This window comes from Pollicipes pollicipes, unplaced genomic scaffold, assembly GCF_011947565.3.
Source record: "Pollicipes pollicipes isolate AB1234 unplaced genomic scaffold, Ppol_2.1 Scaffold_3447;HRSCAF=4054_pilon_pilon_pilon, whole genome shotgun sequence".
NCBI classification, from domain to species: domain Eukaryota; kingdom Metazoa; phylum Arthropoda; class Thecostraca; order Pollicipedomorpha; family Pollicipedidae; genus Pollicipes; species Pollicipes pollicipes.
Window position 1 is genome coordinate 17,277,464 of NW_023596297.1, and position 71,700 is coordinate 17,349,163.

Below are 71,700 nucleotides of genomic sequence, written 5' to 3' on the forward strand. Positions count from 1 at the left end.
CCAGGATATCTTAATATGGCCCAGGCCGTCACTTCCCAAGCGGGGGCTGCATGTGTCGTGCAGGAGAAGAAGGTCTTAGACCATGGCCAAGTATGAATGGCTTCTACGTTTTCAAGTGAGCGAAACGTCTTAGGTGGGGGATGAGCCTCTCGTGCTTGCCTTCGTCTATGGCCGAATACGCTCCGAATTTGCAACCGATTGGCTTAAATTGTATGCACCCAGGATATCTGTAGGGGTCCCATTCGGGTTTGTAGGGGAGGGGGAGGGGCTCAATCAAATCTTACCAATTTTGGCATTTTGGAGTTCGCTCTCCGACGAATTTAAACATAACTCCCGCCCCCCTGTTGACCAGTCCTTTTCCCGGGCATGGGATAAATGGCACTTCCCAGGCCTCACGTGAGGCATTCCTGAGGTTAACCAGACGTGGTGCATCCCGAACCTAAGAGCTCAGAGTTGCCTTTTCTGCATATAAATTGCTTACTTTCTCAGATGAATAGCGTAACGCACGGTGAAGTAAAGTCTTACTTTGTCATGGATCCATCCATTACCATCCATTTAAGAAGGCCCGTTTTGAGCCTACTATGACCTGTCCAAACATGAAAGTTTTCTGTCTGAACCTGCGATGGGCCCCTTCCTAACCTAAAACGGACCCTTTTTAATGACGATGTTCAGATTTGAGGCACTTACATCCTAAATTTAAGGCGGGTTGCAGGCCGGGGGGGGGGGGGGTAGTGAGTCAACGGAGGCACACTAGTCTTTTCTGGTCCAGACGGACCCTTAGGACTCCTCAGAGCTGCCAATCAAGGGCCACTGGTTCGAAAGGTTAAACAAAACCTATATTACGGGACCCCGGCCCGCACATGTTCATCAGAGGGTCTCTGGTGCCGTTCAGGAGCCCCCCGGGCGCAGCGAGGACCCGCCGGTCGATTTGAAATCGTGAACTTTGACCAGTCTGCCCGTGTCGGCTTCGGCCGACACAGGCCGACTGTTCTGCCAGCGTCGGCATTTCCGAGGCCGGGACCAGTGACTCGCGATTGTCAGTCAGAGGACCCTTTGGATCGCTCGGGGTCCCTGAGACAATGAGGGACTGCTGTGTTGGTCAGGAGGTGACAGTGCACCCACACCTGTCCACCTCCCCAAGACTGTGGGGGGGGGGGGGGGGGAGCGGAACCTATACGCAGGTGGACACCTTTTGACACTTACTGAGACTTGTCAGCATTGTCGTGCCGAAAGCTTTAACACAATACTGCTTCTACAGTTTTCGCAGGGCTGGCATTACGATGGAAAAGGCATTCTCATCAAACCAGGGCAGAACGCAACAAGGGTGTAGATTCCTTTTCAGTTGGCGCGGCTTCAACCTCTCTCCCTCAACTTGGGGTCCAGCCTCCCCTGCTCAACTTTAAGAGAAAAGTGAGGCAAATCTTATATTGGCGAATTTTGGGGTAAATTTCAAAATCGCTCATTGCTCAGCCCCCCCCCACCCCACCCCCCCCACTCCCCCTCACTGCCTCCCCCAGCTCGCCTTGTGAACTGCGCCCCTTGTACCCACTAATCTAATTTCATCTCACTCTTCATCTTCCCAATGCAGATGTGATATGTTGGGGCCGACCTCAGGCGCCCGGCCAGCCACGCTCCGGCCGTCCGGTCCAGTGCGCCTCCTCACAAGTTGAGCGGCCGAGTCTAATTTGTATTAATGTCTCCTGGCGAAATCTGCCGGCCCGAGGCCGATTGATCCGGGCCGGCCAATAGCCGCGCCGGGCGCTGGTGACGTCACGGCTTTGGCGCGATCGTCGGCTGGCGGCGCGCCGTCTGCCACCGGCCGAGGGTGAGCAGACGGCGGGGCGTCGGTGTCGTCGCAGGGGCAGCAGCCGACGGTGGTGAGTGTGCTGCCCAGGAGCAGCAGTCCGTGGGTCAGAGCAGCGTCCGTGGGTCAGAGGCAACGTCCGTGGGTCTGAGCAGCGTCCGTGGGTCAGAGCCACGTCCGTGGGTCAGAATCACCTCCGTTGGTCAGAGCGGTGTCCATGGGTCAGAGAAGCGTCCGTGGGTCAGAGCAGTGTCCGTGGGTCAGAGCAGTCTGTGGATCAGAGCAGCTTCCGTGGGTCAGAGCGGTCCGTGGGTCAGAGCAACATCCGTGGGTCAGATCAACATCCGTGGGTCAGAGCAGCGTATGTGGGTCAAAGCCACGCCCGTGTGCCAGAATAGTGTCCGTGGGTCGGAGCAGCGTCCGTAGGTCAGAGTGGTGATGGTCTAAATCCGGTAGGTCAAAAGCTCGCGATATTCCTACTCCTGCTTGACTACTTCCTATTTAACCTTATTGATCCGGCGAAGAAACTGCTTCGCCATTGGAAGGATGTAACCACAATTTACAATTTAATGTCAGCTTACTGTCAAGATCGCGATCATGATCTAGAAAGATCGTCATCTAGCGCCCCATTGCCACCAACCGCACGATTACGCATGCAAAGGGAAACCGCATCGAACGATCTGGCCATTCGGCGCGGCGATAATCCCACCACGACAGTGAGAGAATTTGGGAAGCAGTGCACGGTACGGTCGCCATTACCGGTAGCATGATGTCCCTTGACCTGCAGCTATTGGTCGCCAGAGAGACGCCTAGGCGTCGCGCAAAGCGTGGATGCGAACTCGAAGTTAAAATGTCTGTGGCTGGCACGATACATTACCACCCGTCAGCCGGTCTGCAGGCGCAAATGGCATGTCCGAATGGTTAGCGCTTTTTATGCATTGAACTTCCAGAGGGCAGTCGGACAAAGCTCCACGTTTTTAGACTTAACCCACCTACCTAACGTCCTGTTCAGGTTTCAAATCCCACCCGATCTGATTCAGTAAATCAAAATATTTCATAATTCTTGTGAGTGATTTTTGCCATTATAACGTTGTTTGCAAAGGAAGCATTTGACTCCTGTTTGGAATGGCCAATAGAGCATACGTGGTTGCCATGCCTTCTAAAGCTGACGTTCTTGAACAGGCTTCTTTATTCTAATGCTTGAGCTGGTTAGTTATTGGCTTGTAATCAGCAGTGCCCTTGTCGGTGCACTCATCCATCTTCCGGAGGTGGGGGAGGGGGGGGGGGGGGCATAGCGCACTGCCATCACGCCCATGTAAAGCAGTAATGTTTGAGTCCTTAATGATCATGTCTTTAAATATTAGAGCGGTAAAGACGCCCCATTCGCCTGTACCTGGACCACCTCTGTACCTAAGCTCAGAGCTTTCCTCCACATGGGAGGAGCATTTACTCCTTAGTTACTCCTCTGCTACTCATTTCCTCTACTCTTTTCCTCTATTGTGCCTGGATCTGCATTACCTGACTTCATTTCCTCGTATACTCTACATGCTGTAACTTCGAATGTGCCTTTACCTGGTCTTGCAGGCACCACCTAGCGACCTTCCGCTTTGCAAAAAAATCGTTACATTCATTGATATTGATATGACATTTGAAAATGCAACTAGTTAAAATAGTGTGATTTAGGAACTGGGTCACGGCTATTGGGTCCGGGCTCGGTCGATGTCGACTCCTGAAATGCATTTTCAGGCTTCCGACAGGCGTATGGGAGGGGGGGGGGGACAACTGAGCGATGCTCTACCCTGAGATGGCCAACCTGCAAAATCGAGATTTTGCTGTAAGAGAAAAATGTCAGGAGAAATTGAAAATTGCTGTAAGGAAGTTGAAGGATGCGGCCCACATGACATTGACTATCAACCCTATCAGTAAGCCAAATGTAGACGTCAGCCCAAAACAACACTACATTCTGTGGAAAAATCACCACAGATCTAAGACATAAATGACATCAAGTTCCCATACAAAAATTGTCATTGCCGGCTGGCTCAGTTGGTAGAGTACTGGACTCGCAAGCGGGACGATCGTGGTGCAAATCGCAGTAAATTCAAGGCTCGCAATAATTTCAAGTGTTGTGGCGCATACATAACCAATAGCCAAACATCATCCATTCCTTTTCAAGACTCTATAACTCGTATCGGCGGCCGGAGAGTTCACTGGCCGAAAGTTCTGTCCATACCGAACGGGGAGGATAGTCCTCCTCGTTCGGTAGATAGATAGATAGAACGAATGTCAACAACTTTTCCATCCGCTTTTACCACATAGACTTGCTCAGGTGGCGATCGAATTTTTATTACTTTGCGTTATTACTTTTTATTACTTTACTTTTATTATTACGAAGCAGGTAGAAGTGATAGAGCAGCGTAGAGCTCACGATTGGCATGTCTCAGATTTTTGGAACGTTCGATGTCAGTGGCTTCAGGTCGGTTCAATTTGTGTGCCTTTCGGTGACTTCGGTTTAGGTTAAATCGATTTCAATAGGACGTTGAAGCTTAGATACTTTCAGCGACATGGTCGCTCTAACATGTGGCACGACCATTCCACCAGAATACTTATGGCCTTCGCCCCGGTCGGGTGAATAGCATGAATGTTAAATCTTTGTCTGAAATCAGTGCTAAGCCATTCCCAGGGTTATAAGCAGAAGTCAAGTTAGAATGCACGGGGTAAAATATCACTCATGGCAGGCCCTAAAGCATGGAAGGTTGCTGGACACCATCCGAGGTCACTGATGTGCTGTGACTTCAACAATGGACTAGGCAGTTTGATGAGGCCTTCAAGAGTCATTGCAGCAGTCGGAAAGGCAATTCAACAGTCAGAAAAGACGACTCTATTATAGGCTAACCGTGAAAATGAATTTTCTCTTTTATGCAATTCATAATGCGTTCGTATGTCAGCGCTGCATGGTGCCGTGTTGTTTTGTGCGCTTGACATGTTTCGTCCATGTGGTAACCTCAATTTTCTTAGAGATCCGAATACTTTTACATGCGACTCCTTGAAATTACAAATTTAAGAATCCGTCGTCCCGTGCACGCATTGAAAGGACTCCCGACATTCTTAAAGGTAAGTACATCTTCGCTGAGCACCAAATAATTAAGCTAACCCTTCTCGCATTGTCATTTTAAGTCATGGACTCGATGTGGTACCAGGTCCGAAATGCACGGAATCGAGGCTTAGACAGCAATCGAAGCACATTGCTTGCCGTTGGGCATTTCAGAACAGCCAGTAAACTGATGCATTCAACTTTTTTGGCTTGCGAATGTCCTCGAATTTTGTTCCATGGGGCCACATCATCAAGTATCGCAAACGTGCATTGACAACTAATTACGTGATGACGAAACGAAAACGTTTCTATAGCGAAGTTTACCTGCTGTTTTGATAGGCCTGATGACATTAAATGGACTTTGCTCCTGTGTTCCTAGTTTTCGTGTTTTTCACACTTGTACAAACTGAATCCCTGCCTAATAAGGTTTGCGTTAAAACGACTAAGCAAACCAATTTCTGTAATGCCTTACCATGAAACAATACGCCTGTAACCCTATGCGGAAACGTGAGGTGCTGATGCTCCAAAAAAAAGTTGTGACCAATTTGGAACCAGCGCGAAACTTTGCTTATAAAATTGCTTACGAAACACATCGTTCAAACTCACCCCATGTGATTTGACGTAATAACGATGTGGTACATGTGACGATGGTCGATGTGCTTCAGGCGTACAGCTAAGTAATCATGTGAAGTCCCCGAAGAGATGACTGGGAAGAGTACGTTTCCATGTTTCATGATTATCTTGACCAAAAGATGCCACGTATTAGAATCACATATCATGTGCAAAGCTTTTCCTCTCCGCCAGGCAACACAGCACCGGAAACTGAAGGAAAACAAAATAACGAAACAAAAAGACCTAACTTGATCTCATATGACCTCTGCCGGAATTCACTTACCCTCCATTACCCGGGAGAAGCACTTAACTGGTCATGCAGGCGATGTGGAACTAGCAATTTTCTATTGCGACCATTTGGGAATTAGGCACTGTTTGGCGTCAGATGACCTTTTGGATCAAGTTTACATGGTACGGAGATGTTTAAGAGTGCCTCAGTATCTTGAAAGTATTCTGGTAAATGCAATTCACCGTAAAACCTTGTTCCTAGGAATGAGAAAAACAGTTTGCAGAAACATTTTCCCGCAAAAACATTGTGCAGAGATGTTACTGGTAGACCCACCGGTTTGTCGAACAGAAATCTAATAAATTGTAAAATCCCTGTTTTCGGGAAGGAGAGCTGCTAGGCTTCTGCTCCATGAACTGATGTGCATCACCTATAATCGGGATGTGTGATCTGACCTATCAAAAAAATTTGTTAAGCGTGAGTGCTGCTAACTGTGGTAATGCTGACTCCGAAAACTCCGGGGAAATCAGCGTAAAGACCCGTCATTTTGGAGGGTGAAATTAACTGTCTGCTAATGACGTGGGTGGTTGCTGGTAAAATGCCGCAGGCTTTGGAAGGAGTTGGGCCTAGCAAGCAAGATCAGCTTAATGTATTTTAAAACTAGGAATGCATTCTACTGACCGTGATTCCGAAGAATAATTCGGACACCGAGACATTAACAACAACAGCAAAATGCAGACAGGGAACGAAGTGAAAGCGCTGATGTCGAATGGTTTTCAAGACCGACGTGTGTTTTTTCCCTGACAAATTCAGTCAAAATTTTCTGTATAGCCATGCACGAGTACCAAGAAAGGACACATTTGATGTCGCTTAAGATACATTAGGAAATGAGAACTGATGCACACCAGAAAAATTAGTGAAATGACCAGGAAAGCAGCGGATAAAACAGAAAGCAAGGTAAGGCCAATGCCAGAAAGACGCTGATAAAAGCTGAGTCATCAAAATGCAGGCTATTGAGCCGTGCAAGCAAGCATTAGCAGAAAGGAAGAAGAGACTGAGAGAGAGAGAGAGAGAGAGAGAGAGAGAGAGAGAGAGAGAGAGAGAGAGAGAGAGAGAGAGAGAGAGAGAGAGAGAGAGAGAGAGAGAGAGAGAGGGAGAGAGAGAGAGAGAGAGAGAGAGAGAGAGAGAGAGAGAGAGAGAGAGAGAGAGAGAGAGAGAGAGAGAGAGAGAGAGAGAGAGAGAGAGAGAGAGAGAGAGAGAGAGAGAGAGAGGGAGGGCGAGAGGGGGAGAGAGCGTGAAAGATAGAAAAGAGCAAACGAGTGAGCATTTTTAAGTTCGGGGAGAACATTCATAATTTCTTAATTTCATTCAACCGGCATTCATAACGTCGGCCATTTCATGATAAGCTTTATTTTAAAACCATGCAGTATATGTCCTCATGCTGGTGTCATGATCTTAGACATCTACAAAATAGAACAAGGTCAAAAACAAACAGGAGAATCGCAGTCAGTTTGCATCATCTCAGAGGTAGGTGAAGACAACGCAGCTCTCCGAAACACAGCTCCTTCACAGCTGTCTGAAGACAGTCACCTCCCTGCACAGCCCTCTGGGGCACAGCTCCTTAACATCACTCTGAAACACAGGTTCTCCACAGCTCTTCGAAAGCAATCACTGCCCTACCTTCGCCGTTGCCCAACGCATTTACCCATGTCGACTGTTGTGTGGCGCGCTCTTTTGCAGCGGTAAAGATCTGTGTTTACCTGGTTGATACTGCAAATTGAACGCTTTGCGTTGAGTATCTCTCCTCCATGGGTGGACGTTGGTGGACTGTCTCGTTGCCTCGTCAAGGCGGGATAGTGCAATGGGTTTTCTCGTGAGGCATCATATCCCACTAGATAATCAGCTTCAGTCATGCCGTGTCGCGCAATATTAGAGCCGATGTGCACCAAAAGACCAAAGCATGAACGTGAACGTGAGCGTGAACCACCTTTGAACATGACCCAAAGTGAGCATGCATCTCCAACTGGATCAGCCACCCACCTGAGATGTTCCACATTTGAAACGTGTTTCCGTTCTACCGTTCCCTCGTTGGCACGGCCGGAAATACACAGCTCCCATTTTACCTGGCTTGGTAAAGCTCGTGCGTCGCTGCCCTTTACATAGCCACCACCTAATCAACGCAAGCCGGCAAGTTCATTCCGGCGAGCCGCCGCGAGCGGGCAGTCGGCCGGCTGGAATGCTGGTGACCAAAGCCAGAGCCGAGTCGGCAATGGCCAGCTGGAGATTCGCTGAAGCCTGTGGAACGGGGCAGAAACGGGCAAAATCTGACGCCGTTAGCGATTTCATCGCCAGCTCACGGATTGGGTGTCGTAAAGGATCCCTAAACGGCCCTCAATCTTCTTCCCACTGATGGGAGGTGTCTGAACGGTCTTCGCCGTGCTTCACAGGTGCCTGACCTATGGCTTCTTCCCCCTGGCGTCGCGTGTTTCAGATGTGTAAATTCACGTGGAGGAAGTCCGCCTGACATATTTGGGTTAGGAGTTCTTATTCTAGCAGTGATCCATCTCCAATGCATCAAGAGTCGCTGGCTAATCGACGTTGTAAAGCAAGCCTTGTTTTTTCTGCTGCGAACAAAACTGAGTTTGCCAGCATAGTCCAGGCTTATTCGATAACTTCTAACAAAGCTTAGTTTGTGAACGTGGCCAACGCTAGCTGATAATTTCTAACCGGCATTTCCTGATGTACTGAAAACAGACTATAGATTATAAATAGACTATGGACATATATATTTCGAACTCAAACGCATAATCAGGAGAGCACTAAGCGTTTTTGTTTATATAGAGTCCTCTCACCTTCGAGAAAGGTTTACATTATGCATCATGTGTGATCCGTGAAACATATGAAATCGTTTCTTTGTGGCTCATGATGTTTGCAGTTGCTTTTGTTGCCGGAAGCGATAGGTATGCCATTCTATAAAGCTTTGCAATATGTATGATCAATTATCCGGACGGGCTTTGATGGCGGACGGCGCCGGCTCACCGCCACCTCCACTCAGGTTCGGACCCTGTAGTCCCACCACCTCTGCTTGATGAAGGGTGAACTCTAAGTGGTTCCCGGAATTAAGCAAGTCTTGGTTAAATCACGGTGGCATCATTCCTCGTACAAAATTAATTGCGTTGGAGTAAAGATTGGTTAGGAATGTTGGCTGAAATAATCGTTATGTTGACTCAACGATTGAATATGATGACATTAACGTTTCTGACAACTAGACATCTGATATACTCGCAACTCATTACCATAAAATATGTGGGCTTGCATCGTCCATATGCAGCTCCTAAACATTCTTACCGACTCTCGGAATAATTTTCTGAATCGAGGCACAATCTGTTCATTAAAAAGGGGGATCATTGAATGATCCGCGAGCAGTGTGGTTGATAAAAGCTTAAAATTATGGTGTGCTACCAAGAGCAGTGACTCAGTCATCTCCAAGAGCCATCAGTGGTAGCCAAAATCTGTTCTGTATAGTGAAAATGACGTTCACGTTTTTTTTTACTTAAGAAACGTCTGTGCACGTGGTGCGGAACGGGTCGATCCAGGATGCAAACATGAACCAGAAAGACTCAGACTCTAGTTCAGAGAAGTTCAGAGTTCAGTTAAATACCACAGCTTCACTGCACTTCTCCCCGGGGTTCGGCCACGCCTTTCTTCCAAACTCCGGTGTACTGTTATACGGGGTTTGCGTGCTCTGTTCTCAGATGACTGGCCTCACTTCCCCCGATGATCGGCCTCGCTTTCCCCAGATGATCGGCCTCACTTCCTCCGATGATCAGCCTCACTTTCCCCAGATGATCGGCCTCACTTCCCTCAGATGATCGGCCTCACTTTCCCCAGATGATCGGCCTCACTTCCCCCAATGATCGGCCTCACTTCCCTCAGATGATCGGCCTCACTTCCCCCGATGATCGGCCTCACTTTCCCCAGATGATCGGCCTCACCTTCTCCAGATGATCGGCCTCACTTCCCTCAGATGATCGGCCTCACTTTCCCCAGATGATCGGCCTCACTTCCCTCAGACCATCAGCCTCTCTTGCCTCAGATGATCTGCCGCAGTTCTCTCAGACGATAAGCCGTGCTTCCCTCGAATGATAACTCTCACTTCTCTTAGATGATCAGTTGCGCTTCTCTAAGATGATCAGTCGCGCCTCTCTGAGATGATCATTTGCGCTTCTCTGAGATGACCAGTTGCGCTTCTCTGAGATGATCAGTTGCGCTTCTCCCGAATGCACTTTCCCGTGAAGATCGGTTGCATTTGTACCGGAGCCTTCTCCGTCGCACTTCTCGCCGAAGTCCGTCGGCCGCCGGCGCCGACGCCAAGCCGCCAGCATACGGACGACGGCGACCTGCCGGCGACCTGGCGGCCGCGGCCGCCGGCGCCGACGCCAAGCCGCCACTGGACGGACGACGGCGACCTGACGGCCGGGGTCATCGGAGTCGACGAGCCAGTCAGGGCGCCTTCTTCCGGCAGTGGCGGACTGGCCGCCGACATAGAGTGGGAGATCGCCCCGGACGTGGCTTCACGCCAACCGCGACTTCAAGCGTCAAGGGAAGCATCGGCTGCAGCTTTCACTTCGGACAACCCAATCATGGGCTTACAGCAGCAAGCCGATGACTGGGTTGTCGGAGTAAAGCCGTTTCGGCCAGTCATGACCATTTCAGGGCTGTGGAAGGAAGGGGAGTGAATAACGGTGGAGCAGAATTACACGACCTGAGAAGCCATCCGCCGATATTTAGCCCACACAGGGACCCCCGTTCGGGGTTTAAGCTCGGCGCTCGGACGTGACCCCCTCTAGGGGCACTTGGATGTACTCATGGCTGGCGCGTGCGACCTGTCCGATGCAAGCCGAAGACGCGCCTTCGTTGGCAGGACTGCGCTCCCTAGCTGCTTGACTGCATGGTTGCTTTGCTTTCGTCCACGACCGATACTGGTATGTTAAGGTGAGCTTTCTTTGCGCGTTTATTTAACCTTCCTGTTCGGCAGTTGCACCACATCGGCGTTTCGATTGAGTTCATTTGTGACTGTGCCCACTACGCTTGCCAGTATTGTTAAATGACCGTGTTAATTTCAATTATAGTTTAACCCTTTGCTGCGTGGTACTTCATGAGCAGGCTGAGGGCAACCATGCGGTTAAGACTGTCCCGCAAGAGTGCCAAAAACCGAACATCTGCTTTGTACGTAGTGTAGGTGTATCTCGCAAGGTGATTACGTACATCTACCTAGGAATGCCCGTTGATACCCTTAACTCATTTTTATGTTGAAAACGTCTCCTGCATGTTCTGAATTTCGTTAAAAAGTCCTACTACATCTAAGATAGATACCAGTGTCATACTGGGTGGCTTTGATGTGATTTGTAAACATGTTTTTACCTCTTCAAGTACAGCCTATCGATCGCAGCGCCCGCAGCACTTAAGAGACTGGTGACCCGCAATTCGCCATTGCAAATTCCATCTGCTTTTACTGTCACCAGCGCTAAGACCGCGTGGAGAGAGAAAAGTCAACCCCGTTTTGGTTAAACGGTCAAACGTCGTAATATAAACCGGGGCGGTTACCAGCATTCAGCTTTCAGTAAAAGGCCAATCCACGCTATCATCTGTACAACTTATCATATTTGTTGTCTGACCAAGTCCTTAATACAAGCCGCGTGTGCGGTCGACTTGACGATTGCCTGAAGCAATCGCGTTCGTCAGCTGGGCGCGCGGTCAGTAACGCGCCGCCCCACCGCCGCCTCAGGCTGGCTACGCTGGAGCGACCGGCGAGGCGGGGCGGGGGAGGGGGAGGAGGAGCGGGGGTCGACCGGGTGGGACGCCGAGCGCGTCCGGCGAGCCGACGTGGTGCGCTCATAGTAGCAGCCGGCGAGACACTAATTAAATGCCACCTCGGCGTCCGATCAATACGACGTGTGGCGTTTTATCTTCTTGTGCCGGGCCCATGCAGGCGGCCGGCGTCGCCGGCCGAGCGGGCCGTGTGAAGGAGGTGGCGGCGGCGCGGCTGCCGCCACCGTACCTCTGCTGAAGCGGGGTCAGATCCGGCCCGGCGGCGCTGGGCAGGCGCCAGCGGGTCGGCTGATCAGCCCTGTGCACAATCGTAATCATCGGAGGGCTGGCATGATTTTTTGTAGCGTTGTGTGAGTGGGAGTAAAGCAAGGCCCACGCAATGCATGTCGTACTTGCTGAAAGTAATAAAGGCATTTGATCAATGCTAGACATGGTCTGAACTCGATACAGTAGTACCTTGAAGGGAGGCGACACTGCCGTTGCATCAGTTGTTCTGACTGCTGCAGAGATAAGCACTGTTCAAAAATCGCCGCCTGTTAACTGACAGTTTTTCACATTTTCCTAATGGTAACACACACAGACACGGTCCATAATATCTTAACAAAGAATTTCAGCCGGCCAGCTACGCCGCTCCTTCGCCTTCCAGGTTTCGCGGTGTTCGAATCTGTCCTTACATCGGTTCGTTGTCGTCGAAACCTGCAAGGAGAGGAGCCATCGGCGACTTCGTCGAGGAAAGCTTCCAACGCCCCTCACTGACTTAATTCCTACATTGTCAAGACTGCGACCGCTAGGAGTCGAATGTTATTGAACGCAGGTCAAATACGCGGGACAGTTAATATGTGCTGGAGTGATTGTATCGCCAAATTAAATCTGCTACCCTTGATGCTGCGGAAAATGTGAGCGATCGGGAACAAAACAGAACTGAATGCTTTCAAAAGCCTTGCTCCCATTCAGGCTTTAGTCATGGATATCTTATTTCAAATGAACGCATTACGCGTTAGGTCGGCGGCCGATGACATATCTGGTTGCATGTTATTGCTCGGACCACTCTCGTAAATCGCAGGGCAAATGTCAATCGCGGGACAGAGAAGAGCTTCCTGCTGATCTCAAATGAAGAATTTATCTCTAGATCGTGTCGACATTAGGAACCTATTTCGTGCCTGGTTCCGCGCAAAGATATGAAGTAATAGGAGGCATTGACGGCCGAAGTTAGCGCAATCGCCAACCTTCGCCAGCTGCGCCAGCTAACCCTCGCCAGCTGCGCCAGCTCCGCTAACTTCCGGTGTGTCTAAGAGCAGGCACGAATCACCCCCCCCCCCCCCCGCTGGATCCACACCCGGCGTGTTGGAAAACAACATCAAAACGAGAAATACAAAATTACGCTCATATTAGGCTGTACAAGCGGAAACTGCGAATTTGCTGAGCCATCACAGCATTTCAGGTGTCGCCAGAGGAACGCTGATTAAAGCGAAGGCATGCGTGCACCACTCGTTTACAAAGTTGAGGGTTTAATAAAAGTTCTCTTGAGGTCCTGTGATGTATTAAAGGCCTCGGATCTGCATGACCTTGCACTTGCTCGGTAGCAGTACTGGTACGCTGAAAACCGTCTGCTAACACCTCTTTGACTGATCACAAGGTTTAACCGGGCATGACCCTGAGCTTAAATGACCCTGACATCGCTTCGTTTGCGGCGTAATCAGAGCTGTGTTTGATTAAAGTTGAATTGATTAATGGTTCGTGAGCCACGGCATTTTTTATTATCGCAAGTGAAATGACTTTTCCTGCAAACATTTTATGTGAATCAAGCAGTGAATCATTGGCTCTCCAGGAAGAATTGATCTAATTCGGGCAAAGTCAACGTGAGTGCCAAAAGAATTGATTTAATGTTTTTTTGTCATAACAAAAATCAGAGGTGTGTATGAACTTGTCTGCTAAAAATCAGGGGCGTAATTTCTTCTTCAGTAGGGGGGAGGGGGCTTCAGCCACCCCAACCTGCCCCCCCTCTCTCCAAGTTTGGGAATAGAGTGGACCAAAGCCAGGGAGAGGCCCGTTAGTTGGGATATTTTGGGGTAGATTGAATCACTTTTCACCGTTCAATTTCCCCGCTGCTAAAAAGTCAGAATGTGAAACTACGCCCCGCTAGAGATAGGCATCTTCTATCAAGGCCAGTCAACGCTGTACTCATGGATGTGCCTGATTGTCAAGGAATGTCTGGCCAGAAAAAGCTTCTCTCATGTAAGTGAGAAACGGTCCATCTCTGGCCTGACCTAGGTACTACCACTTCCTTTACCTATCAAGTCAGCTTCGTATGCATTGCAGCTTCCTCCTTTTATCCATACCCACATCCGAGGGTATCGATTTGCATTCTTTTGCGCAGGCCACTGCCCTCCCCATCCCCTCAAGTTCGAATTTGCCCCCAACGGCGAGTTTGCCCCCCCCCCCACAAATCTTCTGGGGCCTAAGTATGCGAAAGCAGAACATTACAAGTTTGGGTTCAAAATTCTGAAACCTTTAAAGTTAAAAAAAATTATGTCACAGGTAAAAGGAACAGAGGAAGTGCAAAATACCATGCGATGTTCCAGTTGAGTGCAGCTGGCGTGGCTCGTCAAACTTCTAGAGCTCGGCATTCGTATCATGTTCAGGGAGCATATTCAGTGGAGCACTGTATTCGTATCATGTTGTTATCGGAAAATTAAAGCATACCGGTCAAATGTCAAACCCCAAAGTTGACCGATTCACGTGCCGTTACGTTCGGAAGAGTCCTTGGAATGTGCCAAACCCCACTTCGACGTAAATTTTCAAACAATGCGCAAACCGGGCGATCGACATCCACGCGAATAAACTGATAGCGCTAATCGTCCGACACTGATCAGCAAAACAACACTAGGGATTTCGAACATGCCTGTCGGGAATGCTGCGTTGTAGTTTGAGGCCCGCCTTGTTGCTTCCTGCCGGGAGTTTCCGTGGTAGCCTATGATAATCGGTCACATCAACTTACTAACATTTATTTCCGAAGCAATTCACGTCCAGCAATGTCTGAAGCTGCACCACATCGACCAAAGTCGACTGACGAAACCTGGCTTTGACCATCGAGGCCTAACAAAATGATCATAATGTCCCTGCGACAACATCTCCCGCTGAGATAGAGCGAAGGAAAGCATTGGAGCGGGGGTCTAGTTTCATTTTCAGCTGGGAGACACTCCAGCTCCCCAACTTTGAAAGGAAAGTAGATCAGATCCGAGGAGAAGCCTGTCTTTGTGTTATTTAGGAGCAGGGGCTGCATGGGCAGGAGTTGCACTTTCCACCAAACCGTGCGCGATGGCGGCTTCAGATAACACCGCGAGCGCGCGAGAACGACCGTTGTGAAATGATCCTTCCGAAAGTCTTTCAAAATCAATCCGTATCGCTCAAAGAATAGACTGAACCGCATGATTCATCTTCAAACTTTTGAGCTGGCTTTTCACAGCTTTATTATTACAGCAACACAGCATTATAGATTTTAACTATATTTTTTTCAGTTCCGCCACTAGGTTCCGGCACCATATTGCGCTGTTGTAAATGCTGACTCATTATTGTCGATCTAAAACTAGTACAGGTGAAGTATTCGCCTGGGCTGCTTTCTAAACGTACCAATTGATGTTCTAAGGTGTTCAAAGACACGTGTTGTCTTTTAGATGCATCTTCGTTTTATCTACGCCTTGACCGCTACCTAGTGTTAGCCAGAGGCCGACGTCGTGCGCCTGCGGAAACTGCAACGCCGGGCGTCGGGTTTTTGTTCCTAAGGCTTGCGAACACGCATGCTCAGAACCATCTCATCTATCTTCTTTTTTTGCTATTCAATTCTGCGTGAAGGTTGAAAATTACCACACGAAGTGTGATGTGGCAATGTCAATACACAACTTTGATCCCATTTCGATCTACAATCTACGTTCACGATGCCCTCAATAGCTATCTCTGTAGAACTCTCCAAAAATCTGGCGGAGGCCTTGAGGGCTATCACCTTAGAGAGAGTCCACTGAGCCATTGTAATACTACCAGTGCCGGTGGCTTATTCCATGCAGTCGTTTAACGCCTGGCAATAACCTCGATGCTATTTTTTGTGAAACACCGCAATATATATCACAACATCGTGGAATTGTGCAGAAATGCGCATGGATTCCAGTCGTGCTTCATCATCATCATCATCATCGTTATCGTTACATCATCGTTATCTGATTCAAAAGAACCTCGTGTGTTTTTTGTCACTGCAGTCTCCAGCGCTGCCGAATGTGTTCTATCATATCACAGCTGTAGGCGCAGCGGGCGCTGCACGTGCGCTGCGTTTGCACGCATTGTTCGGCCAGACTAATAGCGAACCTTAGAGTGCACGATCATCATTAGTGCCGTCCGGACCACGGATGTAGTTGGGCTACCTGAGCGCGGGTGAGCTCATTTTGAACCGAGTATGCGCACGCAAGTATAATCGCATGGTCACTGAAGAGCCGGCTCAAATAGTCACGCTTTTACAATCAACTTGCACTGCGCTTGACTTTGACATGACGAGCTTTTCGTTTCCCACACATTCGAGCTGGATCGAGAGGGTTGCTTTCCGTTCAGAGACACAACAGTTAGGATTAATGCACCCCAGGAGTGAAGCGGTCTCGCAATGCGTGTACATTGAAACAGCGGGAAAAATACATTCGAAACGGAACGACATCTGCTTGAGCGACTTGGGAAAAGGTTAGATTTCATTGTCTTAGATTGATCGTGGAGGAGCACGTTTTGTTTTACATTAATTGATGTGCACCGATTTTGCTGACTAAATTTGTATGTGTCGAGAAGGTGCGTGTAACAGAATTGCGACGGCCACACAGGTACTTTTGATCTGCCAGCTCCCCGTCTGTCGGTAACACGCAGGGCTTCTTACCGCGCTGTCCCATCCTGAAGCCGCCTGACGCCGACCGTCACCACCTCTCGCACCCGCAATGGGTTCCGCACCACGCTTATGGATCTAGACGGCCCCGTTGTGTAACCATTTCTTGCTTGCTGTTGTGTTGGACGCCTGATTCGAATTACGAAACCACTAGTTGGCAAGTTGGAATCATTTTAAAGTGAGCCTAACCAAGGAATATTTACATGCTGAATGTGTGTTTTACAATGTGTACATGCTTAGTTACACAATCCTCCACTATCGCCAGTGGATGGAGAATACCGTGTGATGCAGATGCGAATGCGGTTTGACATTTGATTATTAAATATGTTTGTTTCTGGAACCAGGTCTCAACGAGCTTGCACAGCATTTTCCAACCATGCTCTTTGCTAGTGCTAAACAGATGTCGACATATCTTTACCTCGGTTTCGCCATTGCTAGCCCTGGGGTAGCTGCATAAGCTTTTTTATGTCACTTGTATGCACACACCGCTCAGACAGGGCACAGCATGCAGATATGAAGCGGAGGGTGCCTGTGTGCGGCAGGCACTCTGGAGACGAATGCAAGGTCGGCGCGCCTGAGGTGACACGCCGTTTTATAAGGCGTAACCTGGAATCGCCTGGCCAGGTCACCAGAAGCTAGGTCACCAGGAGCCAGGCCATGGGAGCCAGGCCACCGGAGCCATGTCGCCGGAGCCAGGCCGCCAGGAGCCAGGTCATCAGGAGCCAGGCAGGAGCACCACCGCTGAATACCGCGTCAGTACACTGTGCGCAGCCATCAGGGAGCCGTTACTGGTGCGCTGTATGATGTTGTCCTGTTTTGTCGAGTGCTTTGTATGGCCTGAAGGGACACTGAAAATTTTGCATGAAATATTTTATACCACCCAGTCCGCCCAGATTGAGATGCAACCAGTTTTGGAATCAACTGACCGCCCTATTTTCTGATGAAACGATCGTAACATATAGGAGAGAAGGGCCAGTCTCCATGTGGTGGCTTCGTTGTTTTGGAATTCACAAATTTGGTTGGGATTATATAGCAATATTTCTATGTTTTCTAATTTACTTACCTTCAGCTGCAAACTTCCTGAAACTTTATCAGGCCGTTTAGAAGTTCTGGGTTGAGCAAGGCAATTTTACAACTTAATTAACGGTGCAAACACCGAAGCTCCAGAAAACGCAGTCTCACAACCTCAGCAAATTGACAGGAACGGAAGAGTTGGGACATTTTGTAGCATACCTCCGGCCTGATGCGCACCTGCCCAGGAACATGGGGGGGGGGGGGGAATTTTGGCAAACCATTGCCCTCATGTTGAAGCAAATGTCTTCGGAAGCATATTGTGCAAAGAGCAAGTGCCTGGCAAAAAGAAAATGAATTGGAATTTGGCGGAGATCTCGCAGCTTTCTGTGTACTTCATTAAAAAGTTCTCGATATTCAAACTGCGTCTGATGTGAGGCTACGCGGTGATATCTCTGTGCCTTCGCTAAAGGCATTCCTGCAAACAAACAGCGAGCAAACAAATACAAACAAATAGCTTGCCTTTTGGTTCCGGCTTTTATGCCTGCTTGACTGTATCTGTCTTTCTCCAGTCTTATGCCACGCATTTTGTTTACCTGCGTGAGTTTTTGGCGCACCTGGACCACCTAATCAATCTGGCGGCGAGGATCGGGCTGCTGCGGCACCGGCGTCAGGCCGTTGCTCTCCGGACCGGCGGCCTGTCCCCTCCGCTTACCCACTGATCCGTCTACGCTGCGGCGCCTCTGCTTTCGCACGCGGCTCGAGCAGATCTGGGACCTGAGCGATGTTGTACGGCGATAGCCTGGGGAGACGGATAGAAAACGGAGCCGCAGCTAGAGCCAGGGGTGTAAACGGATCGCCCTCGGAAATACAAAATCGATAATCAATTACTAGTGGAGGCGGGCTCTGCGAGTTTCTAACGACAACCAAATTAATTGTTACGTGGTTATGCTGTTTTTTTTATGAAACGGACGCGTTCGGATGAGCTGATACATATACCACCAATTACGCGTAGAAAACGAAATGACGCGGTATGAAACAAGTTAACAAAAAGCAATACGGACTGGAAGATGAAAATGATGTGCTCATAACATTCACAAGGCAATGACTGTGGTAATGGCGTGTTCATATTGACATCCATGGACCAATTTGTGGCTATGATTCGTCCTAACTAAGACCACAAGACCCAGTTGGGACAGTGAAGTTGCAGTCATTCATTTGACGTCATAACTTATGGTTTATACGCCGGCTCTACTTGAAACGAGGTTTTCATGTCCAAATGCTTCCAGAATATAAATTTTGCTGAGCCCTTTTAACGGGGGCAAAGTTTGCCGCATGGCGATGAAGCTTCGGCCCATCATTTCAAGCCAGCAAACGTTTCGTGCCGAGCATGGCTGCAGTTTTGTGCGCATATCTCGGGTCGGGTCATCCATGTAATGGCTGAACTTCATCCATCAGAGTGCAGACATGGGCTATACTGAGATTCCTTTGACACAGACATAGTAGGCAACCAGCTATTGCGGAAAACACACCGACACGGACGCAGACACAGGCAGCCGGCAGACACCAACACAGCCAGAGGACGACAGAAACCCAGAGACATAGACTACTGACAGGCGGATCCGGAAACGCGACACTATATGGCTGAACTTCTATCTTAGCCAGACACCAGACACCAGACACATGCAGAGACAGCGAGTGGAAACGGGCTAGATAAAGCGGGCAGTCGTCAGATAAAGCGAACAGACAACCGGAAGCAGGACAACAGCTGACAGATGCAGACAGCTGGCTGACGGCTGGTCAACCGCAGGCTTCAAGTGGACGACATACATAGGAACAGACAGCTGGCAGACACGGAATACACACACGGCTGGTCCGCACAGACCGTGGACGGATGGCTGACCACATGCACAGTGCGGCACGCATGTAGACTGCATGCATGCCATGTCAGATCAATGTCTTCATCTGTCACGGATACAGCAGCTGGCAGACACAGGTAGCCGGTAGACATAGGCAGCTGGCAGACATAGGTACCTGGCAGACACAGGCAGCCGGCAGACACAGGTAGCCGGCAGACACAGGCAGCTGGCAGACACAGGCAGCCGGCAGACACAGGTAGCCAGCAGACACAGGCAGCTGGCAGACACAGGTAGCTGGCAGACACAGGCAGCTGGCAGACATAGGCAGCTGGCAGACACAGGCTGCCGACAGTCCGCAGACACGTAATACTGACAGTCGTCCGTCAGAGGCAGGGAAGCACACCGGATTACCTGACACACCTCATGCCGATAGATGGTGATTCCGAGAGCCACCTATAGTGGCGGCATATCAAAACTGAGCATTATCGGGCGCGTCCATGAGGTGCGAAATGGGGTGAAAGCAGGATGATCAAAGATAGTTTTAATTGACTTCATCTGGAATAAATATAATCGTGCTCTGTTTTGCAAACAGAAAGCCGACACAGGTCAAGATTTTGCCACAGGCAAGCGAGGGTGCGTATTGGGTGTGTTGAACAGGGTGAACTAAGTGAATAGTGGATGATGCTGTCGGCCATAATGTTGTTATGCGTTGTAATTGAGTTATGGTGCTTGCATGCATACATGGACATGTGCCCTATGCGTATTCAATTTTTGCGAAGGAGGAGGTGTGGGGATACACTATTGGACCGTGGGCCATTGCCACTGCCGCCAGCTGACGGTCTGCTGTTGGTAGCCATGGTATCCTCCGTGTACTGAAATCCTATCGCTTTTGTGTTTCCTGGGCTCGTCTATGATATTTGCTGGACGCTGTTCACTGCGCAGAAGTAAAAGATGGAGTGCAACATGCCGTTTAGCCCTTACTTTTTCAGGTGATGAGTTTCCTTACTGCATGCTCTCATCATCTCATCCTCGCTCTTATCCCTGGAAGCGCTTCTGCATAAAATAATGTCCATTTTCCTTCCTCAACTTAACATGCAATGTTTTGATTTCCTACATCATCCATGCATGGCGCTGAAGTCCTGTCTTAGATGGGATGCTATATTTCTTTGCACTCTCTTTCTCATAACCTGAACACTGCTTTATTGCCATGCTACATTGGTTGAAGAGAAATACATCCATTTTGCTACGGAGAAGTGTAGGTTCTAAACGCAAGGCAGTCCAGGAAAGTGACCCTCGCAATACCAGGTACCTGCAACCACCACTCCGAACGTCGTGTACCCAAAATTTGGACGCAGAACGCTTAAAAAGGTGTCTCGGAAGGAATGAAGAGATTTCAGCGAGCTGTTCCGAACCGTTTCGAAGAAGCCAAAAAAAGAAGGGACCGTGACCTGCTTCTCCCTGACCGTATTTCAGCTCAGAGGCTGAGTCTCCAATTTCGAAGAAAACCACGGAACATAACTAATATTTTCTTTAAAACGTTTCATACGCATGCAAACAATCAGCACGCTGGCATCTCGCATCTTTCACGAGCCCTTAAACACTCCCCCGCTCAGAAACAAGAGCCAGTCACCAGTGAGCTGTAGATCAGGCAGTCGCCGAAGACGGACGGCGCGGCGGGAGCGGTCGGCCGACCCGGCAGCGCCGACGCGCCGCCGTCGGCGGGCGGCTGATGAATGCGGTACTCTGCGCGGACAGCCGGAGGCGGCGGCGTCCGAGCCGCTGAGCGGAGCGCCCCGGCAGCCGCGGCCGCCGGCCGCCGGCGCGCCTAATGCCGCTGTTTATTGGCCAGTATTTCGCGGCGTTTCGGCGGCATCGATCGCCGGCCGGTGAGAGCGGACGCTGTCCGTCGGCGGCGACGGCAGCTGATCGCGGCGCTTCGAGAGTCGGTGAGGGGCCGCACGGGTGTCGGTGTTGGGGTAGACAGCAGCTGGTCACGTGGTTCAGGCACTGTGGGGTGCCACGCGGGGTCATTGTTGGGACAGACGGTCCAGAGCTGATCGTGGCACTCCAAAGCTGGCATGAATCGTGCGCCTTTCGGTTTGGAATACATGATAGGTGATCGCAGGGCCCGAAAGTACGCTGAAAGCAAAGCAACGCTCTTCCAAGGTGAACTGGGCTGGGAATGTTGTATTCTGCGGATGATTTGACACTTCCCGGAGACGTGGCTTATCATTACCACTAGGCAGTCTTTCATTTACCTGTCCTCATTGCCTCACACCAAAACTTACTTCTTGAAGCAACACTTTGTCCAGAAAATCCCTATAATACCGAAGTACATAAGGATGATAAGACCTTGTAATAATCCTTTCATGAATGGTTGGTAACGCTTTGACTGCGCGTTAAAGAAAGATGCTAACCCCAATGGAGGTTTCTCTGGAAGACGCATGTGAGCAGCTGCCAGGTATCGGCTATCTGTAAAGCGTTTCTGATATACACTACATTCTTAGCTAGCTAAAAGTTGTTAAGCATGTGATGTGTTATGGCGAAGGCTGTGTCAAGTAACTCGTCCTCTCTGGTGTATCCTGAGGAAGGTATGGCCATGGTGCCGTGTTTATTCAAGCAGTGGCTGGCCGTGAAGCAAGTGGGAGGGGCCCGACACATAAAGCAATACCACATACCACAGAGCATAGCAAGAACAGGAACTCCCGCAGTCTGAGTGTTAAAGCGTCAAAACTTGCAGCCAGCTTATTTGAATCGATGAAACGTGCGTATCGAAGACCTGTCATGATATACGGGAGAAAAGGTAGAAATTTGACAATTTCCAACCTCAATTTGTTACTTTTTGGCATAGTAATCTCACAACGATGTGACCCTGTGTCCGTAACCTGATGTGACCGCACCTGATCTCGTCCTGATACGCACTTGATGTGTCCTGTTCGATATCGTCGAAGGCGCCGAAATGTCGAAAGCACCTTTACAGAGGAAGTTAACCTGCAAGGCATAGCGTCAAGTGCGCAGTATGCACCTTAATACGAAAGGGGCCACGGGCTGGACGAGTATATGGGTCTATGAGTCAGTTTTTATTAAAATTATTATCAAAGTTTTCACTCTGAACGACAAAGTGCTGCCCGGCAGTCATGCCCTCCAGAGGCTAATACATTTACAATCTCTGACAGCAGGATCACGCAGATTTCAGCGATATGAATCCCGATCCCCTAACAATGGCCCCGCATAAATCGCTAGGGCATTTTAATGCCAGCTGTCTTATGGACCGCAACTGCAGAAACAGGACATGGCGGTCCAGAAGATGCATACCGAGGCCCCTCTTAAGATTCCTATTGACTTCACTATCATCTACAGCTTCCTATTAACTAAACTATCACTTACAGCTTTCTATAAACCAACCTATTACACACAGCTTCCTATTAACAAAACTATCACTTACCGCACTATTTCACACGGCTTCATCTTAACTAAACTATGGCCTACAGCTTCCTATTGACTAAACTATCACCTATATCTTCCTGTTGACTGAACTTTCACCTACAGCTTCCTTTTAACTAAACTATTACACACAGTTTCCTATTAACTAAACTTTCTTTGGAGCGAGGGTACCACAAACAGACCAGGCGCCATGGATTTTAGCCAGTCCTTGACTAACATGGGGGGTGGCTAAGATTTCCGGGTGTCACTATTTGATGATGGAACTTGCAGGAGAGTAATAACTTAACTCTTTGCCGAAACACTCGTCTCTATTGTCTCGAGGGTACTCGGGATCAAAGCTCAACGGAACCGGAGCTCAGTGGAACCGAAGCTCAACAGAACTGGAGTTTGACGGAACCGAAGCTCAACGGAGGCGGAGTTTAATGAAACCGAAGCTTAATAGAACTGGAGCTCTACGGAACTGAAGCTCAACAGAACTCAAACATGTACGGACCGTGAGAGTACTTTTCGTTTCACAGAGAGTCCACTTCAGGTTTCTGGAAAAAGTGTGTTTTATGTTTTCCATCTTACTGGGTATCACACGGGCACGCCTGATGGGAAGAAAAGAAACCGGTCACGAGTCCCTCGCATTTGTGGACCAAACGTGCCAAACGTGCCAAACTCTGGTTGAAATATCCTTTGAAATCCATTCAGGTTCACATGTACGCACAAATCAATAACGCAAAGAAACATATATCTGAGTTACACTTGTATGTTATTTCTCCTTCTGCAGGCTCGGAACCCTGGAGAAAAGTGATGTGATATTGGATATGAGCTATGCAAGCTATTCAATTATCTTCTTCAGCTTCACCGGCTCCGCAATTTCCGCAGCGTTTATTGGGAACGACTCCCTGCCGATTCCACAGTCGATGAGATAGATAAGAAATCAAGCGGATGTAGTCCTGTCGTGAGCCATAATTTTTACTCGGCCGCTCTTCCATATGTCCCATGTTATCCTTTCAGACAGAGGCAGCCAGTACAGTCATGCCTCATTATAGTCCTGAGTTAAACAAGACTAAAGTACGCCCTTTATTTCACAAGAACTTGAAAAGCTGATACTCATGTGTTAAAACCAGGCCAAATAAGACAATTCAATGTAATTAACCACATGTGTCTTCGAGACTACCACTGGTGCAACCAGTGGTAGTCCCGAAAAAAGCAAACGGGGAAAGACATCGCATGGCCTTTCATGCTTGTGTTAAGCTATGTGCAAACGCGGAGGCTATTTCAGGTAAGTTATAATAATCTGATGCAAGAAAGTATTTTCTGAATTCAAAAACACGTCTTTTTTGTTGTCTCTGCGTGCTTCTGCATGTGCGTGCACAGCAAAAGTGGCACGAATGGAAGCTCATGGCAACATTCACTTTCACGGCATAATGTGCTGTAACATTAGACGACTGGTGAAATGACAGCGCAGGCATCATGCATTAGGTAGAAGCATGCGGTAAACACAGACGTAAAATATGACTGGTGATGAAGATGATTCTCTGCATGCTTTCTTCTTGGTGATAAACATACGCTCTTGCATGTCACTGAAATGACGAGGCACTTTGACGACCAAGGAAAACAAGACCCGAGTATTCGAGCGTCTTATCCCCAAGTAGTGTTTTTACAATGCACAAATCTCAGATTGCTCCGGAGTGAGGCATCGGACACATTAAACTGTTCCAAGCATTTCTCTAACGTTGCTAAGAAAATGTTGTGCGGGGTTTCTGAACATCCTCGTACTCAGGAGATGTCAGGTTAAAGAACTGGCAATTTGTGTTCTGGACTGCTTGTTTTATTCTGGTTTATGTAATGCTATCAAAAGACTACCAATCCTGGGAATGTCCTGCATTTAGAAAATGACGAGGACTGATTTTCTTTAAGATTTAGGCTATACATCCAGAAAAACAAAACATCAAGAGAGTGTTTTGTATGCATGCGCTGTCTCGGAGTTCCGTATCTGTCTGCCGCGTTGGCGGGTGCAATGGCTATCGGATGACAGGCATCGGTCAAAAGCCCGCGCGGAGCCATACCACCACCCCGTCTGCAGTGCAGCGAGCCCCGGAACCCTGCCGGGACCCATCATGACCGCGCGCCGACCCGAGGGCCGCGCTCACAACTACCAACAGCTCTCCACAAGTTGCAACCGGTGACGTCAGAGGTAAGTGCATCGCAGCAGCTCCTATGGCTTGGAGGATAGTCGCTTTTGTATGGCGCAGGCATTTGCGACGTAGGTATCCACTCAGGCGGGTACTTGCCGATGGGGAGCGCGGCCCAGGCCTGCACAGCTGCAGACGGGCAGACGGAAGCGGAACTGAATGTGCACTCACGCGCCCAGCCCGGCCCCAGCTCGCCAAACAACAGCGCGAACGCCAACCATATCTCCGGCTGCCGCTGTCAGCGGCAACAGACCCCGTGAGCGACGCGAGAAGTTGGCCCGCCGCCGGCGTTCGTCCCCACGCCGGACTCCTGGGCTGACTGGGACAGCTGGAGCAGCACGCGTCCCGTGGGTTCCACGGAGCGCTGCGCGCCAGGCGGTGTTTGGTATCCGGTAGCGAGCGGAGGCGCCAATGACGAATGCTCGGGATGGAGTCACCTGCTGATGCTGATTCAGGGTAAATCAGCTGTATTGTTTGTGTAGGTTGGTGCATTACGAGATGACGCAACACGCAAGATTCTGTTAGGGTCCTGCATATATATATACATATATATATATATATATATATATCGTCCTAGGTTGATATCATAGACATAAGCATCCATGGATAAGTTTTGTTGTAATTTACCGTTTGATTATTGATTTTTTAATACAGGGTGGTTGAACTTCTGAGACACCTTACAACTTTGAAATTGTGACGTTCAAGTATGAGATCTCGCATTTTAGGAATAAAATATCTGAACATAAGAATCAACTCTAGATTCAATAAAAGCAGAACACCGGAAGTGCTGAGTGCCCGTTATACATTAGCTCGCCGCTACATGACGTGATGCACGGCGTCGGACTGGTGTCTACCGAGATGGCTTACCTGCTGACCTTTCGAAAGCCGTCCTTTACAGCCAAATTTGGCAGTAATTTGCAACGTGCCAAGAGCGAATGGTTGGCAACAAAATACAGTAAGGGCTAGTACGACATAGCACAGTGTTCTACTTAGCTGACCAACAACTTTTTAATGTCGTTCCAGTTTCTTCAAGCATCCCCCAGAAAGTTGCTGGTACATGGGACGGGGACCTGTTCCAGTTGACATGGATACCCGTTCAACCAGGAAGCAAATAGTTTTGCTAAATAAAATATCGTAACAGCGAGAGCGCAACTGTGCTCAGAAGCGCGTATGCAGTGACAGTAGCACGGTCTTCCTTCCATTCATACCGCTATCCACACAAGCTGCGGAACGACTGCCTTTTTCGGTGCCGTCGTGCACCCGCATACCAAACAGGGATGTACAAAAGATTTACAACCTTTTCTAACTGCCAAACGTAGACGTTCCCAAACAGAGGACATTTGCGACAGCATCTCTTCAGACCAATTTGTGCTTACTTACGGAAGCGGCGTGTTAATGGGAACGTTCTTCTGCCAAAGTCAGTGTCGGATAGGTTCGGCCGTATGACAGGCAAACAGTGTTGCATGCATTCCGAGCCCCGCGAGAAATAACCTAGTAGGCTGGCAGGCCACTATTTTGCTAAAATGAACATGCATGCGTTACTCATTTTCAGCTCAAACCTGCGCCATCAAGCGAGATAGCTCTTGGCAGCCGCGGAAGTGATACAAATCGTCCGCAAATTGCATGCCGCTGGTTCATCACACTTGATGCACTTTTTTACATATTTCCATTTGTCTAGATGCCCAGGACTATTTCTCACCAATGCTGGGCAATATGCCCGAAACAATACTCCTTTCCAATTCAGTCAGCCTTCGTGATATAGTACCCCTAGAGCTCTCAAATACCTAATCAGATTCTATGTCGCCGACGTCCTTAAAGCCGCACGAATAATGCTGGCAGTAACACTGCTAATTCCTCTTACATCGCAAAAATAAACAATTATATCCCTCATCCACTTATCAGTAAACAAACACGCACTGTGCTATCTCTGCTAATCTCACAGTACATGTTATGCTTGCGCAGAAGGTTGCTGCGCTGCTGGACATATTCCGGCCTCCTCACTCCATTATCAAGACAACCGTGGCACGTTCTCATGGTCCAGTTGGTCAGAGCGCCTGCATTCCGATTAGTCCACCGGTGGCGGGGAGGGGGGGGGGGGGGGGGAGGGCTCGAGCCGAGTTAAGTGCTCACCACTGCTTGGCTCGAGGGCTAGTCTCAGAAATAAATAAGGAGTACAACGCTTGTTATGCAATGCCGTAAGTTGTCATGGACTGAACCCGGCCCAGGTCTCAACGGCCTGGAGTCGCGGTGACGTGAAACCAACACCAATTGCCGGAAGACAGAACAGGCAGCGGCATTAGCAAAAGTGTGGGTGCATATATGCGGCCGCTTACACGCGTGCTCGTGGGCAAAGCGATGGTCTGCCCATCCGCGGGTGTTTCTTATAGATGGGTGTGACAGTTCGGCAGGTGAGGCAGATTAACACATCAAATTGACCGCACCCGAAGACGACTGCACATCTACAGACCACTGAACAACCTTAACACTGGCAAAACGTCTTACAAACTACCGGAAAGCGATCAATGTGCTCTGTGAGGGCCGATCTAAAATACAACACACTGATCAAGGTAGAAAAGATTGGGCTTTACACACTATAGGTACGCGCAGGCCAGCTGCCTTTGACAAAGCAATACAAGTATTTACGTTTTCACATTATATTTGTCAGACGTCACGGGCGTAAACCATCATAGAAGCATCGATTGCATCGACTAGGTTTTGGTCTGGCCAAAACCCATAGCCAGATTGCTTTCAAGCAATGTGGTTTGTAAGCTGGCGCGAATGCTTTTTCAGCGAACCTTTACACGTCAAAAACTCGTGATAGACGAACTTTCATATGCCATGAGCAGACCCACTTGTTAAAAATCTTAAAGGTATTTGACTCCATTAAGTTAGGATTTGGCACCAGGGTAACGTCTTGTGAGCGTGAGAAGCGACGGAGCTGATCATTTCAGTGATCGTATCCATATGGTGCGGCGTATCAGACCAGTGACAATGTCCACAGTGAGCAGCTCACCAGGGCGCCAGGCGCCATCGTGTCCACACGACGTAGCTCACATGTCCTAGTGATCGTATCCACAGTGCCGGCTCACCAGGCCAAGTGATCGTGTCCACACGACGTAGTTCACCAGCCCAGTGATCGAGTCCACAAAGCGCGGCTCACCAGTTCAGTGATCGTGTCCACAGGGCGCGGCTCACCAGTTCAGCGATCGTGTCCACAAGGGCGCAGCTCAAATGTCCACAGGGCGCAGCCCATCAGCACAGTGATTGGTTTTTATAGCTACTCAGGGCTCTTGCGGGCCGTCAGAGAACGCTCCTACCGCCGAAAAGCCCTCCAGGCTTCTCGTGGGACCCTCTACGTGCTCAGGGCCCTTAGGAATCGAAGGGAATCCAGTAAACCTTCAAGGCTCTCCGTCTACCCAGTGTCTCTGGCTGTTCACAGGCCTTTGACCTCAGCGTCATGGCTGGCAACTTGCGGACCTCTTCAGCTGTTGAGGGTCTTCTGGCCGCTGACTACCTACCCGTTTGGTGGCCCAGAACCATTTATTAAATCTTTGCGACCACCTGGACACTGAACTGCTCTGAGCTTTTTGGACGCGCAGTGACCACATCTTTTAATGTAATTTTCATGTTTTTGATATGCTGCTTATCTTATGTTTTAAATGACATTTTTTTGCGGATGTTGAGCGAGGCGAGAAAGACAAGAACGACCCTGCTCTTAATGACAATGCATTCCAAAATTGATACACGAAAATTGTTGCGGCTTTGATTGGGCAAAATGGTGGAATATATCAGTAGTTCAAAAGGATGGCGGCTTGAGTTCAGGAAAAATTGCGTGCGCTCGACGCGTGAAAATCAGCGGCGCACGACGTGCTGAGTTTCTGCATGAGAAGAGTGATAACGTCGGCTGGGATCGGCGATAGTTCGCTTGGGTGAAATTGGTGGAAATATGCATCAGGTCGCAGCGGTGTAGCCAAGGAGGTATTCGGATGTCATGCGCCTCCTTAGGGTGGCGGGGACTCTCTGGCGCCGAATGCCCTACTACTTTTTTGACGTCGAGACATGTGCATGGGCGTACGCCAGAAATTCACAATGGGGGGGGGGGGGGGCGGAGGGCGTATAACCAATGAATATGCACTGAAATGGGGTTTACCGCGTTCCGGCGCGCTCAGTTTTAGGTGTATCGTGTATAAATATGGTGTGTTTTCGACGCTATTTTGCGTGTCTGCTTGGAGTTTTTAGGGCGTACGCGTACGCGTGTCAATATTAATCACACACTACTTTTGTTTAACTACATTATACCTTTGGTAAAGCTTAACGTGCCTTGAGGGGGGGGGGGGTGGAGGGGTATACACGTACGGCAATGGACACTCGTGAGGCTTCTAAAGCATACCCAAGTGGCACCCGAGGCATCAAAATAGCATTACCCACCTAAAAGCTTCTCGAAGCAAGACAGAACTAGACACCTAAGCGACTTAAAAGGCCCCCTTCCATGAAAGAGTCTATGATTGCTTTGGCCCCCTCCTGCGGGAAATCATGACTGCAAAGCTGTCAGGCCATGGGCTCAAACGCCGACAGATGCTTAGGTTTATGTCAAAACTTTTCACGCCTTAAGCTTTTGATAAAAGTTTAATAAGCTTTAACCAATCCTGGTCTGCATGCTAATTTTTACATCAGAAAGGTTCAGTTGCTTTTTTTAAAATCATGACCAAAGACTCCCTCTGACGAATTGGCCCGAGTCCAATGAGTCTCAAATTGGTGGTAGTGCGTCCTTTTATACTGAACTAGGCATAAAGGACCGGGGCCAGGGAGCAGCGAAAAGAGGGCGGAGGCTCGCCTCCCATCCTTTAGGCTCGCCTCTTACGTGTTTACCATACATGGCTCTCGACTGAAATTATACCTCCCCGAGAACTTGTCAGCTCCCCTCCTCCCACTTCCCGTTTAAGAAAATCCTACCTGTAGCCTTAACCGGGCCCCTGAATCATGGACTCTCCACTTTTAGATACCGATTTCCTGAGGTGGGCAATGGATCCGGCTTCCAAGTGTGTGTGTGTGTGTGTGTGTGTAAAATGAAGGGCAGGGGCAAAGCCTTTTTTACTATTATTTCAAGCTAACGCCCAACTCTTGGTGTTGAGTGAAGCGTGTTATTTTCCACGTCATGAGCTGAACCCCCAACCTTCCGAAAACATGGATAAAACATTAAAATTAAAATGATTATTGGTCTCACGGTCCAAAACTAAATTTTCAAAAGCTTCGGGTGCTCAGCCTTCCATGATGCCACATAGCCTCCGTACCAAGGCGATCTTAAGCACTGTTCTGCGCTCGTGCATTGCATTCATTGCATCCTTCTGCACCGTGGCAAGCTTCTAAGTCAGTGACGTCATTTATTTTGCGCAGTTGCTCGTTCATTGCTATTCCACCTTGCCTTTCAACCTTGGTCTATGGTCTCGCCGTACGAGCTCGTCGGGGACCCGCTGGAAAAGTCCGGTTGAAGCATGGCGGTGACCAGTCGGGTGCGAGTGGGCAGGGCCGCGCAGCTCCCCCTGCTGCAAAATTTACTCAACCCAAGAAGAGCTTTCCATGCTTTGAGCTTCACACAACAGCGTAAAGTGTTACTGTCGCATGAAGATGCGAGGAAATGTAAGTATATCGGCGTATGCCATGCGCAGGTTTCGTCGTTTTTTTTACTAAGGCTGCCTTTTTACCATTCTTATCATGTGTAATACGCGTGACATGCGGGAGGTATGTGCCGTTATGTTGCACTCAGGTGTACCCATAAGCCTTTTTGTCTTTGAGAGGGTATTGCTTTCTGTGGCAGCACATAACCATTCTCTTGTGTGCTGGCTTGTGGTTTGGCATCTACACACTGATTCTGGGGTGTTGTTAATAGTTGACGCTCACCATGCATCGCGTATGGGTAAAATTTGTACCTAATCTTAAAAAAGAGCATTGTGCATGATAAGTTCCAGGGTAAGAGTTTAGGTGACCTGTTTTACGATGATTTACAATATGTTTCTGAATTACAACGATTAGTGATGTACGTTGCTCTTTTTTAACATTAGGTAGCAATGTGTACCACGGCCATGCATTCACATGAAAAATTCCAAGGAGACAAATTTAAATAGCTTTTCCATTTTCATTTTGGGACTACATGCATAATTATTTATAACATTGACAGCCCTCAGCCTGTCACCAAAAGCTCCACCCACTGCACCAGATACTTGACTGTCATTAAACTATCAAGTTTGGTGCATGCAGGAGCCAAGTATTGTTCAGGGCTTATGAAGCCTGAATTGAAATCATGTTCACATAGAGTTATGGTATTTTGCCTGAACTTACCCTTCCAACTTTCTAACTTCTTGAAAATTTTGCTCTGCAGGTACTGCAATTAATGGCAACCATGTGCATAATATGGCACCTCAAACTTACAGCCTGCATGCACCGAAATATATGACCTGATCTTGCCACTTTGCCCAACATGCTTGGCAGGTACTGTTAAAATATTCCTGTATTTTAGGCAGACTGAGCATGGGTAGAAATTTTATGTTTTGCATGCATTGCTTTATCCTGTTAGTCCTCAGCTGTGCTCAGATTTCATGCTTCAGGCAAGAAAAAACTTATTATTGGCTGGATGTTAGTAGTTTTATGATCTCCTGTGAATTGTCCAATATATTTCTTGATGATGTCTGAAAAGGATGCAATTTTTGTAATGGTTTGATTGTATTGGTCAGCATCAGCATGTGTTGAGCAATACTGGCATTTAGCATGCCACTTTTGCCATTATTTTAATGATGATTATAGAGTTAAAAATAGCACATGAAGGCATCTCAAGCAATGGCCAATGCCTGAAAACTCAGGCTCTTCATTAAGACTATTCAAACAGTTTTATTACATCACAGTGTGCAAGCCGTATGTTTGTGTGTAGCGATGTAACAATTTGCATCAGGTGCAATAGTCAGTAGGAGACTGATAAAAGCACTGTAGCTATCTGATCTCTGCTATGTGAATCAACTTGTCTCAGATTCTGACCAGCTTGAAATTGCTTCCATGATGGGTAATCAGACTATAGTGTGTTTATCCTGAAGATAAAATGATCATGCATTCATCACTGTATGTACATCATATCTTTCAGGCCTCCCAACATTTCAACAGAACAGGATGTTCCACCCATCCTGGCCAAGCTCAGCCAAGAAGGACTATTATGATATCTTGGGAATATCAAGGAATGCCTCTGCAAAGGATATAAAAAAGGCATATTATCAGTTGGCAAAGAAGTATCATCCAGACACAAATAAAGATGACCCAAAAGCTGGTCAGAAGTTTCAAGAACTCTCAGAAGCCTATGAGGTTTGTTGTACTTTGTCACAGAAGGTTGCCATGCAATTTTTCAATTCTTCCTTATAGCATGATCAACAACTTGTACTAATTATAATGAGCTGTATTTAGTGTTCTTGGTATGTGTTCTTAAATAATGTTTTGTGTTCTGTTCTAACTAGAAGTGACCTTTAAATCTCCTGGATGACAGACCACATTTGGTTGACACACTCCTCATTTTGCAAACTGTTTCAAGCTGCTTCCAAAATTGAGTTGTAGTCAATTCCCCAACTTTCGGCATGAATAATTACAAGCCTTGTGAACTTCTCACTCTGTGGGGTCGGCCCTCCTGTTCACCGGCCCCGTCGCGTGTCGGCGGCAGGTGCTCAGCGACGACACCAAGAAGCGCGAGTACGACGCGTGGGGCGCCACCCGCGAGCAGATGGGTAACGCCGGCCGCGGCCAGCCCGGTCAGTACGCGGCCCTCTCTCCGAAGCCGCCGCCCTTCGCCACAGACGCCAGTTCATGCTGGAGTCGTGGGCCATCCTCGATGCCTGGTCTCACTACGTATATTTGCGTCAACCGCCGCCGGGGCTATTCTTTGAAGTGGTTGTCGGGTTTTAGTAGTCCGCTTGCTTGGTTTAATGTGTACATGTTACATCATTTTTCATGTTGTCATCATGAAGTAGTCTGTTTTTTTCTTAAATGGTCAAACATATAATTTGTGATGTGATTTTAGTTATTAAGTCCGAATGATGGGATTGACTTCAACTTACCTCATGGGATTTCGCCACTTTTTGCTCAAATAAATGCGCCATTTTGCCTCTGACTGCTTGGCATTGCTAGTGGAACAATCATGTTAGCTGAAATCTCGTGTCGTCGAACTTGACCTCAGTCTTTGCGGCATTTTGCAGTGGGTTGCAACCGATACCAGCTCACTTCGCGGCTTGTTTCGCGCGCGGCTTTGGACCGCGGTTGAGCGGCTCGGCGCGTGAGGTGACGCTGGGCTCTTTCACACCGCCAGGCGGCTTCGGCAGGCAGCAGTGGGACTTCCAGTCACAGGTGGACCCCGAGGAGCTGTTCCGGAAGATATTCGGCGACTTCGGCCAGCGCGGCGCAGGGTTTGGGGACAGCTTCGATCAAAACTTTGAAGAGTCGAGGTTCGGGTTCGGTGCCTCTCAGGAAGTAAGTCGCCTCTGACGCAGGTGATTAACTCCTGAGTTGACCGGTTTGTAGCATTGGAACATTTGTTCCCCTTGATGTTGATATATGCACAATGTTAAGTCATGGAGTATCGCGAAACAACCTTTTGTTCCATGACTGAGCAGAATATGTGATTCAGTAAATAGCTGTCATCTACACTTAACGCGACACGGTAGTGGCCGCCGGTGTTCCAAAACAATTGTAACACAATTTGTGTCTACTCCTAATAACAAGTGTTTCAGTGACCAACCTATGTGCCAAAGCTGACCATTCAGAAGTGCACATAGCGTAATGGCCGGGGGCGCTGGAGGGCCAACACACGACTTATGCATTAAGCGTTGGAGATCAAGCTGTTGCGGCAGAACCTATATAAGCACAAAGCTTCCTTGTCCCCTCCCCCCCCCCCAAAAAAAAAACATGTAAGCTTAGCCTGAAGCAGACCGCTTTTGGTGAGAAGGGCACAAGGAAAATTGTAGTAACATCCCACATATGACAACATAACCATACAACACCCCCGCATGTCATGACGTTCTGCACGACCATGCGATGGCGTTTAGGCTTGGACCGCGTATGGCGACATTATCGGCGTGACCTCCGCGATGTGCCAGGCCAGCTTTGATCCTTCAAACCAAATTCCCAATGACTTGTTGCATGGTGAAGATAACATCGATCCACAGACGCCATTGATGCAGGAGTTCAGAGCAGCGTGGTTTGCCTTTATGCACGCTCGCTGTTGCGAGCCGCACAGAGTGAGGTCGCTGGGATGTCTTATTCTGACAGTAACCGCGTCCAATTTATCAGGGGGTTCTATTAAGAGCGTTGTGGAAGAAGCAATGGCTACATTGACAAAACTCGACGAAATCTCGGCGTGGATGCGCGAAGACTGCGAGCGATTCCATCCTGGGGCAATCGACACAGCTGAAAACACCGAGTTATACCAATAGGTCCCATGCCTCCTTGGTATGTCCTATAGCTGGTACGTCTTGGAAAAACAGAAGCTCGATGAATTTTTTGCGTATAAAAAACTAATTGGCTGAGGTCGGGAGAAAGTTAAGCTTAGATGTGATCGATCTCTGGGAGGTCAGCTCTCGTGAAGCGTCGTAGATGACACTTCTGGTCTCCAGTAGTTTGAGTAATGACATCAAGTTGAATACGATGTACGAGCCAGAGGGGGTGAAATAAGACCACTTATAACGGCTGGCACGCTTTTCAGTGGGAGGGAATGCTCTGTACAACACAGTTTCTCCTTTTAGTAGTGTTTAGTAAATATGCTCCTTAATATGTCATTGCCTGATTACATCATCGTACTGCGCACAACATTGATGAGGGCCAGTTGACGGCCGTTATATGTGGAAATCCTGCTCTTGTGATCACGAACGCCAGATATGAACGACTCGACAATAATATTTTTCTTCGACTTGACCGCCGCATGACTTACGTAATGTTAGAATTTGAATGATGTTACTATGGCGTCATGGATGCATTGGTGACCTTAAAATAGTCTCCCGAAACACTGCGCATTTTCGCGGACGTGTGGCTAGGAAATTAGAAAGTTAAGGTCTTACGAAGGGCAGGACTGTGAGCTGCACCGAATGATCTTCAAGATGGCTAGTTCAGTTCAAAACCCCATACAAATGTGGAAAACCCCCTTTGAATGCAAATTGGCGACAGATAATGGGATGAACTTGGACGGTTTGTCACGGTGGTTTTTCCTGTTTTTACTGGCACTATCCTTCCGTCTTCATGCTCTTCCAAAACCAAGGGGGTCCAATTGATGATGCCATGTGAACTGATGGCAACCCAAGCGGTGAAAAGTGTACTTTCCGACTTTTCTTTAGTGCACTGTTACTCACTTCGTCAGAGGTTACAGTTTTTGCTGTTGACGGCGCTTTTGAGGTGAAGGTCTTGATGGAATCATGACCTCGTCTGAAAGCCAAGCCTGGGTCCATCCTTCACACGACTCCATCACCTGATAGTTCACTGCGGGGTTACCGGCGGAGATTAAACCGACGTGGATGGCACTCTCCCCTCCATTTGGCACATAAAGCCAATCTTTGCTTCTTCTTTTGATTTTCTCTAGTCTAATTCGCGCTTTTGCAGCAAAATTTGCCAGAATGTGCTAGAGTTTTACATTGCGCGGACACAATTGTATGACCTGCTGCTGGATACGCGGGGTCTTGGCGATCGGAACTTCCCGTTTTTTTGTGTTTTTTTTCCGGTGAGCGCTGTCGACAGGAATTTCTGGGTTTTTAGACAGGCTGTCTCATGGCACATTTGTTGTTATTGGACAGCTGTTTCCGATTCGTCCAGATGATTTCTTATGGTCAGCAATGTCTTCCTCGCAAGGCGTTTCACTACCGTTAAGAATGCATTACTTGCGTGATGATTTGGACTCCCGATGGAACAGCCGCTGTGTTCTGTTCGCGGAGTTTGCTGCTTAGTCTGTAATGCCGCTAATTTAAGTTGGTGCCCTATCTCATACGACACGTTTGTAACAGAGCCAACTTGGTGGCAAGTATCTCGCTAGCTTGTGGAACATCAGCTTGTAGAACGCTAGCTTATTTAATAAAAAATAACAAATAAAGTTTTAAGAGTAATGATGAAAAGTCAAATAACGCCAATGTTCTGAAACACCCCGGGCATTTTACCATGCGTCTAGGCGGCTGCCGCTTGTCTGCCTCCTTAGGCCTCGTGCGTGTGCAGTGCGCCATCTCTCGTCGCCGTGCTGACTGCTGTGGCCGCTGCCCGGCAGGTGGCGATGAACCTGACGTTCCAGCAGGCGGCGCGCGGCGTCAACAAGGAGATCACGATCAACACGGTAGACACGTGCCCGGTGTGCGGTGGCGCGCGCGCCGCGCCCGGCACCAAGGCAGTGCGCTGCCCGCAGTGTCACGGCACCGGCATGGAGACTATCAGCACAGGTGGGCCGCCGGCGACGCTCCTGTGCGGCCGGCCGGCGCCGACGCTGGGCGGCTGTCATCAGCTGATGAGGGCGTCCGCACCGCGTGCCGGGCACCCCTGACTGCGGCCCGTGCGGCGCACTGCTCGCTGCGTCCCGGGGGCTAGCTCGTTACGTCCTGTGTGGTTTGAAACGGAGGTTGGCTGGGGTTTGTACTGTGGCGCTGCAGGCCATCGCCCACCAGGGGGCGCCGTTGGCAGCTCATGCCTCCAACACTCGCGCGCCGGACCGTTGCCTTTTACTGCAGTGACCGCCGACTGTGGGTGGAGTCGTCAGAGCGCCGCTGCGGGCCCCTCTGCCCCTGTTGCGAGTGTTAACGCGGCCCTCTCCGCAGGTGCCTGCCCGACCGGCGCCGCGGCGCCTGGCCGGCCGGCACACGCCCTCACGCCGGCCCCGCTCCGTTTGCAGGGCCGTTCGTGATGCGCTCCACCTGCCGCCAATGTCAGGGCACGCGCATGCACATCCCGCACAGGTGCGTCGAGTGCAACGCCAAGGGCAGCACCGTGCAGCGCAAGACCATCAGCGTTCCTGTGCCTGCTGGTAGGTGGGCCGCGCGGCCGCGCCGGCCGTCTCTCCGAGGGGCGGCGATGGTCGTCCAGGCATCCTGGCATCTCAGCGTGGTTTTGGCTTAGACGTGTCATTGTTGTGACGTGGCTGTTTCTCTGGACGTTTGTCTCCCTCGCCAGCGTGGTTTTGATGTAGACTTGTCATTGGTGTAACGTGGCTGTTTCTCGGGGGGTTTCTCTCTCGCCGTCGGTCTCCGCTGGAGGTTCGTCCATGGAGGGCGGCGGGTTCCCGTCCCGCCCCTGGTGTCGCCGGCTGGTGACGCGTGCGTGGCCCTCCCCGGCAGGCGTGGAGGACGGCCAGACGGTGCGGATGCAGGTGGGCGGCAAGGAGCTGTTCATCACGTTCCGGGTGTCCCGGTCCGACTACTTCCGGCGGGACGGCGCCGACGTACACACCGACTGCTGGGTCAGCCTGACCCAGGCCGTGCTGGGCGGCGCCTCACGGGTGCAGGTCAGTGTGCCGCACCTCCTGCTGGGTCAGCCTGACCCAGGCCGTGCTGGGCGGCGCTTCACGGGTGCAGGTCAGTGGGCCGCACCTCCTGCTGGGTAGCCTGGTACAGACCGTGCTGGGCGGCGCTGCACGAACGCAGGTTAACTGACTGCATCGACCGGTGTGTCAGACAGCGCTAAGCGAGTTAAGGAGACTACAGGCCCCTGAACCACCCAGCTGTTGAATGAGGCAGACCATAGGGTCCTCCGTTGCATGGTGTGGAAAGGTCTATGACCAGAGCCGCACAGTGTGCTGGCTGATGGTGCACTGGAAATATGACGAGGCGGAACCGCGCCACCAATAGGCGTTCTGGCTCACTCCCGTGCTCGCGTGGCCTGCCGTGGCTTAGCTGTTGGTGCGGATCTGGTCCGAGGCCGGCGCGCCAGCCGGCTCCTCATCACACCGCGCGTGACGTCCGGCAGGGCATCTACGAGGACCTGACGGTGCGGATACCGGCCGGCACCTCCTCCCACACGCGCGTTCGCATCAACGGCAAGGGCATCCGGCGGGTGAACGCCCACGGCTACGGCGACCACTACGTGCACATCAAGATCAAGGTGAGCGGCCCCGGCCCCGCCCCGTAGCATCGTGGTGGGGCCTGGCTGTCTGTGTAGTGGAGGGGTAGGACGGCTGTGGACGGGCAGCGTCGGCGGCCTTTGGATTGTTGGACGTGACGGGTAGCCGTGGTTGTGAGCAGTGTAATATGAGCTTGGAACCGAGGGGCCGGCGTCCATGCGGTCGTAGAGACGCCCGTTCTGCAATTGGCAGCTTATCTGTTTATCCAGGTGGCGCGTTTCGGCAGTGTGGTTGTGGACGGGGCGTTGGGCTGTACCTAGATGGCGCCTGCGTGCCGTGCACCATGCCGTCTTTTGGTGGCGGCGTTTACCTCTGAATGGCGTGACGGGCCGCTGCCCGCCCCTCAGCTGGCGCGGCCATCACGTGTATGTGACCTGACCTGACCTGAACGGGCCGCCGTGCGTCGCAGGTGCCGGAGCGGCTAGACGAGCGCCAGCGGGCGCTGTTCACCGCCCTGGCCGAACTCGAGTCGGGCGGCTCCGGCTCTGTGGACGGCTTCACACACGACAAGGACGGTATGTGCCGCTCAGGGGACGCTACGACAGGTGACGGGCCGGCCAGCAGACGCTCCGACAGACGACAGGGCCGGACAGGGGCTGCTCCGATGGGGCCGGCCAGGGGGTGCTACGACGGGGCCGGCCAGGGGGTGCTCCGACAGGCGACAGGGCTGGTCAGCTGGACGGTGTGGCGCTCGGACGCCGTGCGAGCCGCGTAGTGTTACGTCAAACACCGTGCTGGCCCGGCGGCCGCGAATTTGTGTTGCATCACGCGAAATTGGTTAAACAATAGATAAAATTTGTCATTGGAGGGAATGGCTTATCGAACTTTGAAGTGTTCGTTTTAGTGTGCGATACGCTGGCGGAGTGTGGAAGTGGTATGATTCCGCACCATCTGAGGGGGCGAAAAAGCCTTATGGATAGCAGTCGTTAGCTTTAAAAGAGGGGACACTGCCTTTTTTTATGACAACTACAATGCGGGTGCCAGACATTCAATGCGAAAAAATCGGCCTGGCTCCTGACATTGGAGCGCGCTGGCGCGAGCCACGACACCGGTCGGTGTTTGCCCACGCTGAGTTTGACATCTCCAGTACGTCGTTGGGAGACAGTCTGTTCCCTTTCGCGTGAGTCTCGGCGCAGGAATTTGGCTGGCTAGAAAAGAGGGTCTTCACTTTCAGTTATCCACAAGATTTGCGTCCATGGCGACAGGTTAACGGATTTAAAATGATATAGCCTGACTTTACCACATGAATCATGATGGACATCTCCTTAAATTGATACCGGACGGTAGAGATGTTTCGGTTGAGCGCGCCTACGGTGGCGGTGGTGTTTTTTGGCCTCCGTCTGCTCCCGGGCCCGGCCAGGCGTGTTTGTCAGCCACTAGCCGTCTCTGAGGTGCCTGCCGGTTGCGGAAGTGACCCGCCTCCGGCGTCGCTCCCCGGCCGGCGGCCCGCAGCGAGCCGCGCCTCATCGCTCATGTCCGGCTGTTGATGACGCGTGGCTCGACGGGCCCGTGGCCGCCGCCCGTTTGAAGGCGATCTGTTGCGCTGGCTAGAGTGGCGTCTAGTTTCTGCCTGTCTTTGCAGGCGATGTGGCTGACAAACCGCTGGCGAGTTCAGAGGAGCAGACGAAGAAAGAACTAGAGAGCCAAGAGGGCCTGCTGACTAAGATTAAAAAAGCTATATTTGGATAAGTGAGTATTATAGCGATGGAAAGGCACGACTGCGGGGCTGGAACTAAAAGAAAATACGCGCTTAATTGTAATGTCAGTGTTGGTCGTAGGACGAAAAGTGACGTTGCAAACTTAAAGCTGAAATTCCGTTCCGAAATAGTGATGCACTTGCACCATTGTTTCGTAAAGGATACTCTACACTAAATAACGTTACACATGCACACTTCACTCTAGAGTGCGCATGACACTTCAGCGTGGATTGTTGGGACGGCATTGTTACGCTGACATTGGTATGTACCATTCGGTTTGCAATTTTTATCTGTGTTATGTTTACGGCTAACATCATGTAGTATTGGGAAATGCCCTGGGCTCCAGGATTGCCTGCACCGCTAGTAACAAATGATATCGCCTGTTGTAACACGCGAAGACTGAATGGGTGCCCGGGAAGTATGTGATTTCGAAAGCTTTCCGTGTGAAGTGTTCTAAGTTTGCCACTTTAGCTGGGTCTCCTGACGTAGTGCAGGTTGCTGACGGTCCTGTTTCCCATGTGTGTTCGGTGTTCTGGTGGTGTCTAGTACCCCATGCTCGCCACGACCCCTGCGGCAGCCGACGGCACGGTCTGGGCTGATCGCCCCTGGCGGCGCTCCTCGAGCGTCAGTAACACGAGCCCTGGCCGGCAGGAGAGCGCGTAGCCACGGATGACCTGCACGGCCTGCTGGACCGGCTGCGCGCCGCCCTGTCCAGCCCGCCGGCCCCGGACGCGGCCGAACCGTCCCAGCCGGCCGACACCGGCGCCTCGGAGGGTGAGAAGGCCGGGACGGCTGCGAGCCGGGAGACCGAGGCCTCGGAGAGCCGGGAGACGAAGACGGAGACCGCGAGCCGCCAGGCGGGCTGAGAGGCTGGGAGCGTGGCCAGCACACCTGGTCGGCCCGGCCGCCGGCCGATGGGCACTGTCACAGGCCTGGGCCCGGCGGACCGGCGAATGAACGGACGATCTCCCTGCGGACCGGAGCACGGTCTCCCGGCGGACTGGGGCGCTGTCTCCTAGCGGACCGGAGGATGGTCTCCCGGCGTACCACCGGGAGGCGATCTCCCGGCGGACCGACGGACGGTCTCAGCGTACCGGAGGACGATCTCCCAGCGTACCGGAAGACGGTCTCCCAGCATACCGGAGGATAGTTTCCCAGCGGATCGAGGCACGGTCTCCCGGCGGAGCGGCGGACGGTCTCGTGGCGTTGGGACGGCGCTACAGCCCCCGTGGCTCGGTCGTAGTGACAGTGCTGTAGCTGTAGCCGGCCCGGCGGGCGAGGTCGGCTGTTGAAGGATCGGTCGGCTGGCTGTGCCCCCTCCCCCTCCCCATGCTAGGATTTCGGCAACGGTCTGCGTTGACCGTCGGGAAAGGCAATAAACCTCTTCTGAACAGATGAAACTCATTTAAAGGAATCGTTCGGCCGTGCCTAACCACTTTTCGGATTAAAGCGGGGCAAATGGGGAACTGCACTTGATCGCGAATTGTTGCCACCGTTAGTATGACGATGAGGGCTGGCGTTATGCTGAAGACTGGTGAGCGCAACGACTTGCATCTATACCAATGGCCTTGTTGCAGGGACATGTTTTTCCATCTGGTGTACATGTGTGTGTGCTAGTGCAATTGTCTTGATGTGAAGACATTACAAGGACATGACATGACTGCAGGTCCGTGTCTGCGTGCCGGCGGGTGCGGCAGATTGAAGGGCTGAAGGGACGATTTCTCTTAGCTTGGTCGTGGTCCCCGCCATACTTGTGTTAACGTCTAAAGGAAGGCTGAGGCTGAACCCGGACACGGAGGAGCTTAGTCTCATACGAATAAAACGAAAACGAACAGCAACACAAAAAAGTGTATGTGAGCCGAGCAAAACTGGTCAGAAATGTGTCTGCCAAGTTATGCCGAACGGCAGCTTTTCCGTCATATTGTCGGCCTGGCTTCCGGGTTCTTGTCGGGTTCTCAACTTGACAAAGTAGACCGTATTTGTGCGGCAAAATAGTGTCATGACGAAACCGTTTCAGGACTCCTGACTGAAACACCTGCCCACATCCATAGCATGTTATCTCATGAAGTATTGGCTGTGGTGCAATGCTTGCGATATGGTCGGAACCCACGGTCTTTTGCGGACGGGCACGCCATGGCAGTGGCCTGGGCTTGGGGGTCAGGACGGCTACGTGCTCCCCAGCTGCATCCCTCCTCACTTGGGCTCGGGGGTCAGCACGGATACGTGCTCCCCATCTGCCTTCCCCTTCGCTTGGGCTCGGGGGGGGGGGGGGGGGTCAGCATGGATACGTGCTCCCCATCTGCCTCCCTCTACGCTCACGGTTCAGTGAGGTGGTGCCGCGCTCAGTCCGCCTGCTCCAGCTCAAGACGGCGGGCTAATTCCCCGTGATTCACAGCCAGCTGCGGACAGGCACGTGCGTCGTACTCCCACGGGAGCGCGTGGTGGCGCCGTCACCCCGGCAAAGCCAATACTGGGCGGATTAATGGGCGGCGCGCCGGCGGATCGGTCAGGCCTGCGGCGGGGGGAGCGGCCAGGTCCACGGCGGGGTAGCGCCAGGGGAGCGGCCAGGTCCACGGCGGGGTAGCGCCAGGGGAGCGGCCAGGTCCACGGCGGGGTAGCGCCAGGGGAGCGGGCAGGTCCGCAGCGGCGGATCGGTCCGGCCTGCGGCGGGGGGAGCGGCCAGGTCCACGGCGGGGTAGCGCCAGGGGAGCGGGCAGGTCCGCGGCGGGGTAGCGCCAGGGGAGCGGGCAGGTCCGCGGCGGGGTAGCGCCAGGGGAGCGGGTAGGTCCACGGCGAGGTAGCGCCAGGGGAACGGGGAGGTCCGCCGCTGCTCGAGCTGAGGTGGACCGAGCGCTGGCATTACCGGGTGAGGTCGCATAGGGGAGGGCTAACGCCTGACTCGGTCGCCGGAAGCTCTGATGATGTTGAACGAGGGACACCGCAGTGCGAGATGCGGCCGGTGGTGCTGCTGTGTGAATCAGACAGTGAGGTGGTAGCTTCGCTAGTCGCGGGCCGCACCGGGACGATGCGGCACACATAGAGGGCGACGGGACTCGTGTTGTGTACGTGACCATCTGACCAGAACTGTGTGACACACATGATGGTACGCCGGAAATGCGGCATCCATTGCCTGACCTTTCATACATAAGACACAAGCCTTTTGTCACAAATGTGCGTACTTGCAAAGGTGGTCTTAATACCCGGTTTGCAGCTGGCTCGATTGCCGGCGCGGTTTGCTCACTTGTGTTGTGCAGGCATGGACAAAACGCGGCTTTTCGTTGCGTAGCTTGTCATGTCTTGTGGCATATTTTTCAGTTTCATTTTTGGTTATGCTGTGGGTCTTTGCTGTATATGGGGCCAGTATCTGCAGTATCTGCTGTGTGGCATGAAGGCCAGATAATTCAGCGACGGGGAAACGAATTTCAGAGCTGAGCGTTTGTTTAACTTACCTCCTCACTCAATATCTGTAGCTGCTCTTCCAATTACACCTCCGCACTGCAGTGAAAGAAATGACGACATATATCTTATATTCTTTTCTCGGGCGGTTCACACGTCGGCTGAGCTCGGACACAGTGAGCCGCTCCATAAAACCGGACAGTGATTTAGAGCCGCGTCGTTTCGCCAATCATTGTATGGTCCTCGCCGCCGGGCTCCCGGCCCTGCCCGTTCAATTTGCGACGCTGTCTCTGCAATCGGCGGAGCCGTATTTTTCCGGCGCATTTTGCTCCGTCTGCGAGAGGACATCATTAATAACCGGCGGCAGAAAACGTGCAACGGAAACAAAATTACTTACCAATAAATGACCAACCCATATTGCCTGGCGGTGTGCAGTTCGATCGGGCCGATTAATGGCCTGTGATTAATGAGCCAGCAGCGGCGGCCTGCGCCTCCTTTGTGCCGACTTGTGCTATCGTCTTCTGCGCTTAACACACGCCTGATGGATAGTCGGCTGTTTCCATTGTGGGCGGCCGACAGCCGCCAATCCATTGATTTCGGCCGGGGTCGGCCCTCGCAGGCGTTCCTGCCTCCCCTCCTCCCCTACGGTCGTCGCTTGCGGGACCCCCTCCACCAGCAGCCTGCATGAACGGGTGCTTTCCGTGTCTGGCGGGCAGCGCGGACACCAGACCAGAGAGTGATGGAGTCGCTGCCGGCTCTCTGGCCCAGACTCGATTCAACTCTTCCCTTTCCCCTGCCAACAATCTGAAAAGGGTGTTAACTGTCATCATGAGGTGTAGTTTTGAGTTAAGGCCGTGCCACGGACCTACATTGATCGCCCTTATTCACGCTTGACCGGTCGTATGTTGTGTAATGAGGGCCCGATGCAGCTGTTACAGCCTTGTGATCTGACTAGTGATTGCAAGGTTGCAAAGTGACGCGTCGTTAGCCAGAGTACCTAGATCAGCGCTCGTGAAGGTCGGCCGTGCTCCCGGCGCTCACACCCAGGATCTCCTCCCAAGTCACGTCCCGGGGGATCGTTACCCTTCAGTCAGCAAGGTGCGCGGTGGCATGCGGCTCGGTATAGATAGTGATAAAGACTGAAAGACAAGCTAGCCTGAAAGACCTGCGTCAAAAGACGACGGGACAGTATTCATCGGCGTTCGGTGGATGTGGTGACGCGGTTCGTCTGCGTTCAAAAGTGCAGAACGTGCCGAAAGTCTGCGAGCGAGCAGACGCGGCTCTGTGAAGTCTTGCTGCACATGACGTCAAAGCATCCGGGCTTTGGTGACGAGTCGACTTCTTTGAAGGAGCTCTGGGCGCTCGCTGTTATCCGCATTTGCACGGGGTGAGGGAAATTGTCCCTGCCTCGCTCTCCTCGATGCCTGCTCGCCATAAGCGTGGGCATCTGCCGGTGTGCAGTTATTAACCTTGCACCTCATGTCTGGACGTGATCCATCACCACAAAAGGTCCGGGACCTGCCCAGAGCGTCGACGGCGGGATCTCATCCGCCAGGCCACCCACGGCAGCAGGCCTGCCACCCGTGCTAACGTGCTGAGTCAGACCGGCCAGGTGCAGAGAGCAGCCCAGAGCTACATCAAATCGACCAGCAAAATAGCACGGCTTGAATACGAACACAACATTTAAAATCTACGTCCACTTGTCACTTTAACATGCTGTCATGACATCCAGCTACCAGTGTCGCCATCCACATTAAGCTGTTGGCTCGAAAGAGGCCATCCCGCCGGAACCGTGTTGACAGTTCCGACACAGTTGGCAGGCAGGCACTCCAGCGTGATATGCGAAACATCCACTTGTTTGTGTTCGCGTCCCCCAACTCGATAAGCGACATTCTACGGCTGGTGTGGGTATACGGTTAAGCAAGTATAGCATAATTTTTGTAGAAGTTAAATTAAGATCTCAAAGTAAAGGCAAATGGGCGGCAGCCCTGGTAGAAAAATGTGAGCATTTTCATGGAGAATATCGACCCCGCAGCGCGCTCCCAAACGCCTAGTACACTTGTAGACCCAGAGATGGCAGCAGCAGTCCAGCTGGGATACATAGCTGTGCCTCCAGGCATCGTTGCAGTCTCCGTTCAACCCTGAGCCCGGTCAGCGATTGCGTGAGAACATTTTATTCACCAACACATAATATTTGCGTGCAGCTGCATGGGGAGAGCACACATGCACTTAATTGCATTTTCCGCATGGTTGGCGGGCTCAGCTGGTAATCCGTTTCCCGGACGACGGGAGCCGGGCTCAAATTACATGACCTCTTCACACCGTCTCATATGCCTGTGTGTTTCCGGTTCTGATGCTCTGTCGCCGCTACGCCGGTGGGGAGTACCAAGCAAAAATCGGGGTCGATGACTGGCCCCACCAATTACAGGCGTTTCCGAAGGAGCGGTATAAAGCAGTTCTAGTAGCTTTTCCTCCGGCAGTCGTGTCTCGACACCGCAGCAGGCGCTCGTAAGGTTGTGGTATGGTTCGCATATTTGGCCATCCCGTTACGTGAATGCAACGTCGTGAACTTATCCAACGGCGGACTACCCTGTGGCAATAACAGACAGTCAAAGGGCATCTCTGGGAGCGGTAACAGGCGCAATCTTCCCCTCTTTCCTCATTCTCGCCTCATCCCGCACCCTCGCGATGCCGCGTTTATCCGGAGCTACATGCGCCAGCTTATGTAACCGCTGGTAGAGGCCCCGTCCGAGCAGCGAGGACATATCCCGTATGTGTTCGGGGCTAGTCTCTGTGTGGGCTAAGTCCCGGCGGAGGCTCCCCCTCCCCCCTTGTGTATGTAGTTTTACCCCACCACTACCGACTCTCCTCCATCACGTTGCTCTGCAATGGTCGCTGCTTACCAAAGGGCTCTAATCTAAACCAAACCAAACCAGCAGGCGAGGCGCCTGAAGTCCTCACCTCGACTCTGAGTGGGTGGGGACGAGGCGGGATCACCACCTAGCGGCGACTGATAAGCCCAATGGGGTGGTGTCGGTAGCACATTGTCCTCCGCGGCGCCGCCCGGCAGTGTCAGCTTCGGCCACGGACGCCCCGCGCCACCCTCTTGTTTGCACAGCCCAGCAAAAACGCCAGGCATGAAGCGGCAGTGCACAGCTGAGTTCGCTCTTCGGCCAACGGCCGTGCAAAAAACGTTGCGAAAACACGCCTTTCAGCGACGGGACGCGCAGTGAGTTATACTCAGATCGGCTGCGCGCTCCAGCGCGTGCCCCCCCCCCCCCCCTGTTCCCCGGCTGGTGGCGGAGCACGTGACCCGGACGCGCCGCGAGCGATCATTACGTGACCCGTCAGCAGGGCGGGGCCGGCCGCTCGTTACGAGGCTCCTCTCGTCGTCGTCGCCGACGGTGATGACGTGTCGGGGGCGGCGGCGGCGTGGCCGTGGGAAGCAGGGCGTGGCGTCGGGAGCAGGGCGCGGCGGCGGTGACAGCCGGCCCGACGCCCCTGTGTGGTCGGCGGCGAGAGGCCCGCCGCCGCGCAGGTATTTCCGAGCCGGTCCATGCTAATGGATATGGTAATGCAGTGTCCGTTTCGCTACCAAAGCACCGTCGTCTGCAACCTGGTATCTGGTTGAGACGGATTGGCGACGAGTCATGCCGCACCGCATCGTTGTACGCGGTGACGCACTGTGGGAACTCGACCGGACTCGTGGGATGCTTTGCATGTGCGGCACGTTTGGCTCGCCAAGCTGGGCCATGAACCGGCCTTTGTTCGGCGGCATAACAATCGACTTTCAGGTCGTGTGTTGTCACAATGAAGCGCAGCTTGGTTGCAGTCAGGTCAAGTGCAGTTCAACGATGCATTGGGTGTGCTTGCAATGTGGGCCGAGTGCCTTAGTTCCGCTCTGCACTAAAACGTAACGGGACGCATATCTGACCTGAGCTCCGGCCTCGATGCTAAATCCGTACCCAGTCATGTTCCGGAACATCCATATTGTACGAGACAAGCGCCCGGTCTGATGCGCGTTGATCTCTGGTCGGGGTAATGGAATGCCTGCACAGCTGTTATGCTAAGCGACAGAGCCACATGATCCATTTTCGAGACGAAGAGAAATACGTACCGGGCGAAAATGCATCTCAGCAGCTACCTGCTCTCTGTGGGTCGCTGTCATGCGGCGTTTCCACTATTCTGTTTGTATGCAAATTGTGTGCTAACTGGAGAACAGCTGCCCTTGAATAATCCATACAGACGGATACACATGCTCCTGTGCCATTTTCTATTCCGTTCAAAACTGTGCTGCCATCGAAGCCATATCGAGGAACAGAATTAGCACAGTTTTGCGCTCCTATGGAGGGCACTATCGGTAGCGCCGCGGTGGTCCGTGCGGCTCCGGTAGCGCCGCAGTGGTCTATGCAGCTCTGGTAGCGTCGCGGTGGTCTGCGGAGCTCTGGTAGCGCCGCGGTGGTCCTTACGGCTCCGGTAGCGCCGCGGTGGTCTGTGCAGCTCCGGTAGCGCCGCGGTGGTCTGTGCAGCTCCGGTAGCGCCGCGGAGGTCTGTGCGACTCTGATGGTGCCGCGGTGGTCTGTGCGACTCCGGTAGCACCGCGGTGGTCTGTGCAGCTCCGGTAGCGCCGCGGTGGTCTGTGCAGCTCCGGTAGCGCCGCGGAGGTCTGTGCAGCTCCGGTTAGCGCCGCGGAGGTCTGTGTGGCTCCGGTAGCGCCGCGGTGGTCTGTGCGGCTCCGGTAGCGCCGCGGTGGTCTGTGTGGCTCCTGTAGCGCCGCGGTGGTCTGTGCGGCCCCGATAGGCCGTGGTGGTCTGTGGAGCTCCGGTAGCACCGTGGTGGTCTGTGCGGCTCCGGTAGCGCCGCGGTGGTGTGTGCGGCCCCGATAGGCCGTGGTGGTCTGCGGAGCTCCGGTAGCACCGTGGTGGTCTGTGCGGCTCCGGTGGCGTCGCGGTGGTCTGTGTGGCTCCGGTAGCGCCGCGGTGGTCTGTGCGGCCCCGATAGGCCGTGGTGGTCTGTGGAGCTCCGGTAGCGCCGTGGTGGTCTGTGCGGCTCCGGTAGCGCCGCGGTGGTCCCGTGCTCGGCCGGCCGCTGTCTGCCACAGCCGGGGGTCACGCGCCCGGCCGCCACGGGAGGGCTCTCTGGTATTTTTATTGTCTCTGCGCCCGCCGCGCGCAGGTGTTAATCTTCCCCGTAATTGACTGTATTACGTGCCAAGATGTGGCGGCATCCGCTGACTGGTGAAGATAAATGCCATAAAGAAGTCCTGTAATTCTGTACGCCTTCATCTCCTTCTCGGGTGCTTAATGAACGATAAACACCGTGGAGATACGCGCCTCAAAGGCGCGTATCTCCACGGTGAGAATCACGAAGTTGGACTCGAATTTCACCACGCCGCTTGATGGGACACGCGCAGGGAGACGAATGCATTTCTCGCTGAATCGGCATGAAATCTCTGTCCTTTCTCCGCTTCCCCAGCCTGCGCCGGCCGCGCACCATTGATATAACCCGCTGGAACCGGACACTCTATTAGGCGAGCCGCGAGCTTCCCTTGTACAGCACGGGATACTTTGTAGCGCGGCCTCTGTGGCGCGGCGCGGCATTGTGGCGCACACCTGGCACCGCCATTGTCGCCTGTCGGCGCGGCGACAAAAAGACCCGGCGGCCGCGTCTCCGGCCGCCGGCGCGGGCCTCGTCTGGCGCCGCGCGTGCAGCGCGAGAAGCGGTCTGGGACAGCGGCGGACCGCTGGAGCCGAGCGCGGTCGGGCCAGCATTATCCGGCCCTGAATGGGAGCAGCCGCGCCAGCCGTCGGGAGGTGGCCTGTCGGGCGCAGGGCGACGGGACACGAGGTGCACTGGTCCGCTGCAGGTGTGATGTCGCGGAGGGGTCGGGAGGACTCGTCGCTCGCGGGAGGCGCGGAGAGACGAGCGCGTTGCACGACTGAAGGTCGGAAGCAGCAGTAGCGCAGCCCTTGGCATTCTGTTGGGCTATCACTGTGGTAGCGGACGTCCTGAGCTGGCGCCGAGCAGAGGCAACCTATCCGCCTTTATTGGGAGGGGGGAGAGGCGCTCTCTGGACGAGAGTGGCCACTCCCTCCACCCCTGTACCCGGCTCGGTCCTTGGTCAGCCCTGAGTCGGACAGACAGGCCTCTGTCCGGACAGCAGGCGGCGGCGGCTGCGCGCGGTCCGCGCGGTCCGGGGGGCGGCCCCGCCGCTCCGCCCCTCTGCCCCGCCGCGGCAGAGTTACAGAGGGGGCTGGCGCCACCGCATTCCACCCGCATTGTTCGCCCGGCGGCCGCCGCCCGGCTGGGGTCACGTGTGCACACGGGACGGGACGGGAGGGGAGGGCGAGTACAAACACTAACAGCTGGGGGTATACGGCGGACCTGTCGTCGGCCGGGTGTGGAACAGGCCGACTTTTTGCTGGCCCCCTGCCCCGTCTAGTTGCCCTCTTGGGTCGAGAGCTCCTGCCGGCGTCAGAATCTCAAACGATTTCCATACATCACCGGAGAACGCATAAAAACGGCAATTACGTTCGTAATGGCATGGTTTACCGGCTTTGTTTAACTTCGGTTTCAAGTTGAAATTTATCGGGTAGAATTCTTGGGCTACCATAATTATTCTCGGCCCGACATCCACGGGCTATGCAAAGCTAGGCACCCATATTTCTGAAGGACGCGATCAAAATCAGAATATAGTTAGGTATTGATGGCTTTTTAATGTGGAAAACGTATTTGTGGGCTTGATTTTCACCATATCAAGAGGCTTATATTCCGATGTTTCTGTTGCACATACACATCACCTCAAATTTCGTATTAAAACAATGAAGTTTAAAACTCATGACTCCAAGGACGTGATAGTGGCCAACAGCATCCTGTGTGATAGGTTTATGAGTGCTTGACAGCCATCGCACCACAGTAGTCAGTTTATTTGTACTGATTTACATGATGTGTATCATGGGTTACATTTAACGACTGCTGTATCCCGTTACGGGCTATGTTCTGGACGGCGGCGGGCGTGTCGACATGCATGTTTACGCGACCGATTCTAAATATAACGAGGAAGCGTCACTCCAATCACCATCACCGACCAACATCATCAACGAGGTCATCACCGTCCCTATCATCGAGCGTAATAACAGTATGGTGAGGCATCATCGTGACCGTGGAGTCAGCTCCATTTAAAACATGCAGAGGTCATTCCTGACATTTTGCTGCGCTTTGCCGCGCACGAAACCAAGAGTTGCAGCCTCTCGGCAAGCGCGCATGCAAGAATGCTGTATTCGGCAGGCGTATATTTATCACGAAACTGCCGCATGGCGTGTGGCTGAGTTCCTTTTCTTGCAATGCATCAGCAATCGCAGCTGGTTGTTTTACAAGCGGTGTATCATGCCACAGATCGGCGCTGTTATTATTCTCAAGCCGCGGCGTAACTGAACGCGAGCATGCTTTTCAACCTATCAGGGCAGAGCATCGCGCCACTTCGCGTCTTCCGAGCTGCGTGTTGTTGAACTCTCAGCTGCGTGTCGTGCCAACCTCTTTGTCTGGCGCGATGCCGAGGCGGTAAGGGCAGGGGATCGTCCAATCCCGTCATCCATCGGCGACGTTTGCTCAGCCGTAAGTGGATGGACGGCCGAGGCGCGGAAGACGGACCCCGTTTACTCGCGGGCTTAGCCGGGAGCGTTCCGGGACGGTGCGGGATGGGGCTGATCCCGATCTCGCAGAAAGCCGTCGAAGTGCGGAGAATGTGTTGGATGTAAGCAAATGTGTCTCCGGCGTGCGTTCCATGGCGCGGCACGAGGCTTCTTCATGCACTCAGTCCTGACGCGCCGAACGGAGGCCGTAGTAGCACCTGGAGCTCGCGTCCTTTCTTCGGGACAGTGAGACGTCTCGTTTGTGGTGGGCCTTGAGAATGTCGCTCGTTGGACCCCCTCCCGCGCGCGCGGGGGGCCCAGCCGCTCCCTCCCGCTCCCGCTGCGTGAGCGTGTGTGGGCCGCGGACGCCTCCCATTCTCCTTCTGTCTCCTTTTCAGCGCCCCGTCCGAAAGGACGAACGGTGGCGGCGCGGCGCGGCCGGAAGCGCCCGCCGGGCCGGCCGTGCCGCTCTCGGCGGTGGCCGCTTCTTTCGGCCCGTCCAGCGTCTGTGTGCGCCGGTCAAACAGCGCCCGGGGCGAGACAAACACGCGCCCCGGTCCGGGATACATCGCGCTTCGGCCGGCACACACGGCCAATGCGATTAGGGCGCGGTCGGGCCGCCGCCGCCGGCAGTGTACCCTGCGGATCGGTCCGGCCCGGATCGGTACCGCGGGCCGGGCGGACCGAGAGGGCTCTCGTGCGGCGCCTCCGGCATCGCCGAGAGATCGTCGGGGTTTACTCAGCGGGATCCCGGTGCTCCGATCCCTATGCTCCGATCCCGATGCTCCGATCCCGATGCTCCGATCCCGGTGCTCCGATCCCGGTGCTCCGATCTCGATACTCCTATCCCGACGCTCCGATCTCGGTGCTCCGATCTCGATGCTCCGATCCCGAAGCTCCGATCTCGATGCTCCGATCCCGGTGCTCCGATCCCGACCATCGGAATCGGAGCTGGTACCACGAAGTCAGCTGAGGACTGCTTATGAGGTGCCGGCAGTGAGGTGACTCCTTGTATGCGTAATCCACTTTGACGTCCTGTTCGCAACTTGGCGTCCTGTTCATGCTTACATTTTTATTTTTCTTCTAGGTACAGGTGTCTTTCTTACTCTTTTTGCTCTTACTGTCCCGTTCAACTCTCTTACATCTCTATTACTCCTACGGTTATCTTTGTTTTACTTTCACTCCGCTTTTGTTTGTATGGCTTTTATACTTCTATTCCCATGACAGATGCAATGGAAGGGCATCCTTGTCTAAGCATTGATCAATCTATGTTTTATCAACGTCTGTGAGTGTTGTTAATGTTACCGTAGCCATCTGCCGTACCCCGGCCGCTGCGCAGTGCGATGTGAAGCATGCCGCTACGGAAAGACGAACCCCCGAGATTTTCTCAGCTGCGTCATTGCCTGCCAAATCAGGGCGTTTTTCCGGTTCATGTGGCGCTGTCTTGGACTAGAAGGCGTTCACAGATTGCTTAATCCTTGAACACAGTGGACTTCTATCCGATGCAAGTCCCAGCATCAGCCGGTCTACGACGTCCAGCCTTGCTTCTGAAGTCTATCACCAGTAGGTAAAACGAGGTGAAACGGAGGCTAGACCTAATGGCTGCTCTGGCACTAAGTCGCTCGACATGGTCTTATAGTTCACATTTAAGATTTACACTGAGTATTGCTCTTTTTCTTCGCAATATCTGTGGTCTGGATTTTTTACGTGTGGGGGGGGGGGGCATTGCCATTTACAATAAGTGTTGTACACCCGCTCGACTACTTGGAAAAGGCAAGACGCCTCACGGTAAGATAAGTCAAAACCCTACAGAATGCGTTCCATAAGTTATGTTTGGGAACGATTTTAAGTGAAAACAATTCGTAATGTTTGATAAATGTACGGTCATGTCATGTCAAAGCTGCTTCTGAGCGTCAATATTGAACAGCTGCTTAACTTGCTTTCAAGAGTCAAATGCGATTAATGTACAAAAATCATGAAGCCAAGACCATCAGCTGTATGCGAGCATGCCTTCAAGCAATAAGCCATAATCGGGAACATGTGAAAACTTGATACAACCAAAGTGAATAGCGTTTTACTTTCCTGAGCTTAAAAACATGACGCATAGCTTGACAGGTCGAGCCAAAAGGCGTCTTATCTCCAACAGCGTCTCATCCCACTTTACCCATCGATGACGCCATTGTAAAGGTTTGCCTGTGTTAGCAGGGTGTCGATTGCGACTCTCACAAACAAGTCGGCCATGAAACGCAATCTGTGTTTTGTGTCCAGTACAAGAGCTCCTGTCGTGAAGGGACGTTGGAAGGTCCTGAAGATGTGAGACGTCTTCTCACGACGGAGTACAATCCCGAACGGCGAGGGCGAAAGGATAGTTATGTCCGTCCATACTGACCGTTCACGACCATTTCAAAATACTTCTCGATCGGAAGCTGCATTGAAGAACCTCCACAAACGCGCACCCGGATCACCGAGCATTTCCGACAGTAAATTCACACGACGTACATGAATGCCTGAGATGCCCAACAGTTCCGGTGGCCTGACCCCAACCACCCAGAGAGCGTGGGTACTGCTCAGCAGCGCGGGCGCCCAGTTAAGTTCAGTATACCGCAGCACACCTCTTCTGCGACCGCAGCGGCGATCTGACGCTGCCGGCGCCGCCGCCCCGCTCTGCGGCGTGCTGAGGCGCGGCGGCAGGAAGCGGCGCCGCGTGCTGCGCCCTGTTTGCGCTTCGGAGAGACCGCAGAGCACACACCGCCGCCCGCACCACCTTTTTTTTGCCCCGCAATTTGTCAGTCGAGCACCGGTACTGCCCGGCCGATGCGTGACTCGTTAAAGCGACAACAGGAACTTTGCGACTTCAGCGGTGATCACCGAGGCTGCATCCTCAGCAAATTATCAGCGGCGATCACCGAGGCTGCATCCTCAGCAAATTATCAGCGGCGATCACCGAGGCTGCATCCTCAGCAAATTATCAGCGGCGTCTTCTCAGCGACACTGCTAACATCACTGCTAACATCGACGCCATCATCACCTTGATGCAGTTGTGATTCGAAGAATTTGTCTGACTGCGGCACAAGATGACGACTAAAAATCCCGCTGTTTGGTGAGCAACTGCAGGGCTAGGGCATCTTCAGCTTGTTCACTCCGGCTGCGGCAGTTGCGACTGCGCAACTCCAGTAACAACTACTTCACACGCCCAGCGCTGAGTTCTCTCTTCTCTGCAGCTGCCGCACGCATAAACGAGTGACGAACGAAACCGTACACTCACGACTAATTGCTGTTTGCCGAGGGAGTCAGAAAGTGGCAGGTGAGAATCCTTGCATGTTATGAAATCGAGACAAGACCAACAGTCGAGGCGGATCGGTCAATATTGAACGATCCCGGTGGCAGTCCAGACGTGTAATGTCATACCGGGTAACTCATTAATGCGCTGCGGTACGCCGACGCACTTCCCCAGCCCCAGCCCCCCCCCCCCCTGCTCCTCTCCCCCCCTCTCTCTCTCCCTCTCTCTCTCTCACCTCGCCGACCGATCTTCGCCTCTGCCTTTGTATGTGATTCAGTGACACGCAGCTCTATGAGCACGTCACACACAGGCGCTCCCAAACCTGTATATGGCTGCAAGTCTGCACATAAGCCTCGCATGTGCAGGAGCACGCGAGCCTGAATGGGCGCACCCATGCACTACATCAAACGAGCGTTCACACTGCGTGCTGTCGCTCGCGGCTGCGTGCAAACGCATTCGTCTTACCACGTGTGCCGACATCGGAAGGGACACGGGAGCCACACTCGCCCCTTCCCCGCTTTGCAGTATGCACACATACGACACCTGAATTATCGGATCGTGCACGCAACCCATTCGGGCTTTGGTTGCAAGATTTGACTTTCGATGTCAGCGTTGATGGAATGCTGTCGTGGCTATTGACATCGTCACGTGACGTTTGCGCAGTACTGATACTCAACGTTCGAGCCTACGGGCAATATGTTTCGTTACTTTCTGTCCTAACAGGAACGTTGTGTAAACAAGTGTGGTGTCATTTCGGCGTGAAGAAATGTGGCCAAAGGGACTGCCAATTGCTCGTCACCTAGCCGACACGCGGCCTTATTGATGAAGCATTGCAGACCGAGTGCCTTGCGCGATGAAAGGATGACTTATTGTTAATCGATTCAAATGCTGTCTGCCTTTGTGTCCATGCCGGCCTTATCTGTAATTATTTCAGATATATTACTGAAATAAATGTTCATTTGTAAGTGGGCTCAATAGGAGGCTCACAGGCTTACACAGGTTTTTCAGTTAATTTCAGAGAAATTCCCTCTGCAGGGCAGCAGAAGCTTCCAAGTTTGGGTGGTGGGGCGGGGGCAGCTTGCGGGACTTCAAGAAGTGGCATCTCTAAAGGTTCTTAGTTTCGCCTTATGCAGTCCAGCCTCGCCCCATGCCCGGCTTTGCCCCGCCCGTCCGCTGCGGCCGCTGCAGCCGCGTGGGCCGTGGGAGGGACCTGGGCCGGTCACGGCAACGCCCGCGGCGCGTGAGACGGGTCACGCCGGCGCCCGCGGTGCGTGAGACGGGTCATGCCGGCGCCGGCGGCGCGTGAGGCCGGGGACGACGGCACCGCTGCTCTGGCTGACAGGAGACGGCCCGAACGTGAGGCGTCGGGCGGTCGGCCGCAGTTACGGCCCTGGCGTCATGCTCTGGTCCACCCCCTCCCCCCCCCCCTCCACCCGGCCTGTCTCGTCCGACTGTCATGGCTTCACTCTTGATGGGGCGGGGGAGGCGAGAAAGCACACAGCGCGAGTAGAGGATCCGTTTTAGCTCGTGAGTCATGGGGAGCGCGTCATGCTGGCGGCCTGTGGTCTTCGGAGGAAAATCGGCTCATCGGTTTTGAGTCACGGGAATTTCACTTCGCCTGCGGTTTCCGTAGCAGACTGAGCACTCTTCGATGCCCGATGGAGGGCGGTTGGCTGTCCGCCACGCCCACCGTCGCCCCAGGCTGCGCTACAGCTCGGTCAGCTGCCGGTAGGCCGTTTACGGAGCCCGTGTGAGTTTTTGCCGCGCCATATGGGCACATCCTGCAGGACCTAACATGAGCTGGCGCGGTCGTATCAATTACCCGGCCCTTCCTGACCTCCCCTCGGCCGGCATCCGGCGGCAGGTGGCGCCCCAAGCGCCGCCCAGCGACAACCCTCCCGGGCCGGCGGCGTCCATGTCCGTCGCCGCTCCACCCTGCAGGTGGCGACGTCCCGCGGCGGATCGCCGAACTTCTGCGAGCCGCGGCAGGGAGTGCAGGCTGCAGCCGCTGCGGTGTGGCGTGCTGCAAGCGAGGGCAGGCAGGACTGCCGGCAGGCTAGCGACATTATACGACACCCGATTTACGATTGTCTACCTTTTATTCGGTGTTAATTTAATGGCTGGCCACATAAACGCGCCGGCTTTACGGGCCGGGCGGGAACAATGACCGACGCGTCTCTGGGTCAGGCCACATAAAAATCCGAGGCAAATTGATGGACGCCATTATCAGCGGCTTGTGCGGGCCGCTCTTTTTCTGCCGTGCGACCGTGAGAGACAGATTAAGAGGTCGCTCGCAGGGCCGCGTGGGACGGTGACCTAGCTCGGGAGCTCCGCCACGCGACGATTCGGCGACGACCGAACACCGAATAGAATAGGATAGGAACGTGCATAGAACAGAAACGTGTGCCGTAGTTACCATTCCTTTATCGAAAAACATGCAGGATGAAACACGTCGGTGTGTTGAATTGGAGCGCGGGTGTCTCTGAAACGTTGCGGGTGTTCGACGAGGGCTTTTAAAAATACCTTGGGCGGCGCCATCGGCGTAACGCCTCCCCTCCGCCGAGGCCGAAGTTGCCCAAAGTTTGGCAGCGTGTGGCTCACGGGCGTCGCACCTTGGGAGGACAGCTACCCCCATCCACTGAGGTTAGTGGCTCGGCGCCATCCGCAGTGCAGCGCTGCACAGAGCGGGCCCGGCACGCGCGCCGGGCTCGCTGGACCACCGGCGCACGCCGCTCCACGCACTCCATAATCACGATAATGCGCAGGGTCACGTGCTCACGAGCACGCGTCAAGAGCGGTGCACACACGGCCACGTGGCCGGGGAGAGCAGCTGAGCTCGGTGGTCCGCGGCTTGACCGGCGGCCGCGATAGCAGCTGAGCTTGGTGATCCCCGGCTTGACCGGCGGCTGCGGGAGCAGCTGAGCTCAGTCCCCCCTCCCCCAGCTTGACCGCTGGTCACAGGAGCTGCTGGGCTCGGTTACCCTCGGCTTGGCCGGCGGCTGCTCCTGCAAGTAGCGCCGACGCATGCATGCACATGACCCGCACGTCTGCCGAACGCCTACACGGCCGCACTGGTCCGCGGAGTGACGCCCGCTGATGCCCACCGGTCCGCGGAGTGGCCACTGGTCCGCGGAGTGAGCCCCCCGATGGCCACTGGTCCGCGGAGTGACCCGCGCCGGCGGCCAACGCCAAGTCCGGACCGCATCCCGAGTATGCACCCAGCGCGCAAAGCCACCCGTACAACGTATTTGGTATGCATGCCTTGAAGACCTCAAAGTTTTTCCATGTTTTTCGGGACCAAATCAAAGTTATGTTGAGAGGTATGCACTAAATCACTGCAGGCTGCTTTGCAACCACGATGTCAGCCATCCCAGAGAACATGAGTATCCACTAAGTTACGTTGCAGCGTGGTTCATGCTAAACCACTCACAACTTGCACGTTACTCGCATTCCAGGACGTCATGCTGTTGTTCTTCTGTGCTTCGACTGCAAAAATGGCATCCTCTAAACGGTATTAAGAAGAGCACGCAGAAAAAGCGCTTGTCAACGTCATTTTTACCCAAATAGCAATGCTCAAAACTATGGGACCTCAGAAAGCTGTTCTTGGACCTCGACAGTGGCTTTGGTGTTCTATAAATTTCGGCCAGTTTACCATTTCTTTGAGATTCACTACGGTCATTTTGTCAGCATGCAACATGTGGCACTTACTTAGGCATATACAGTCCTGCCGTAGTCAATGTAAATCGGCGTGCATGTGTTCCGAATGAGTTTCTAACAAGCTGAACCTATGCATACGCGCCAGGAGAATCGATGCACTCAAAATGATTACTTTTTTTCGGACGGCTGGAGCCGGCGTAGATACAGACATCAGGCACATTTGCGAATCAAGCCGATTGATATACCCTCGCACATTGTTTAACATGCAAAACGCTCTGGTTCTCGGCAGGGATTTGAATAGCACGCTAACTGATGGCGCCCTAACCGGCAGTTAAGTATTCAGAGCTTTTACTTGGCTGAGTGAGGGCTTCCCCCTGATCTTGGATGGGCCAGAGGCTTATGTTTAGACGGTAACGTGATAACTCCTAGTCTCGTCTAAATATAAAATTGTGTTCCTTCGCTGTGACAAAAGCCTCCATGCATGAACGCTCATTTTATTCAGGCATTGCATGACACTGAGACAGGGGGGCCCCATGCTTGACGTTCATGCATGCTGGTTAAGATCACCGCTCCAGTGCATGGAATGTTTTCCATGCATGTGTGTGCATACGCTGGATTTAGCTTCACATGCGCATGGGGATCTACTACTATCTTTACAGAACCATCAAATCTCCTGAGGACCCAGTATGGACCACGTGGGTTTTGATGACAATTCATGCTCTGTGGTTCATGGTGAGCCACACGTCTCGTAAAACTGACTTCAATGTTGCATCAAGTTAACTGCAGAGAGTGCATTTCGCTTTTAAACGTTTTGCTATTGCCAATTTCTGGGGAACTCGGGATCGGTGTTTCAGGAAAGAGGGCCTATTCATAGCCCGGACAGGACATTGTTTTCCTTGTGCGATAGGACCCCTTTGGTGAAATTTCCCAAACGAGACGGTCTTCGCCTTGCGCGTTCAAAGAAATGTTCCGCATTTCAAGACATTGCAGCAAGTATCAGAAAAGATGAATTAAGTTCACTTACAACTGTTGGTATACTCTAAGTGGAAAAGACTGTCTAGGACAACACAACTTATCTGTGCAGTAAAAATGTTATTTAATACATCATTGTTTGATTACGTCATCGTACGTTGCACACCTTTGATTAATTGCACACACGTTAATTAAGAGTGGCCGTTATGTCTGGAAATCGTGCTCACAAACACCAGATATGAACACCTCAACAATTACATTTTTCTTAGCCTTGATCCGCATGAATATGAAATGACAAAATTTAAATGATACAGTGCCACGGCTGCCTGGGTGACCTTGAAATGGTCTCTCAAATTAGTCTTTACATCTTCCCGGACGTGTAGCTCAGAGCCTGGAGGGGTCTAAGTCTTCAGAAGGACAGGACTGTGAGCTGCACCGAATGGTGTTCAAGATGGTCATTTCGGTTCAAAACTACATGCAAATGTGAAACAACCCCTTCAAGATCCCTCTAAATCCTTCCAGTTTTTGGGCCACACGCCAGCGAAGATGAACAGATTTTTTCGGGGGACTATTTAAAACTCACCAATTCATCCATGACACCAAAATAGCGTCAATAAAATCCTGCCATTTCATTAGCCATGCGGCGATCAAGGCCAATAAAGTTGTAATTGTCGAGTCGCTCATATCTGGCGTTCGTGAGCACGACTTCCAGATATAACGGCCGTCAATTGGCCCTCAACCAATCTTGTGCCAGGTACCAGTAGTTATGAGTTACGAGTGAGCTGATACCATCATATCCGATGCTTTCTTAGACATCTAACTTTGGAACATTCCTTTAAAGGGGGAGGGGGTTACCTTTCGGGGATATTTCAAGAGCATACTCCAGTGAAACCTTAGGACTAGTTACACATAATAATAAGACTGGGTAGCGCCGCTGCAGCACCGCCAAGAGATCATAAGAATGTCAATTTTGATTACCTCTTTTCCAAAATACGCTGCCAACGTTTTGTAACAGAACCACGCTCCTTCCCTGTAGTCGAGACTACCGTCGTCATGACAACCACCTTGAGCACCTCTACTAGTGCGAAAAGGCTCATTTGTGATGGGCCAAGGGAGCCAGGGCTTTCACCGGATCATGGATCATGTGATACTACCATTCCCAAAGCCGAAGTGCGCCATGGGAAAAGTCACTGTGATAAACGCCATAGGGGAAGAACTCAAAGCTGTAGTATGATTTTCTTCCGCGAAAATAATTCGCAAGCTTCATGTTTGCATATCGTTTTGTCTAAACAGAGTGTTTCAAGCTTTCGCAGCATGTATTACGCAAAAATTTTGACAAGTCAGTGTGTTGGAAACATCGCAGAACACACACGTTGGAAAAGAAAACAAATGAAATGTGTTACCGTCTTGTTGGTGAGCAGGGAGTCATGTGAGATTTCTCCCGCAGGGTCAACTACTTGGAACAGAAATGCTGAGGTATTCGGAATGATTTCGAGAAAGGTAGTATTTCTTACCTACTAGTACGTGCCTAGTGTAACAATAAGTGAAAAGAACAAAAAGGTGGGATACTCCCTTTAACACGCGCCCGTGTCTCCAGTTGTATACCCTTCGCTCGGTCGCGGTCAATTAGATCCCCTAAGATCTCAGATACCAAGCGAGCTAGAAACAGCAAATTCACAGGGTATGTTAGCCTGTATATAGATTCACTTGTGTCAAAATGTGAGGTCTTTATGCCATGAACTTTGGATTAAATAAGGTCAAACAAAGTAAAATCCCAGACTGGTGTCTAAAATACCCCGGAATCTAAATACCTTCCAAGCAAGGGGTCACTGTGGCTCATTTGAGGTCAGTGACATTGTTTGACCTTTTGCGGGTCATGGCGACCAAAACCATAGCAGGCTGCTTTGAGCTTTACATTTGAATAAGCGTCAAATATTACGTTAGGCAGCATGTTCCTAAAAACAAAATATCGACCTGGGTCGGTTTGGATCAGTGACCTATTCTGATCTTTAAGAAATCCGCGGAAGATGTACAATGCGATTCCTGTGATCAATAAATTTGGAATAACAACCAGAAACTACTCCATGCAGCAAGCTCTAGAGCAATAAAGCAGTTTGGTTTTGACCTTGGTCTGACCTCCATACCTGACTCTAGTTCAATGGACTTTGCTCACTCGATTGTTGTTGTTTTTTTGCCCAAGAAAATATCTTAGAGATGTATGGCTTCGTCTGACATTCCGCTGGTGCATCAGATTGAACAATTCCCTAAAAATCGTCTTCGCTGAATCTATGGCGTGACTTCGACCTGCTGTAGATCAGCGACCTCATAAGGTGCATTTAATTTTGGACACTAAGCGTTCCGCTATTTAATTGTCTACTGACGTGCAAAATTTGGCACGGCTGCGCCGCGCCGTTCGGAAACCATTTGGGAAAAGACTTCGAGGAGGGTTAAACCGACCCTCCACCCGAACACGTGTTAAAACGTTCGGCAGCATAGAAATCGCTCACCAATCGTTCAAGATTGCCTACAGTCATGATGCACCATTTACCAAAGACATGGGTAAGGCATGTCAGCATTTTCCCAACAACTGCATCATATCGAACGAACGGACGAAGATCTTCGCATGCATTTTTTCAGGACGAACATCTTCGCATGCAATCGGCATGGACTTGCATAATATGTGTAACATGTTTGTAAAACACATGCTTAGAGTGCTAAACACGCCACGAAACAATAATTTGGATACACAGGACATCCAAATTGTTATTTCGTGGCGGTATCATTGCATTACGCATGTGGTGCAGTTATATTTATCAAACAGCATCAATCAACCACATGCTGCGGTAACGCCTATCGTGTCACAAAATAGACACATAATTCCCGAAGCGTTTGCAAAGGTACCTTTACCGAAGGCTCAAGAGAGGTATAATTGGCAGTGCGGAATTTATTGCAATGGTAGTTTTACTCGATCATAGAGCCTCTGAACGACGACATCCCTGCCTAGTCTGCGCTCGATTGGCCGCTTTTCTTTGGCACCAGCGGCTGCCAGCGAGGTGGGCCAAACGTGAACGTGATTTTGGAGAACATCCCTGCGGCGCCTGAGGAGGTATAATAAAATACATTTGCTTACTGCAAAATGTTTTGCCTCCTGGATCACAGAAGCAAGTAGTAGTAACAAAGAGCCGTTAATTTTTCGTGCATTAAAGCTTAAGTCACCGCATCATATAAAAAGATTGCTAAGCTCCCAAGATGCAAAATGAACGTTTAAATGTGACTAAACTCATCCTAGTAGCCGCAGAAAATACGGATCGTATCACGGCATACCGTGCTGAGTACAGCTATGCATGAGACCTCATGATTCGCCATTCGGTGTTGAGGTACAAATCTTCGAAGACGGTTGGTGCTCGCCTGTGTAATTGCCCCCCTCCCCCTCCCCCCCGAGAACACCGTGACGTGACCTTCGTTGGCTACGCCACATCTTGCTATGGGGACCGGTAAAAAGGGCGGACCGCCCTGATGCGGGTCTAGTTACATAATAAGCGGCTATAATTTACTCCTTAAAAATCCACGATTTACTCATTCTTCTTATTAATGGCTCAAAAACTAACATCAGATTCATGAACGAGCTGTTCGGATCCACATGATGGGACCATGCGATCCAAAAATGATCCAGGCTCTGCTTTTTCTCTATGCAATTGGGTATTTCCTCACTTGCAACGAAACGCGGTAAATTCAAAAGGGAATTATAGTGGAACGAAACGTATTAGTCGCTGAGAACTCTGCACAATTTCTACCATACGGTGAACGCAATCACACACAATTCATTGGGGCTGTCAGCTGCTACTTATCAGACATCTGGTGCCATTCCGTGGGAATAAAAGTCAAATGACTTGACTCATTGACTCGTTCTGATCACACGAATGGATGACTCGCCGTCTAGCTGTAAACGAAGAGGCTTGGGACAACGCTCCTCTAAGCCCCGTTCCCGGAATTCACCGCCTGCCGCCATCACTCTCTCGAGGAGGTCTTGGCGGTAAGTGCCTTCGACGCTTTTCCATTCCGGCCGCCAAAGTTGGGCCATACGGTTCGGCACACCCGCCTCTGTTTGACTATGGCCTGCACGGCCTGTCCATTCGGAGGCAAGTTTGGCGCGGCTGACCAGCCGGCACCGCCACAGACCATCAGGCGAGTAATGACGCCCGTCCGCGCCATTTCCCGCCAATCCTCTCCATGATGGATTTCAATTTCCCCCTGGCCGATCCCGGCCATCAGGAGCCATCGGGGTCGCCGGCCAGCCGGCCGCCGCTGACCAGCAAAGGTCAGTCGCCGCCGCCGCGTCCGTTGCCATGACACCGGAGCCGCGGCGACGGGAGACAGACGCGGCGCAGTAATGGCGACGTAAGGCGAGCCGCGCGCCAGGCCGCCGCCCAGCTGTAATTCCAGCCTGATTGCGGCAGTCGGGTTACATCGGCCGGCGGCTGCCGTGAACGTCGCTCTGCATGTGATCACGGCGGCGTGGCCGTGACAGCAGCCACGCCCGGCTGCTCCCACTCAGAGACGCCCGCGCGGACTCACGCCTGGGGCGCCACTGTATGTACTCTCGGGGGATGCGACGAACGATACCTATTGACGGTGATAATACTAGGTCGCCTTACTGGATGATTTCTGTGATTACGCAAATCTAAAAAGCCGGAATCCGGTGATGAATCAGGTTTTCGGGGTAGATAAGGTCAATTTCATTAGTTAAGCCCCCCACCCACAATCCTTCTTAAAAAGTGTAACTCCTGCTCCCATCGTAACGCTGCTACCACTTAAGGACGTTGTACAGGCTCCGATGAGGCTGCTGCTTCGACTCTTGGACACTGTAACGGCTCCGGTGAGGGTGCTGCTTCGACTCTAGGACATTGCAACGGCTCCGGTGAGGGTACTGCTTCGACTCTAGGACATTGCAACGGCCCCGGCGAAGCCGCTGCTTCTACCCCAGGACATTTCAAGAGCTCCGGCGAGGCCGCTACTTTTACCCCAGGACATTGTAGGAGCTCTGACGAGGTTGCTGCTTCCAATTTAGGACATCCAGTGCTCGCTATACGGAGAGTCTGTTTCCACTGTGAGACGGTTGCACCGGCGCCGCTTTCATCAATACCCTCCCGAGCCGAATGTCACCTGGCAATCCGCGAGACCTGCTCCAGAAATATCGAGCCATTCCTTGAAGCCTGCCATGTTGTGTTATGTTAGATGGTGGTGAAAAAGCGAGTGAAGTGCGCGTGAAGTACTCCTTGAGAACGCAAGGCAGTAATCGTCTGAAGTGGGGAACGCTGGCAAAATTTGGATGTGCCGAAGGAGCTAGAACAAGCGATCTTTAACGGGGGGATGTTGAAATTGTGTCAATGGCAGCCGCCTCACCTGCCGGAGGGCATGTGCCATCTTTGATTGACCTGTTGCCTGCAGTTACCTGTTCAGAGTTTTGGCTGTTCATTTCATTTTCTCTCTCACCCAGGGGCGCAGTTCCGCACAATGAGTTGGAGGCTGTGCTGCGAAAAATGACACAACCGGCCCCAAAAATACGGCAACAAACGTGTTTCCCCCCGATTAGACCCACTTTTTCCTTAAAGCTGAGGTGGACTAAAAGACAAGGTGGGGGAGGCGGGTTGAAGCCAATGATGAATAGAAAACTACACCCCTGCTCTCACCCACAGTTCGCGCTCATTCGTGTCCCCTCTTCTGGTCGCAGCTAGCCCATGCCCTCTCCCGTGACACCCGACTTATGGTCTTACTATGCGTACAGACCGTGTTTCATTGAAAATCTAATCGTTTTCACTCACTTGAACCTGGTTGACCTGATCTCTTGTGACTGTTCTGATTTCCGGCATGTGCTGTAAGCTTACCGAGCCGTAATCCCCGCGTTTGTTCGGAATTTGTGCAGCAAGGCGGCTTGTCTCAATGCCACGATAATCAGCATCCGTGTACAACACATGTACTAGCGTCCGTTGTTTGCTTCATCCCCGAGATGTTGTGGTTGGACGTCATGTTGCTTCTGAATGAACTGCACGCGGCATTTTCCACTCGGTGCATCTCGTTAAGAGCCTGACCTTATATGCCAGAACCTCACATAAAAACGCCGCGGTGTCAAATTCGACGCACGCCCGAGCGGCCAGCGTGCGACAAAACCGAGACCCGAGCCGGCTTTTTACGGGAGTTCAGAGCCCTGGAGGTGCAGTCATCTGAGATGAGCTCCTCTGTCCAGCTTCGGAGGACTTAATCTGCTCCATTGTGGTATCGTTGGGTATCGCACAAACCTTCGCCGGAATATGTTGCTTGCGAACGGAAGCATGGAGCCTCTTAAGGAGCGTCCATTTGTAACGGCACTGTCCGTTGGCTATGCGTGAAACAAGCGTAATGGGAGTGGGAGACGGTTGAACATATAGAGATCATGCGACGATAGAGGCCAGCTGATCATCAGTTGGTCACTATCGTAGTGTAGTTACGGCCTGTGTCACCATCCCGTACCAGTCAGCAGCATCGCATGTTTTCGTAATAGAAGGGATCCTGCGGGCTAGGTAGGTTGCCGTCACCTGCCTCGATCCCAGTGGCCAGACGCGTCTCAAACGGCTTGCGCAGCCCGCAGCGCCGGCGAACACCGTCGTCGCTTGTCGTGTGCCCACCAGTGCATTCCGCTGCAGTCTCGACTGACCCGGCCGTTCAGGTGTGCCCCGCTGCCGCCCCGGCTGACCCGGCCGTGGCTGTAGTGTACCGTGACCGCGCGGCCGGCGGCGCGCGGCAGCCGGCTTCGCACTTCATCACGGCGCGGCGGCGTGGCGCGGCGCGGCGCGGCGTACCCGGCGATTACGCGTGCGGGGGATTGTAAACAAGCGGGTCCCGCGCGGCACCGCCGCCTCCTTCCGCCGCGCCGCCCGATCAAAGCCCAATTAATGGCCGGTGTGCCGCACTAATAATGGAGCGTCGCCTAATTAATGGCCGTCGACTGGCGTGTCGCTATGTGTTGCTCGTTTGTTTCGCATCGCTATTACTTTCCGGTATTGCCGGGGCTGGGCGTATCACGGACGACGGAGCCCGGGGAGGTTCTCACCGTCGTGGCCGGCCTGCTGCTGGTGGACCCTCCTGTCGGCGGGGACCTCGAGCCAGCGGGAGGCCTCCCGTCGGCGGGAGTCCCGCCGGGAGCTCAGCAGTCGCGGGTTCTGCTCGCTCGTCCCGGACGCGGCGGAGGTGCACACGGCTGGCGGCACGCGGCGGCCAGATGGAGCGTGCCCGCGGAGGCGCTCCGCCGACGGGACGCTCACGCTATGGTCAGGGCGGCCGGACCGGGGCCGGAGCTGCGCCCGTCAGCGCCGCTCGGGCCGACTCGTTGAGCGAAAGTAGCTCAGCACGCGCCTCACACGGGCTGGCGTACAGTGGTGTACTGCACATGAGTCCCGCTGGCGCACCCGTCCTGCGGCTGCTGACCTGACGCGCCCCGCACGGGCTGGTGTGCAGTGGTATACTGTACACGAGTCCCGCTGGTGCACCTGTCCTGCGGCTGCTGACCTGACGCGCCCTACACGGGCTGGCGTGCAGTGGTATACTGTACACGAGTCCCGCTGGTGCACCTGTTTTGCGGCTGCTGATCTGGCGCGTCCCACATAGGCGTGGGGTGCGTCAGATCAGCAGCTGCAGATCATGCAGTGGTGTACTGCACACGAGTCTCGCTGGTGCACCTGTCCTGAGGGTGCTGCCTTCTTGCCTGTGAGGTCCAGCCGCACTGTCGCCACAAGGGTGTTGACCTGGGACTCAGGTGGTGATGTTGACACGGTGTCGAATGTTAATCACATCGAACGACTGCCCACCGTTCGGAACATGTTAAGCTCCCGGTATTTTAGGTTATACTTGAAGGCTATACTTGACGTTTCTTGCCCAGGTCAAGTATAACCAGTAAGACATATTGTGCGGTGGTGAGCAAGCGTGATATTAACAGATGTGGCAGTTAGTTATCAATTGCCGTTTCAACGTCTCCAAAAACTAAGCCAATGGAGCTAGACAACGTTGTCAACTCATACCAATAGGTGTTATCGATGGGCTGATCGATGAGCAAAAGGAGTTATCAATGTCCGCCTTTCATCAGAGTTAAGAGGGCGAAGGTCCACTAATAACGCATTCGGCGCTACCTTTTAGATAGCAAGTTTGATGCTTCAAACGCGTGAAATATTTGCTTGAAATGCTTGAAGTATGTTTAAAATGTTTGATGCTCCAAAACTGGCGGCTTTGAGCAAGGCAGTGCTCGACAACTTCATTCGATGAAGCCAACAAGCTCGCAACAATTTACGGTATTGCCAAAGGTCGCCAACAAGAAAATGGGTAACGAAAACGTTAAGAATGACAGTGCTCACGATGAGAAAAACACATCATTGCAGTGTTTATAGCATCCTCATTTTAGGCCACGGGATTATGTTTTCAGGATCGGTTTCGGGAAGGTGGCACTGGCAAACTTCCAGCCATGGAGCCAGCGCACCTAGCGGCCGGGTAGGTTTCAGATCTGTTAGAGAGTTGCATCCATAAGCTAGTACATTCGCTTGCCCCATGCAGTTCATCTCACGTCTTCATGTACGCTGGTTCATGAGACCTGACCCTAATCCTTAAAATCGTCAGAAAGTGAGTGGTATCTGAGAGCGTGTGATTTTCTGTGAGCATCTGTATCTGTGATTCCGTGTGCCGCTGTACGCTGTGAAGTTAGGCTGTTGAGGTATCGACCAGCTCTAGTTTTGGCCAGTTCAAGTTTTAAAGAGAATATTACATTTTAAGATATTGAAGCAAACATCATACATGATGCAACAATCTCACTTGTAACTATTGGCATGCTTTTTAAATGGAAAAGGCTGCTATTGAAAGCACAGTTCTCCGTTTAATAAATGTGCTCCTCGATGCGTCATGGTTTGGTCATTCCATCATACCTTGCACAACATTGATTGAGGATCAATTGAGGGTCGTTATGTCTGGAAATCGCGCTCACGGACGTCAGAAATAAGCGCCTCGACAATTATATTTTTCTTGGCCTTGATCGCCGCATGGCTTATGGAATGACAGGATTTGAATGAAGTTGTTATGATGTGATGAATGTCAAGGTGACTTTGAAATACTATCCCTGATATACATTTTCCCATTTTCTCAGACGTGTAGCTCAGACTACATGTGGGCTTAGATCTTAAGCAGGGCAGGATTGTGAACAGCACTGACAGGTCTTCAAGACACCTATTTCAGTTCAACACATCGTATAAATGTGGAGCGCTTCCTTTAAGCTTCCTGTGTTAATCGAAAGGAAAGTTAAATGTATCGATATTGCAGCCCTGCATGACATATCTTTTGCTTGCACACTTCGCGGGCAGTGCTCAACCTCTTCGAAATTATACGTCTCTGGCTGCTGACAGCTTCCTTCACCTGCGACCAGCTGTTGATATTACCTCACTTAGATAGTGTGATGGCTGGGCTAAGAGGGGCCTCGCAAGATAAACATTTTCATCCTTTAAGTTAGGCTCGATGGGCCGGAAGTATCTCTTTTCATTACATTTTAAATATGCGACACATGAAAAGTAATGGTGTTCAGTTAAAGCCGTCATTTTTACTCCACCTCATGTGAAATCAGAATGACATGGAGCAGTCTTCCTAAAACGGGATACAGGATTACGTTCAATTCAAACCAACTCACCGTCTCATGTATCATTTGAGCTATCGCTATCTGTTCCAGGTCACTTCACACGCGAAACCAGTCTTGTTGATGTCTGTTATCGCAATGTATCTGCTTCTGTTTCTAAACAAAACCTATCGGTTTAACTATGCAATCACCACACGTAACCCCATGCCCGAGTCGACGCGGGGCGGCATCCCCCATACACAGCTCCTAACCGACCTCCAGGCCCTCCCCCTCCCCTTCTCCTCCCAGCCGTCACCGGCGGCGGTCTGCTCCGGCCTTTGACAGCCGCCCGGCGGCCGACGCGGCGGCCGTCGGTACCGGCAGCGGCGGGCCGCGGCGCCAGCCCCGGGCGCACGGCGGAACGGTCGCGCCGCCGGCCGGCCGGTGCGCTCCCTTTGAAGTCGCTGTGAGCGCCGCGCGTCGGCGGCCGGTTAACAAGAGATCGCCGCTCCTTCCGATCTTTGATTCGGCTGATTCGGCGGCGGGCGTCATCAATGCTGAGCGGCGCCTGCTGGCCGGCCGTTCGGCGGCCACCGGCGGCGTGACGCATACCGATGCCGTCGGCAGCGGCCCCCGAGAGGTCCGGCCGATCAGGCAGCCGGTGGGCTTAATTGGCCGGCGGCCGAGCGGCGCCGCCCGACCGAGCACGGACGTCGCTCGCCAGGTGGGCTGACGACGGCCGGCGCTCGTTCGCCGTCGATGGAGCTCCGCCGCTCCGGCCGGCCAGCTGAGCTGCCTGCCAAGTGGAGGTCAAGTCTGAGTTCGGCTGAGCGACGCCGCGGATCGCCTGAGAGGGCTGCGACCCGCCAGTCGGTCCGCCCAAGTTCGCGATGTGTTTGTCGCCGGGGCTCAGGAGGCCGATCGGCCATGCTGCCGCGGCGGAGCCGAAAGGAAAATTGACTATCAAAGCAGAATTGAAGCCGCGGCCGTATTATTAGAGACAACAGGAATCGCTGAATTCCTGGAGATCTAGTGGCGAAAATGTGCGGAGCGGGAGGAACGCCATTTTTTCAAGGACGGTGACGGGTGCCTCACAGGCCGCCCGTTACCCCAGGGGCTGTGAGGACCGCACAAAAACCCACCCAGTTTTTTGCCACCTGATTGTTATAATTTTACCGGAGAACAGGATGTTTCGAAAGCCACAAACAACTTATCCAAGACCGCAACTTCCAACGACGAAAAAACAAGGACATTACAAATCCGTTCTGCCCGCGGCGACCCCAGTCATTACTGATAGTAAAGGGAGCGCGTCTGCGATGTTCGATCAGCATCACCATGCCCTGAAGCAACATTGCCCTCTCATGCTCCACTATGCTCACCCCTCAACTCATCGCCGGGTCGATCAGGGCCTGATATTCTGTAATCGCGGCCTCCCGCGGCGTGGCGCCACTAATGACTTAATTTATTAGGCGCGTGACAGAGTCCGGCGGCCACTCCGTTGTCCGCGGCGCCTCTCGGTGCTGCGCTGGCTGCTGCAGCTGAGCGAGAGAGTGCCGCAGCCGCTAATGACGGCGGCGGGGGGCTGGATTAATCAAACCCGCTCCCAGGCAGCGGCTCGTCCAATTTTACGTCAGGTTTGGCACAAGGCCCTGTCGTTGGCCCCCTGCAGGACGGACCATTGTGCCGGCCACAGTCGCTTGATGAGCTCCCGGTGTAATATGTTGTTTACGCGGCGGCCGGTGGTATAATGACCTCGGGCGCGGAGACTGTGACCGCCGCCCGCTCCCGTATCGGGCCCGCTCCCCTCCCGGCCCGGCTCAGCTGATCGCACCGGGTCAGTGACCCCCGGCGACCCCACGCAGAGGCGGCGGAGCACACAGGTGTGGCTGATCCGGCCCCGATAACGAACCTGCATTCGTTCGAAGGGATTACACCCAGGCGGCCGGCAAGGCTGGGGATGCGTCGCAACGTTGGCGTCTGAAGAGTGCGTGTGCAGGAACCTCTCAGTTCTCCAGCGAGTGAGAAGCCCAACTAATAACCCGTCGGTTGGTGCGGGGTTTTGACCATGTCCACAAATTATATTATCGATTTCTTACATTAGTTTAACCTTATTTAACGAGCCTTGTTCATTCTTACAGTCAGATGTGACGCCCACGACGGTTTGCACACCGCCTGAGCCTGTTGAATGCAACTGGAGCAGCGGTATGGTTGGAAATGCGTTTTTTATTGTGTGCGTATGAACCAAGCCCTCTTCGTTCACGGACGGCGATGTAGACGTTCGTAACGGGCTGGCCACAGACGGAGCTTTCCGCGTTTTGTGAGCTGAACGCTGGCGTTAAAAGCGTGTTTTTCAAAGCGTGGGCTCTGAAGGAGGCGAGTTTAGAGCTCGGAAGACACACTGCTCAGACGAGCACTAATACGGCGTTATGGGCTATGAATGATGATGATTGTAATGAGCCTGCCGCGTGAATGTCGTTAATTCTGAGCTTCATTAATGCGCGAAGCTCCTATTTTACCGTCGTCCGAGCCGGTGGGGTCGGCTCTGGGTGTGTCGGGCACCTGGCCTCTTCCCGCCGGCCCGACCCGAGAGGAGCGTGCCGCCAGATCAGCTCGGACGCCGCTGGTGGGAACGTGCAGCCGACGGCTATCAGCGGTAATGAATCGTCAGCAGCGCGTCCGAGACGCACCGCGACGGCCCTCTAATGGTCCGGCGCGTGACCAGCGCCGGAGGTGAGGCGTCCGTCTCCCGCCCCCCGGGACAGGCGGTCCTCTATCTGCTGACGCTCCCCACAGCAGCCACGCAGAGGATGGAGAGAGACGCACGCGCCGGCGCCGTGGGCGCTTGGTCGCTGGGTCGGCTTCTCATGCACTGAACGGCGTCGGCCTGTTGCAAAGTCACGTCATGCAACGCCTTTGTTTATTTCACTTCTTAGCCACAACAAACTCCTCAGCTGTCTGCCAGCTCATATTTCGGCAGAAATCGTGCTTATGATTCACCTCATACTGTGATGATGAAATTGTCTAAAGCCGTTCGTACAACAGCTCCCTTATTAGCTCCCTGTAATGTTATCTGCCCGATTCCGGAGTGGCGTGTGCTATTATCTTGAACAAGAAATCCCGTGATAAAACCGCACAGCCTTGGAGCGGACCCCGGCAAAGAGAAACTCTCCCGTTCCGCAGGACCATGCATTTCACTCCACTTTCAGTCCCAATAGCGGGGCTCTTTTTCCCCAGTAACCACAGTCGCCGACACAAAATTACAGGTCAGATCATGGCATGGCTGCTCAGTATACTCATTGTTTCAGTAATAATGACGGCTATTTTACATTTTTATTTTCAATCACTTCCCTGCCAACGGCTGCGGCTTCT

The 71,700-nt window shown here is 52.4% G+C and overlaps 1 protein-coding gene across 2 annotated transcripts; it reads left to right on the plus strand.

Moving 5' to 3' along the window:
* The first annotated feature begins 30,425 nt into the window (after positions 1-30,425).
* On the plus strand, positions 30,426-41,441 carry LOC119091717 (protein tumorous imaginal discs, mitochondrial). Of its 2 annotated transcripts, XM_037214556.1 has the most exons (11): positions 30,426-30,611; positions 32,104-32,318; positions 32,668-32,755; positions 33,310-33,470; positions 36,241-36,409; positions 36,856-36,987; positions 37,298-37,464; positions 37,926-38,060; positions 38,489-38,594; positions 39,662-39,768; positions 40,428-40,564. In XM_037214556.1, exons 1-10 carry the CDS (start codon positions 30,467-30,469, stop codon positions 39,766-39,768), a joined length of 1,425 nt encoding a protein of 474 aa, XP_037070451.1. In that variant the 5' UTR covers positions 30,426-30,466; the 3' UTR covers positions 40,428-40,564. The 2 variants fall into 2 exon arrangements, with proteins under 2 accessions (XP_037070451.1, XP_037070450.1); XM_037214555.1 differs by lacking the exon at positions 39,662-39,768 and having other exon boundaries at positions 40,428-41,441.
* The last annotated feature ends 30,259 nt before the right edge of the window (positions 41,442-71,700 follow it).

Coding starts and splice junctions, on each gene's coding strand:
- LOC119091717 (XM_037214555.1), top strand. CDS start 30,467: ATGGCGGTGACCAGTCGGGTGCGAGTGGGCAGGGCCGCGCAGCTCCCC. Junction 33,471..36,240: donor GGTTCGGTGCCTCTCAGGAA/GTAAGTCGCCTC, acceptor GCTGCCCGGCAG/GTGGCGATGAACCTGACGTT. Junction 38,595..40,427: donor CTTCACACACGACAAGGACG/GTATGTGCCGCT, acceptor CCTGGCCGGCAG/GAGAGCGCGTAGCCACGGAT.